The sequence below is a fragment of the Suricata suricatta genome, chromosome 7 (genome assembly GCF_006229205.1).
Source record: "Suricata suricatta isolate VVHF042 chromosome 7, meerkat_22Aug2017_6uvM2_HiC, whole genome shotgun sequence".
Lineage (NCBI taxonomy): Eukaryota > Metazoa > Chordata > Mammalia > Carnivora > Herpestidae > Suricata > Suricata suricatta.
This window is the reverse complement of record NC_043706.1, coordinates 38,203,375-38,272,253: the sequence shown is the minus strand read 5'-3', so window position 1 is coordinate 38,272,253 and position 68,879 is coordinate 38,203,375. Positions and strand designations below refer to the sequence as shown.

General features: G+C 48.4%; 5 protein-coding genes and 1 long non-coding RNA gene across 11 annotated transcripts in view; all 6 read left to right on the top strand.

The window, feature by feature from the left end:
- TREM1 (triggering receptor expressed on myeloid cells 1) overlaps window positions 1-6,766 on the top strand; it is a 9,589-nt gene extending 2,823 nt beyond the window's left edge. Inside the window, exons 2-4 of the mRNA XM_029945178.1 lie at window positions 580-927; window positions 2,260-2,470; window positions 6,373-6,766. Of these exons, the coding sequence (XP_029801038.1) occupies window positions 580-927; window positions 2,260-2,470; window positions 6,373-6,478 (665 nt within the window). The 3' untranslated portion in view covers window positions 6,479-6,766. The remainder of the gene's footprint in view (window positions 1-579; window positions 928-2,259; window positions 2,471-6,372) is intronic.
- A 17,278-nt stretch (window positions 6,767-24,044) lies between these two features.
- LOC115296611 lies at window positions 24,045-24,585 on the top strand. The gene is made up of 2 exons (XR_003910948.1): window positions 24,045-24,187; window positions 24,364-24,585. It is a non-coding gene; the product is annotated as an uncharacterized LOC115296611 (long non-coding RNA).
- Window positions 24,586-26,212: 1,627 nt separating this feature from the next.
- LOC115295228 (trem-like transcript 4 protein) lies at window positions 26,213-30,270 on the top strand. Its single transcript, XM_029943169.1, has 5 exons — window positions 26,213-26,272; window positions 28,363-28,615; window positions 29,047-29,094; window positions 29,819-29,882; window positions 30,258-30,270. Exons 1-5 carry the CDS (start codon window positions 26,213-26,215, stop codon window positions 30,268-30,270), a joined length of 438 nt encoding a protein of 145 aa, XP_029799029.1.
- A 7,851-nt stretch (window positions 30,271-38,121) lies between these two features.
- Window positions 38,122-49,605, top strand: TREML2 (triggering receptor expressed on myeloid cells like 2). The gene is made up of 5 exons (XM_029944472.1): window positions 38,122-38,414; window positions 40,966-41,286; window positions 44,737-45,154; window positions 46,149-46,255; window positions 46,546-49,605. The coding sequence occupies exons 1-5, from the start codon at window positions 38,354-38,356 to the stop codon at window positions 46,638-46,640; spliced, it is 1,002 nt and encodes a 333-aa protein (XP_029800332.1). The 5' UTR covers window positions 38,122-38,353; the 3' UTR covers window positions 46,641-49,605.
- On the top strand, window positions 46,663-56,741 carry LOC115296055 (natural cytotoxicity triggering receptor 2-like). Of its 3 annotated transcripts, none has more exons than XM_029944474.1 (8): window positions 46,663-49,116; window positions 49,813-49,892; window positions 50,020-50,383; window positions 50,557-50,889; window positions 51,939-52,014; window positions 53,326-53,414; window positions 55,176-55,282; window positions 56,156-56,741. In XM_029944474.1, the coding sequence occupies exons 3-8, from the start codon at window positions 50,326-50,328 to the stop codon at window positions 56,402-56,404; spliced, it is 912 nt and encodes a 303-aa protein (XP_029800334.1). In that variant the 5' UTR covers window positions 46,663-49,116; window positions 49,813-49,892; window positions 50,020-50,325; the 3' UTR covers window positions 56,405-56,741. The 3 variants fall into 3 exon arrangements, with proteins under 3 accessions (XP_029800334.1, XP_029800333.1, XP_029800335.1); XM_029944473.1 differs by having other exon boundaries at window positions 46,665-49,116; window positions 53,293-53,414; XM_029944475.1 differs by lacking the exons at window positions 49,813-49,892; window positions 50,020-50,383 and having other exon boundaries at window positions 46,666-49,116; window positions 53,293-53,414.
- Window positions 56,742-67,416: 10,675 nt separating this feature from the next.
- TREM2 (triggering receptor expressed on myeloid cells 2) overlaps window positions 67,417-68,879 on the top strand; it is a 4,215-nt gene continuing 2,752 nt past the window's right edge. For 3 of the 4 annotated variants that reach the window (XM_029944372.1, XM_029944369.1, XM_029944371.1), the window contains exon 1: window positions 67,479-67,602. In XM_029944372.1, coding sequence (XP_029800232.1) covers window positions 67,563-67,602 — 40 coding nt within the window. In that variant the 5' untranslated portion in view covers window positions 67,479-67,562. Of the gene's footprint in view, window positions 67,603-68,879 lie in introns of all 4 variants that reach the window. The other variant, XM_029944370.1, reaches the window with a different exon arrangement.

Genomic DNA, 68,879 nt, shown 5'->3' with positions numbered 1-68,879 from the left:
GGCTTGAGTGTACAAACTATAGGCCCTCAGTAAAGTTACAGAGCCTTGTTGTGTCCAGCTGAAAACATAGATCTGGATCTTCTTACTTCCATTCAACTTGGCCTTCCCATTGGCAAGGCTTCCTTCGACCAGACCAGAATGATCTCTTTCCCCTACTTAGACGCAGTCCCCCTAGCTGTGTAAAAGGAATCACTCTCTGCTAGGATCATGCCTTCACACCCATTCATCAACCTGTATGTCCTTCTCTATAGTCTTCCCTTCTGTCATACCCCTGTCATGCATGGTCTCGGCACATGTCCCATATTTGGTCTTCAATCAGGCAACTTTTTCCTCCCGAAAACAATCATTTATGATTGTTTGCAATCTGTTTGCATCTGCAAGTTTGCAAAATGCAGATGAGGTCTAGCTCTTGGAGTAAAAGAAAAAGTACTCATAGTAAGAAGATCTGGAGTCTAGTGCTGGCTTACAGGGAAGGTTGCATGTTCTCTGTAGGCCTTGAGGATTTCATCTGAAAAATGAGCAGCCGAACAAGAAAAAGAGGATTCCTCATAGAGTCTAACTCTGATTCCCTGCTTATAGAACTCCAAGCTGCAAATGAAGTAACATTTCGAAAAAGAGAAGGGGAGACCCTGAATGTAAATTGTCCCGTCGCCATCGAGAAGTATGCCTTCACCCAGAAAGCTTGGCAGAGACTGGTGGATGGAAGGGAGCCCCAGACGCTGGTTGTGACACAGAGTACTTCAGGGGATCCTAGCCAAGTCAACGAGGGCAGGTACTCCCTAGAAGACATCCCCTCCGAGGGCATACTGCATGTCCGAATGACCAATCTTCAAGTGAAGGATTCAGGAAGGTATCGGTGTGTGATCTACTACTCTTCCAAAGAGCCGGATGTCCTGTCCCCCCTTGTCCGGTTGGTGGTGACCAAAGGTGAGTGACCTGGGGTGGGGGTAAGAGGATGAGTGAAGCCAGGCCAAGCGGGGGTACGGGTGGTGGTGGTAGTGCCAACAGGGCTGTGGCTCAAGCAGCCCTGGCCTCTCCTGAAAGTTCATGGTCTCTACTCCAAGGTCTTTGAAAGGCATTTGGTCTAATAGTAAGAAGAGGCTTCAATGTATGAGATTCCTCTTGGAGTAGTGGAGCTTAATTTGGGGTGCCATTGTAGGAAGTGGGGTACAGTGAAAGATGAGTGGTAGACTTGGATAATTAAGTCTCATTCTTTAGGTCTCCATATGAAGATCATTTCTTTGGAAAGAAATGATCTATTTCCTTTCCAAGGGTATATTTGATGGCCTTCCTGTATGTTTCCAAAGCAGTGCTTCTCTGACTTTGCTGTGGGAAAAGCCACCTGGGGAATCTCATTTCAAAAGCAGTCTCTGACACAATAGGTCAAGGGTGGAACCTAGATTGAGCATTTCTGATCTGCTCACTGGTGATGCTGCTGCTAAGGCTGGTCCATGGCTCCCATTTTGGGTAGCAAAGCCCCAGAACTCACCTTAGGTCCCCCTCTCATAGATGATGCTGTCTCACTGGGTAGTAGGGCCAGTTTACCTAGCTGCCTCTCATGCTCATCTCTGAGCTCCTTGAGAAAAGGGCCTGTGCTTTTCTCAGCTCTGGATCCCTAGCAGCTGATACAGCACCTGACACATAGTAGAGCCTCAGCAGATGGTAACTGGAGAAATCAAGGAAGGAGAAGAGAGGGAGGAAGGTTCCAGTTCCTAGCACCTGGGGAATCCTAAGCCTAAAGAATGCAAAGTTCATATGCTATCTATTAATAAAAGATAATTTGAAAAGCAACATGCTACAGGTTCTGGTAATTACAAAGCAGAGTATGGTATAAGGTCGAGTAATCAGGAAATTATTCTTAAAGACGGTGGAAAGCTAATGGATTGGTGCAGAATGGCAGGCAGGTGCATTTCAAATGACAGGAGTAGCTTTACAATTCCCTTACTTCCCCCCCCTTCACACACTTCCCTCCCTCCTTTCCTCTCCTTCTTTCTTTTCTTCTCTGCCTTCCTTCCTTCTTTCCTTTTTCCTCTCTCTGACCCAGGCTGATCTCACACTAATTCTTTAATCTTAGCAAAAGAAAAGCTTGCTTCATGAACTGCTATGTTAATTTCCCTCTTCAGTTCCATTAATCCGGCCACCTATCCATCCTTCCATCCTTCCCTCTTTTCTTCCTTCCTTCCTTTCTTCCACCCACCCACTTCTCGACAATTCATTCATCAATTTACCCATCTGTTGATCCAATGTGCCCTCTTGCAGACCCTTCAAGCACCACTGCCTCGGGTGAGGATCATACCAGGAAACTGCAGATTCCCACCGTCCCTCCTACCACCACCAGGGCCCAGATCACGCTCATTACCAGACCCAGGACTGTGACCAAACTCCCACCTAAATCAACTGTGGACCTCTCCTCTCTTAGCTTTGGAGTCAACATCACAGATGTGACAGATGTCACCAGCTACGGTTTCAGGTCTCTGGGCCCCTGGTTTGATTCCGAGTCCGTATGCTTGAGAAGATGTGGAGAGTGATGGATAGATGAGAGCAGGTGCAGACTTGAGTCACCTAAGTCTGGTGAAACTTCCCTGGGAGGAAGCGGGCAGTGCTAGAGAGGGCTGGAGGCTCTTGGAGAGGCTGCCACTCTCCCCCATTCACCCTGTTCCCTTGCACACTAGAGGAGTAATGAGAGGGAAAGGATATCTTTGCTGAATTCCTGTGAGTCTCAGCCAGCTCCATGGGCCTAATGGTGTAGTGGAGTACACTCAGAGTGAGGGCCCCTGGATCCCAATGCCAGCCTGACTGAGTGGCCGTGGAACTTTGGGTGAGTCACAAATGCTCTCTGGCTTGTTTCCTTGTCTAGACAGAAGTAGGGAGGCTAGAGATTGTGGAGCCGGAAGCTATAATCTAGCCCAACTGTTCTCAGTGGCTGCTATGTGTTAGGATTATGTGGTGTGTTTACTTTTGCTTTGATTTGTGTTTAATACTGATACATGTGCCCTCCTGTAGGCCAATAGATCAGAATTTCTGGAGATGGGAATTTTCATGTGATCTTCAGGAGATTTCTCAATGTGCAGGCAAAGCTAAGAACCATTAGCTTTGAATGCATGCCCCTTTTTACAGTTTATTATTCAATGTCGCTTTATGTTTTTATCATTAAATATTGAATTAACAGAGAAATATTCCCACTAATCTAACTCGTCTGATCTCCACATTTTCTTTCTAGTCTCCATTTATGTTCATACATATTTAACATGGCAGTAATTCTAATTATTTTTCCATGGTAAACTTCTTTGACCTTGCTGCCTAGACTTTGTGAGTATCATCTCAACAAATGTATCCTTTTCTATCAATGGAAAAGCTGGAACTTATTTCTTCACTTGTCTATAGACACTGAGATTATTTTCATTTTTTAAGTATTGATTTATTTATTTATTTATTTTTAAAAGACAGAGAGAGACAAAGTGTGAGTAGGGGAGGGGCAGAAAGAAAGGGGGACATGGCATCCGAAAGCAGGCTCTAGGCTCTGAGCTGTCAGCACAGAGCGCAACGCAGTTCTTGAACTCACGAACCACGAGATCATGACCTGAGCCAAACTCGGACGCTCAACCGACTGAGCCACCCAGGTGCCCCATTGTTTTTGATAGTATCGGTAACTCTGAGACGAACATTTTTGCGGTGTCTTTTTTTTCTTTTAAATTGTTTATTCAAAAGAGTCTCCCTTCAGAGAATGTGAGTGTTTATATGGTCTTCCAAAGACTGGAAACAATTTGTGTTGTGACCCACACTGTAAAAGTGAGGCAGTTATCACTGTGGGGATCCTTTGCCTATAGAGATTTAGTATGTGGGAAATATTCCTGCTAATTGGACATGAACTGACACTGGCTTTCATCTCTCTCCTACCACGGATGAGGAGTTCCAGGAGGGGAGGGACACTGCCTTCCTCCCCACAGTCCTATTGGCTGTTCTGCTGGCACCAGCCTAAGTGCTTAGTGCATAGTAGGTGCTTATTAAGTTTTTTGGACTACATAAGTGACCTAGTGAGAATCAACATTTTTCTTTTATTTCATTTAAAAAATTTATTTATTTATTTATTTTTGAGAGGGAGAGACAGAGAAGGCACTAGCAGGGAAGTGGTAGAAATAGAGAGGGAGAGAGAGAATCCCGAGCAGGCTCTATGCTGTCAGCACAGAGGCCGATGAGGGGCTGGAACTCACAAACTTTGAGATCATGACCAGAGCCGAAATCAAGAGTTGGACGCCTAACTGATTGAGCCACCCAACAGTTTTCTTTTTAAGTTACTTTGATTTTCTAGTAGGTAAATTGAGAGTACATACTTTTTGTCCACTTTGTTACCAAAGTCTGCATCACTTCTATTAACTTTATCTGTTAACTAATATGAACTGTTCTATCAGTCAGAATCCAGCCAGGGAAGCAGGAGTCATTGAGTTGCTTGAAAAAAGAGATGATTTAGTACAAGGGGCTGTTTGCCCAGGTAATGGGAGAAGTGAGCTTCCAGTCTTGGGCTGGATGGGGGGACACACCAGAGGAGGCCGCTGTCACTCTGTCTTAGGGTGGGCTCACCAGAAGCAGGCAATGGGAAAATTTTTGTACAAATATTGTAGGAGGCAATGAAAGGGTAAAAAGAAGGAAGCCTAGCAAGGGTGGCATTACCAAGCCCCTGACTCACAGAAAGGAACTCTGGGGCTCGGTCCCAAGTCGTTTCTGCTGGAACCCATGGGCCTTGTGTATATCAGGGGCAGGGGGAGCTGAAGTATTTACACTCCTGGATTCCCAGTCTTCCCCCAGGGACGGCCCAGGGACGCATGAATCCCCAGGCACTGCGGTGGGGGCAGTGGTCTGGCAGCCTGTGTGCGGCCACAGAGGTTGGTGCGGGCGTGCTGGCCTGCAGGTGCATGCACACCGGGTGCCCCGTGCACGAATGCGTGATAGTACTGGGAGGGCAGCGGAGACTTGAAGGCCCAGTTAGCCCAGCCGAGCAGTGGGCTGCACCTGCTCCGTGGGGGGCACAGTTGCAACCGGGAACCACGAAGCCACAGAAGAGCCAGCAGGGCCTGGACCGACCAGCCGCTGGGACGTGTAGTTCCAGGTGATGGAGGAAGGCTCCCAGCCACAGGCCGCAGCGTGAAGGGGCCTCTGGCGCTTTCTACTGCCATTCTCTCGTTTCTCCCTTTGCCAGCGAGTTCGCACATTCGATTTTAAGTTTTGCATGGGCAGACGTGTTGATTTTTAAATGATTGCTTTGTTTCATTCCTTAACGTGCTCGATGCTACTTCCTGGTGACTTCTCTAGGTGTTTTTGTTTTTGTTTTTTCATTTTATTTGAATCGTTAGTCCCTCTTGCGGGGGGTGGGGGAGGGAGGTGTATTTTGCTATATGTTATAAATTGTACAAAAGATGACTTGTTCTTCATATTGCTATCCAAATGCCCTAAGATTTTTTACTAAATAATCCTTGTCTTCCTCCTGGGTACTGCTTTCCTTAGATGTTAAAGTTGTACAGCACATTAGGTCCACAGGGGGGCTTCTATTTGTTCCATTGCTGCCTATTTCTCTTTTGACCCCGTGTCTTATCACTTAGATGAGTTGTGCTGTAATCTGTTTCCATACTGCTGATAGGTCAAGTTTCCTCACTCATGGGCATCTCTTTCTTATGATATCCACTAATGCTTTCCCAGGACTTTTATTTATGTATTTATTTTAATATTTATTTTTATTTTGAGAGAGAGCGAGCGTGAGAGAGCACAAGTGAGGGGGGGGCAGAGAGTGGGGGAGACACAGAATCTGAAGCAGGCTCCAGGCTCTGAGCTGTCAGCACAGAGCCCGATGTGGGGCTCGAAACCAAGAACAGTGAGATGATGACCTGAGCCAAAGTCGGTTGCTTAATAGACTGGGCCACCCAGGGGCCCCTTGCAGGGCTCATTCTAAAATCTATAAAAACTCATAGTGGGTTTTTGGTGAGGACTGGCTTCTGTTTACAGATGGGGAAACTGAGGCCAAAGCAGTGAGGCCCTCCAAGGAAGTAGGCTCTGCTGCTGAGACAAGAAACCAGGCTTCCTTTCTAGAACTTGACCCTCTGCTGCATCCCAGTGAGGAAGAGGAGCCCGAGCCCACAGCCATGCACACATACCCCCACCCCTTCTGCACGTGGGCTCTATGCACTTGACTAAATATATTCTAGTCAGCAGTTTTAAGCAATGGGACACACTCAAAGCACAAGTCCGGTCAGTATGGGGACAGGTACTGGGAGGACCTAAGCAGCTAAGAGAAGGGGCATGAAGGACTTTTGTAAACACTCAAGTGTGAGGTGTGTCGATGCTAGCAGCCACATTTTATGTCTCGTCTCTTCTTTCCCCCAGGGTCTCTGTGATCAGCATCATCATTATAGTGCTGTGTGGACTCCTGAGCAAGAGCCTCGTCTTCACAGTCCTGATAGCTGTAACACAGAGGTCATTTGGATCCTAGGCTGGCGAACACAGGAGAGTGACCTCTGACTTCCACCCACGTCCAGCTGACAGTTGTTGGGAAGGAGGGATGTGAGGGGAAGGGAAGGAGGGGCAATGGCAGGAGTTGACTCTGTGACACGGGTTCTTTCTAAGGGTCAGGTCCCGCCTTCCCAGCCCTGTTAATTCACTAATAACCTTGGGGGTATGAATTCGCCCCCTCAGAAGAGAAGTTACCGCTGCAAATATTCCCATTCTACCAGTGGCTCCAGATTTGCCTTAAATAAAGACAGAGTCCAATTTGTTGCTGTCTCGTGGGCATTGTGCAGTGTATACAGAGGCCCTGCTGCTAATTCTGCCCTAGTTCTTGCCCTCTGCCCTTGTTCTTGCCCTGGGCCAAAGCATTTAGACTTGACCTGGATAGGGCTCCCACCACAGAAGCATCCTGTTCTCCATGCCCTTGGGCCTCCCTCTCCTCTAGAATCAGATGCTTGAGTTTCTCTTTTCATCTGTGGCCCTTTCCCATACTCCCAGAGAAGGGGGTTGAAAACCATGGAATGAGGAGAAGACACGACACATGGTACGAATTCCACATTTGGGATAGAGAACCCAAGTCAACCAGAGGGTTGTATCCTGGGAAAATACCAAATGAGATAGGCTCCAAAGCATAGGACTGATTGAGAGTCTCATTTGTCTATTGTGTGCATTACCAGGGGTACATTTTATCTCTGGATTCTTAGAACATTCCCGCGAAGGCCAAAATGTAGGTGAGTAGGAACATATCTTAACATGATAAGGTCTTATATAATAACCCCAGAGCCAACAATATACTCAATGGGGGAAAATTGAGAGATTTCCCCTAAGGTCAGGAACAAGAGAAGGATGTCCACTCTCACCGATTTTATTCAACACAGTACTGGAGGTCCTAGCTATAGCAATCAGATGACAAAAAGAAATAAAAGGCATCCAAGATAGTAAGAAAGAAGTAAATCTTTCATTATGTGTAGATAATATGATACTCTATATAAAAAGACTCTAAAGAGTCCAACAACAAAAAACTGTTAGAACTGATAAATGACTCTAGTAAGGTCTGAGGATAAAAAAACCAATGTACAGAAATCTGTTGCCTTCCTAGACACTATTAATGAAGCAGTAGAAAGAGAAGTTAATAAAAACAATCCCATTTACAGTTGCACCAAAAATAGCAATACCTAGGAATCAATTTAACCAGGGATGAAAAACCTATACTCTAAAACCTATAAAACATTGATGAAAGAAATTAAAGATGGCACAAAGAAATGGAAAGATATTCCATGCTTATGGATTGGGAGGACAAATATTGTTAGAGTGTCTATATTACTCAAAGCAAGCTACAGATTTAATGTAACCCCCATCAAAATACCAACAGCATTTTTCACAGAACTAGAACAAACAATCCTAAAATTTGTATGGAACCACAAAAGACTCTGAATAGCCAAGGCAATCTTGGAAAAATAACTGGACACATCATAATTTCTGACTTCTGTATAACAAAGTTGTAGTAATCAGAACAGTGTGGTACTAGGACAAAAATAGACACACAGGTCAATGAAATAAAATAGAGAGCCCATAAATAAGCCCACAATCATATGGTCAATTAATCTTTGATGAAAAAGGCAAGAATATGCAATGGGAAAAAGACAGTCTCTTCAACAAATGGTGTTGGGAAAACTGGACAGCTCCATACAAAAGAATGAAACTGGACCATTTTCTTATACTATATACAAAAAATTTTTTTAAAAAGACCTACATGGAGACTTGAAACCATAAAAATCCAAGAAGGAAACACAGGCAATAATTTCTCTGACATCAGCCAAACAACATCTTTCTAGATATATCGTCTAAGGCAGGAGAAATAAAAGCAAAAATAAACTATTGAGACCATATCAAAATAAAATACTTCTGCACAGCAAAGGAAACAACCAACAAAACTAAAAGGCCATCTACTAAATGCCATTATTTGCAAATGGGACATATCTGATAAAGGGTTAATATCCAAAATATATAAAGAACTTACATAACTCAATGCTAAAAAACCCATAAATAATCCAGTTAAAAAGGGCAGAAGATGTGAATAGTTATTTCTCCAAAGAAGACAGCTAGATGGCCAACAGACTTATGAAAAGATGCTCAACATCACTCACCATCAGGGAAATGCAAATCAAAACCAGAATGAGATATTACCTCCCACTTGTCAGAATGGCTAAAATCAATAACACAATCAACAACAGTGTTGGTGAGGATGCAGGAAAAGGGGAACGCTCTTGCACTGTTAGTGGGAATGCAAACTGGTGCAGCCACTGTGGAAAACAATATGGAGGTTCCTCAAAAAATTAAAAATAGAACTACCTTATGATCCAGGAATCACACTACTGGATATTTACCCAAAGAATACAAAAAAAAAAAATAATAATTTGAAGGGATACATACACCCCTAAATTTAATGCAGCATTTTTTACAATAGCCGATCTATGGAAGCAGCCCAAGTGCCCATCCATAGACGAATGGATAAAGATGTGGTATGAATACACAGCCCAAGTGCCCATCCATAGATGAATGGATAAAGATGTGGTATGAATATGGAATATTACTCAGCCATAAAAAAGAATGAAATCTTGCCATTTGCATCAACAAGGATGGAGCTAGAGTATAATGTTAAGTGAAATAAGCATTGTACATCTGGAACTAATATAACACTGTATGTTATCTACACTGGAATTAAAATAAAATAAGATAAAATAAAATAAAAATGTAATAAAATGTTAAGTGAAAACAATAGAAGTATGTGACTAGAATGAGACCATGTGAGTAGTACGGCACTACTTACTAGCAGGAACACAGGCTAGAGTTCTTTTGCTAAGACTAAGGGCCTCAAAATCATATAGAATGGACCATGGAGGAATTCTGCCTATGTCTAAATGCCTCTTGTCCTTGTGTCACATGAGGGGAAGGGATGGTGGCCCACAAATGGGGCTCCCCCTTTATAGCAGAAGAAGTAGAAAATCAGAAAATACTGATTTAAATCTGTTGGAGTTTGCAAGACCCAGATGAGCCTGAACACCTACTTCGTGGGTGAGGCTGGGAGCTACAGGGGAGTTATAGAGCAGACAGAGGAGGAAGGCGGAGTGTGAACAAGAGTGCACATAGAGACAGCCTGCAGAGATCTAACTGGCAAAACCAAGAGGCAACGGGCAGCCGAGGCCACAGCTGAGGTCATGGCATGAGACAAAGGGTCTGATCACTGATCAAAATTCTGCACCCAATTCCCATGTTTGTGTGTGAGTGTTTGGGTGGGGGGGGGGGTTCCCCGCATCAACAGGCAATTCTGGGACAATTCAACTCAGTTCTGATACCATCAACCCAGAGATAGCATCAGATTCCACAGATTGAGGAGGGCTCAGTCCCTCCCCATCTTTAGATGCCGTTGACAAGCACAGGCTATCACTTGTATTTCTGACCTACCTGCTATAGGGGGGTCCTGTGATCCCCTCCTTGGATTCCATCAATTTATTAGAGCAACTCACAGAACTCAGAAACATTGTACCTGCTAGATTACTGGTGTTTTATAAAAGACTATTAAAGAATATGAATCAACAGCTGGAGAAATAAATAAGGCGAGGTTCTGAACAAAGGGGTTTCTGTCCCCCATGGGATTTGGAGCCCAGCACAGTGGCGCATGGAAACATTCTGGCTTCCCAGGCTAGCAGCACTCTAAACAGCCTCCTTTAATGTTTCTTTTGGTTTTTTTGTGGAGGCTCCATTACCTAGGCATGATTGATGAACTCATTGGTCACTGGTGACTGATTCAACCTCCAACCCCTCTTCCTTCCCCAGAAATCAGGGGGTGGAACTTTCAGTTCCACCCCTTTTTTCAAGGTTGGTTCCCCAAGAAACATTCCCCACCCTTCTGGGATTTCCAAAAGTCACCGCATTGACATAAACTCAGAGGTAGTGGTAAAGGGCTTGTTACGAACAACAGGACATCCATGTCATCTTTATGGCTCTGAAGTGTTTTCAGGAACTGAAAACAAGAGACCAAATATAAGAAAAGATGTTCCCACTGCTCTTATGGCTCATGAAATCCCAAGGACTTTGGGAGCTATGATCCAGAAACTATGGATGAAGTCCAAATATATATGAGAAATGTATTTCAATTGTCTAAATGACCAAATAGGTATTTTTTTAATAAATCACCATATCACACAATCTAGTGATGTTGCCATTGGTTCCCCTGCCCTTGTACTCTTAAAGCCACCCCATCATTGGCGCGATGCTATTCCTGGATGCTCAGTGCTTAAGTGTCTTCTGTGTCAGTCATCTCCAACTGGCTCTGCATCTTGTGTCATACCTTTAAGATCCAGAATCCTGGGCAGAATCTTGCATTTGGCCAAACTTAGGTCAAGTCACATCATTGGGATATAGATGCCTGGGAAGAAGGCACAAGAGAAATATCTGCCTCCACACTCTGTAGTAGAGGAAGTAGAGCTCTGTGCCCTAGTGAGACTCACGCGCTGGAGCATGTCCCCCAGGTGGAGAAGGCATTGGGTTCTGGAGAACTAAAAGACAACAAATATCTGATCTGCTGTAGTTACTCCTAGTACTGTCATGTTCGTGGGCTTCATGCCTCTGCCTAGGCTGGGAGCTCAGGGATTCACACACCTTGCACACAGGACGGCTACCTGACAAATGCCTCAGGACCCATCTGACCTCAAACAGAGCTTGTACAGGCATTGTCTATTTGGACCACTTGCCTTAGAAACCCTTGGGCTGCTGGTTAAAATGCAGATTCCAGAGCTTTCCCAGACTGGCCAAATCAGAATCTCTGGGGGGTGGCGCTCAGGCATGTGTATGTTTGCCCGTTTCCCAAGCCCATACTTGAGGACCATTGTGTGGAGTAAGATTAGAGAAGGCAGGTCATCAGCAAGATTTGAGCTCCATCTTAGAGGACAAGCCAAATTCGGATGTATAGTGTCATTCCTGACAGGGGGAATGTCAGGGGTTTGAGGATGTGGTGGTCAGTGGCCACGGGTGGAATGTCCTGGTGACCTGAGGAAGTGAGTGGAGTGGCTGGGTGGGTCCAGACTTGCTACGGTGGAGAACAGGGAGCTATTGAGCGTTGACCAATGGGCAGTGATGTAATAGCAGCAGGAAGGAAGATGTCACAAGGGCAATGTTTACTCTTTTCTCTTCTGCATTTCCCTGAGCTGCTCCCTCTTCACACTTCCCTTCTCAACTGCAAAGTAATGGGCAAGCCTCTCAGGGAACATGGAAGGCACCCCTGTGGGGCAAAATCCTCTAGCAAAGGGGAGGGCCCCAGACAGCCAGCATCCAGTGGATCCTGGTCCTGGGACCAGGATAAGATGAAGGGGAGAGGACTCTGGGGTGGCCATGGCTGCTGCTGCTGCTGCTGCCGCTGCTGCTGCTGCTGCTGCCGCTGCTGCCCTGAGCCTCAGGTAAGGAGATGCAGGGGGAGGGATGGAGATGGCTGAAGGGCTACTGCTAAGAGGGGTTTCTCTCACTTCTTTAGGAGGGACTGAATGGGATCGGGGTGTGGGCTAGACACAGGAAAGAGAAGAGAAGGTAAAGGATAGGGGCACCTGGGTGGCTCAGTCGGTTAAGCGGCTGACTTTGGCTCAGGTCATGATCTCACAGTTCGTGGGTTCAAGCCTCGAGTCAGGCTCTGTGCTGACATCTCAGAGCCTGGAGCCTGCTTCTGATTCTGTGTCTCCCTCTCTCTCTCTGACTCTTCCCTGCTCATACTCTGTGTGTGTGTCTCTCTCAAAAATAAATAAAGCGTTTAAAATTTTAAAGAAAAAAGATAAAGGATATAGACTGTGCAAGTTAACCCTGTCCCAGCAGGAACTGGGTGATGAAACAGAATCTGGAGCCTCCTAAAGTGCACTGTGAAGTTAAGAAAATTATATGAAGTGAACTGAACAATTTCTTATCACTGGGCTGATTTCCTGGGAAGGAGGGAGTGTAAGATACAGTCTCTCCTTAAAGGAACCAGGCACTGAGGTAGAGGAGGCATTAGTAGAAGGGAAAGGGAAATAATAAATGGGCAAAGTCACAGCATGAAGACAAAAATACGGTGGAAGTCTCTCTAGCAGGGTACAGGAAGGCAGTGTGGAAAAGAGGGTTCTGGAATCAGACAGAGCTGCGTTCAAATCCTCTCTGCCACTTTCTACATTTGTGACCTCAGGAAGTCTTCCAACCTCTCTGAGCCTCAGGGTCCTCATTTGTAAGTGGTACCTACTCAATATTTATTTGTAAATGTCCTAAGGTGGTTGTCCTAAGAGTTAAACAGCAGACTGATGTAAAATTCTAATGCTCAGTATTTAGGGGACAGTCAGTGCTTAATAAAAGTTACGATGGATGATGATGGTGGTGGTAGCGGTGGAAACAGGTGCAGGGTGATCAAGGGTATTGAGGGTTGAAAGGGGAAAGAGATGAGTGCAGGTGGAACTGTTCAGGTAACTTCTCTCTGGGACTAGAGGGGGTGGATGTGGGTGGAGATGCATGGGGGAAAGCACTCAGCCTGGGGACGGCCGGGGCTAGGGTGAGGTGCTGGGTGCTGGAAAGCGAGGGTTGTGTCTGGGGAAGTGCAGGTAGAACAGAATATGGGTTGTAAAACTGGCCAAGTTCTCTTTCACTTTTTTATTATTAAAATTTTCCCATCTACAAAATATGGAAAGAATAGTCACCGTAAACTTATTATCTAGATCAAAACATCCAACCATAATTGATATTTTGCATTATTTGCTCCATATGTGTGTACATTGCTGAGATACATTTTTATAAATATATTAATTATATTTATTAATTGCAAATATAAAATTTTATTGACTTATTATTAAATGTTTATTAATTTATTACATATATTAGTACATATTACATGTATTTATAAATATATTGTATATGTTTATATTATGTCATGATATATAACTATATAATTATGTATCACATATATGTATATATAAAATTGCTGAACCATTTCAAAATAATTTACAGAAATCCTAAATTACTCATAAATGCTTGATGGAGCTACTAATGTTTTTGATGTGCAGCCTTATATCTTGGGTGGGGTCTGTGGGTGTAGGGATGGTGGAAGGAACATTTGCTCAGTGAAGGACTTTGACTTCTCATTCTAGGATTCCAAGCTGTAGGAAAAGAAGAGAAAAGAAAGTGACTGCTGGTGGGAAAGACCTTGACCTCATTCTACTCTTACAGTGGCATCTTCTACTCCTCCGGCCTGAAGGCCTGGCAGTGGGTGAGGAACCAGCGCCCTCCAGAGACAGTGGTGGACTCCAACACTTAGATACAAAGACCTAGGGGTGCCTAGGTGGCTCAGTCAGTTAAGGTTAAGTGTTGAACTCTGTTCGGATCATGATCTCGAAGTTCGTGAGTTCAAACCCAACATCGGGCTCTGTGCTGACAGCTCAGAGCATGGAGTCTACTTTGGATTCTGTGTCTCCCTCTCTCTCTGCCACTCCCTCATTTGTACGTTTTCTCTCTCTCTCTCTCTCTCAAAAAAAAAAAAATTTAACAGGGCGCTGGGTGGCTCAGTCGGTTAAGCTTCCAACTTTGGCTCAGGTCATGACCTCACAGTTTGTGGGTTTGAGCCCGCATCAGGCTCTGTGCTGACAGCTCAGAGCCTGGAGCATGCTTTGGATCCTGTGTCTCTCTCTCTCTCTGCCCATCCCCTACTCATGCTCTGTTTTTCTCTGTCTCCATAATAAACATTAATAAATTTTTTAAATAAAAAAAAAAGAAAGAAATGAAGAAACAAAGACCTAACTGGCCCAATCTAGGGATATGTGTTGAAGGTTGTCCCATGGAACCCATATTCAAGGTCACAATGACAGCTCTGGTGGCAGGACTTGCTTGATCTCAGAACCACAATGACAGCTCTGGTGGCAATGCATGATTGACCTCAGAACCCCCATGTCCTGTACAAATGGATTTAGCTGATACAGTACAAAGGTGAGAGACAGCAAGACCCTGGACAGGAAAGGAAGGATTTTTGGGGGACTGACCTCAGCCACAGGCTGGGAGAGCTGCTTTGGACAGAGTAACCAGGAAAGCTCCAGACCTGAAATCAGTGCACCTGGGTCTTCCATGCTCACTCTTTGCAAGTTTGCAAAAGTCCCACCAGCTCCTCTCTCAGCCTCAGCTTTCTCACCTGTTAAGACAAGAAAATTGGTCTAGGTGATCTCAAAAATTCTCTTACTCTACGTCAGAGAACCTGCTAGAGGAACCAGACACCCAAACATCAACTTTGTCCAAGCACTTGGTTCATTTATCTCCCTCCTGTGAACTAGGCCCTGCTATTCCCGTGGTACAAGGAAGGGAGGCTACAAGAAGTTAGGTGACTTACCGAATCTTTCAGCGAGTACTTGGTGCATCTTGGATTCTACAGAGATCTACCTTGATTGGGTGGTTCTTGGTGAATCCTCAAAATTGGCCCAATTTGGGGCACCTGGGTGGCTCAGTCGGTTGAGCAGCTGGCTTCGGCTCAGGTCACATCTCATGTTTGTGGGTTTGAGCCCCGAGTCAGGCTCTGTGCAGACAGCTAGCTCAGAGCCTGGAGCCTGCTTCAGATTCTGTGTCTCCCTCTCTCTCTGCCCCTCCCCCTCTCATGCTCTGTCTCTCTCTGTATCAAAAATAAATAAAACATTAAAAAAATGAAAAAAAGAAAAGAAAAGAAAAAATTAAAAAAAAAGAAAGAAAGAAAATTGGCCCAATTTGCCAGTTGAAAGCTGCCTCCTTTCTCAAGGGATTTAAAAAAGTAGTATATGAGGGATACATTCTAAAAAGCAAAATGAAGGGCCTTTCACCGACCTTGAGTTGCTTCTTGTTGGCGAGGGCACTACCAGTTTTTTGGAAAGCCTGTCTACCCATGTGGGGAGACAGAGCTGGAGAGGTGGAGTCAACACTTCTGCCTCAAGCTTCTTAAGAAACCTCCTCTGGAGACAGTGAGTTGGAGGGGCCTCCACCCCATAGGACACTGCTGGTCCACATCCTGCTCACCCCAATATGTGAGTATCAGGAGAGGGCTGGGCTTCAGCTGGACTTCGAAGTGTCTAGAAATAAAGAGCTGACTATGCAAACTGATGGGGCTGTAGTCAGGACGGAGGGAAGCTAGTGAGCCCATGAAATAGAATACAGTCATTCCCCAGTACTTTAAAAACACCCAGTGACACCCAGTAATTAACCGGCTGGTTACAAAGGTCAGTTAAGAGGTTCCATTGCCCTGTAGTCAGGGACATCTAATTTTTTTAATTATTTTTTTTAAGTTTATTTTTATTGTTTAGAGAGATAGAGAGCAAGGAGGGGAGGGGCGGAAAGAGAGGGAGACAGAATCCACGCAGGCTCTGCACTGTCAGCACAGAGCTTGACTCCGGGGTCGAACTCACAAACCATGAGATCATGACTTGAGCCAAAGTCAAAAGTCAGACACTTAACCAACTGAGACACTCAGGTGCCCCAGGGACATTTTATTAATTTGGTCTTAGTGTCTGAATTCTGTGGAAGTACTAACACCTTGCTCTTTACCCAGGGAGGTCGGGGCTGTCACAGGACAGGAGGAAGTATACAGGCCCAACTCCCATTCTCCCTGTGCCCTGAACATCCTCAGTGACCTTGAGCAATTCCTTCACCCCTTTCTGGCTTACCTCACTGTGACGTTCAATGGCTCCAATTCTCTGGATTCTTCTGTATTTATTGGGTTCAGAGGAACACAGGCCTTATGTTTTACACTTGTCAGAGTTTGCCCACCCCAGACACAAGCAGATGGTATGGGCCCACTGGGTCTGACTCCATCCTTCTGCCTGGTACCTTTACTCAAATCTTGATAAGGACAACAAAAAAATAATCAAGAATGACTGAGTCCAGATTCTTGTATGACAAGTGTATCAAGTTTAGTACAGGATAAATATAAACATAATTATTTTCATCACGCCACAAAAGATGCTGTGGTAGACTGATTGTAGCTTCATCCAGTAATTGGAGAGAACTTTAGGCTAATGTGGCTAAGGATAGTGAGTCTAGTACAGATTGCTCTTGCCTGAAGGAATTATTAGTTTCACAGGGGAAACAAAATATAGTCCTATGAAAAGGGCACCCGCGGTAATAATTGGCTTTGTATCCAGAGGTAGTAAGGGACTGATTTTTAGTTATACCAAATGGACAGAGAGAGTTTCTTTCTGGGGTGGGCTGGGCATACCCAGAGATAAACGAACTTTCCCTCAGTGGATTGTGGGGAGTCCTTCTTTATTCTTCTTGACTTTTTCTTCTTCAGTTTTCCAGGCTGGGGAGGGCATGGCAGTTGCCAACCATAGAAAGAAACTTAATATATTGGGGGTGGGGATTATTTGGAGGTGATAATGTTGTCCACCCAACCCCACTACAGGAAGGGAGGCCTAAAATGGGAATTTAAGAAAAGAGAAGGTGGGCTGTGAAGGGCAGGAAGGAGGTTGCCTGCCTCATGGGTGAGCTCCATGTTGGGTCAGAAGCAAAAGCAGGACTGTTGTGGCAGATGAGCAGGTCATGTGATGGTGATGGGCTGGGAGGGTGTGGGCGCTGAAAGCTGAAAGACCCTGAAGGCTGAGACCAGCTGGATGTCACAGGGATATATAGGAATGGAGTCAGGAAACATGGGTCCTAGTGCTGGTTCTGTCTGCTAAGAGACCTTGGGCTCTCCCGTCACCCTGTTCCTTGGAGGTTGGACTGGATGCAACTGAATGCATCTTTGTAGATGAACCTTTGACCTGCTCAGGACTTTATGAGTCTTTCCCTCCCAGTCTAGTCCCATGGCAGTGCACTTGGGAGAGGGCCGCTTGGCATGCAGAAGAAGGTTCCTCTCTGGCTCGGATTGAGTTGGCCGGGTTGTGCACATAGGCTGGTGAGCTCAGGGTATGTTGATCCATCCTCATCAAGCATTATCTGGGCACTTAGCAGGAACCCAGTGTCAGTCAAGGCTCAGAAGAGTTTTTAATCTCTTCTAGAAAATGACACTAGCCAAGAGAACCAACAAAGGCAATCTGGATCCAGAGTAAGCTGTCTGACTGAGGGTTGCTGCATGGAAACCAAAACAAAGCAGTGTAAGGGCTTAGCTGGGGCCCTCAGCTCAGGCCCCACATGTGGACTCCACAGAGCCAGGCAGGACCACATGGAGGACCTTCTCTTGCTCCAGGAGGGCTCAAGGAGTCTTGAACCCTAGCAGGCCGAATGACCTTTGCTTCTATTTCTATCCTGAAGCCCCAGTGCAAGCCTTGAATGCAATTACCTCAAGGCAGCAAAGTCCCATCCACCAGCCTTGGAGGAGAAGAGCCAGGGGTTGGGGAGCTAGGAACATACAGGTGTATTATACCCCTGCTTACAAGGCACCACCTGGAAAACCCCTGGAAAACGTGGCCCAGGTGCAATGAAGTCTGAGTAATCAAGAGCCTCTTCCTTGGAACCAAAGGAATGGGATCAACAGAAGTCCGTCCCTACACTGACTTGCTGGGGAGTGGGGGGTCAGAAGTGAGTGTCCGAGAACACTACCTGGAGGAGGAGAAACATCGAAGGCACAAAGGGGGTGGCGTTCCATGCCAGGGGCAAGTGGTAGGAATGCACGCTCAGAGTGTGTTGCCTACAGAGGTAGACAGTTGGGTTGAGTGGCGAGGAGAGGGCAAGGTTAACATAGGATCATAAATCCAAATGGCAGAGACCTTCGAAGGCCATGCAGTCATGTGCACTTTGTCCTATAAGCAATGGGGAGCACAAAGGGCTTTCCCTAGAACCCCTGAGGGGAGGAGTGAGGGTCTTGGTGCAGAGTGACCCAGCAGCTATGTGGGAGGTCTGGGGAAGGAAGGTGTTAGGGGCAGGAGACCAGATAGATTCCTTTGGGGTAAGAGCTAGGGTTAAGACCACGGGAAAAGTAAAGAGACCTTGTCTTCAAAGGGTGAAAACCCCTGTGTAGCTGCTTTCATGGCCAGGAGCAGACAGATCCCCATTATCGTGAGACACAATTGCATGTGTCAAAGAAATTGCAAGTGCAAGACAGGGCTACTCTGATGAGTCCAAGGGGTTCCCTAAGAGAGAAAGTCAGCTTTAAACCCATAGACCCTCATGGCAGTAGCGACAGGTAAGACCTTCCCTACTCTTTTCCTCTTCCTTCCCGCTGCTCCTGTCCTGGGAAAGGGGGTCGTCAGAAGCTGCCAGCGGGACATGAAGAAGATGGCAGAGGAAAGAAAGAAAAGCCAACTTGTACCCTTCTCTCCCTCTGATGGGGCGACAGAATCTAGATGATTTGAAGATGATTTCGTTTTACACACACACACACACACACACACACACACACACACCCCACACTGAAGTGAAGCTAGTTTGGAGAATAAACTTTATATTGCTTAGAAATGCCCAGAAGGGTGTCAATGAATAGGCAAAGCACAGAGGGGCTTTAAGGGAGTGAAACTACTCTGTATGATACTCCAGCTATGGGTACATGTCAGTGCACATTTGTCCAAACCCACAGCATGAACAATGCCATGCATTAGGCAGTGAGAGGAGCAGAATATGCCACCTGAAAATACATCTCTCTGGCATTAGGATTATTTTGAGAAAGAGCAGACAAAGAAGAGGCTCTGAAAGCAGAGTGGAAGTTAACCTTTTGTAAGAGAAGTTAATATTTATGAAGGAAATCCCCATTGGCAAAGTTGCCTCCCTTTCTGTACCAGGACAAGAAGGATGACTGTAAATCATAGGAGAATCTTATCAGTGGAGAAGGAACTGATTGAAATCTGTGTAACAAGTCTTAACTCTTGTTACTATGCTTTTCTTTGAATGACTATTCCCATAACCATTTCCCCACACCCATCTTTTTCCTTTGGCTATTGACAGAATTTAAGCTGGAGTTCTAAGTTACCTTAGGGAGTTACTCAGTTTTTCTCCTGGGTATCTCCCCTGTATACATGAGGTATACATGTGAATAAACTTCTGCTTATTTTCCTTTTGTTAATCTGTCCTTTATTACAGGGGTCTCAGCCAAGAACCCAGAAGGGTAGAGGGAAAATTATTTTCCTTGCCTACATCTGCCAACTTCTAGCTTTCTTCCATGGAGTCTGTCCACCTCCAGGCAGCCTTTTTTGGACAGGATCCAGGACAACCCACACTGGCGGTCTCACACATGTGCAACTCACATCTGGTCATGGAGCCCTGGTGGATTGCCATTGGGATGTCTAGCCACTGGCAGTCTCTGTCCATTACAGTTCTTAAACTGGAGTCAGACACCAGTCCATTGTGTCTCACAAAGCGCAGAAGACATTTAATTTCTCTAAGTTGTTACCGTGAGGTCCCTCTCCCTAGGCTTGAGGTAAGCAGCAGACATCACTCCCCTCTACCTCCAGGGACATAATACACATAAACTGTGTCTAAAATTCCTCTCCTAATCTTTATAATCCCCACCACACCCTTTGGTGTGGGTGAGATTTGGATACTGTTTTGCACGTGTTGCACACTGGTCTCCTGCCCCACTTCAGAATATGGCACCTATTTTCTTGGGACTTTTGTCAGTCAATGTTTAGTTGCAAACAGCTAAATCCAATCTGCCTATTTTATGCAGGTAGGGATTTTTAAAAACTAGATAGTAAACGATTTACCAAATCAGATTGTACGACGAGCCACTGGGAATGACCCTCAAAGCCACACTACAGTGGGGGCTGCTAAAAGGGCCACTGCTCCTGTCACAGTCAGGGCCCTGATGAATCAGAAAACTTTTCAAATCAGCCAGCTGCCGGCATAGCTTCTGGTTCCAGAATCTCCTGTCTCAACCACAATCCACATCAGTGAAATGGATACCTTTCTCCAACCTTAAGTCTCACGAAAATGCATTTGATTGAGGGGGGCCTCAATTATCTCTGGAACTCTAGATGCTGGAAAGTCTGAGGAAGGATGTGCAGACCTTTCACTATATGAGAAGGCCCGTGAGACGGAGGTAGGAATGGTCCACAGCATCTGCCCAGACAATCTCAGTCAAAACTAAGATGAAAATAGTGCAAGTTTGAAAGGTTTTTGTTTTGGTTTGGTTTTTATTGTCAATGAAAAACAAGTACAAATATACATTCTTTGCTAGTTACCGCAAAGATACCCTTTTGTCCATTATGAAGTTATGTTACAGTAACAAGTGACTATTTACCAAAAACAAAATATTAGACATTATAATGTGCTGTATATCATCCTGAAGACATAAAATGATACAAACACAGAGAATTCCTATTTTTTCATGTTTCAAAATCTAGGGTACTTTTCTCAAAAACCTCTGTATTTTAAAAAATGACTCCTATTTCCTTTCACTTTACTTCAATCCTGAGATACCAACATGATCATTCAGTGACATTTGGAAAATTCAGATTCCATGGCAGTCACGTAAGAGAAAATTGTTCCATTTTAGCATTCTGTAAACAAACTTTTCAAAATCTCACAAAATCAGAACTGATTACATTTGGAACCAATGGCAGACCTTTTTGGATAGGAGCTGATCTTCAAGGACCCGACTCTTTGGGGCTTGAAGGGAACCTTTGCCTAGTTGTGTAGAGAATGTCACCATCACAGGCCCGGGCCACTCGACTGAGTAAATCTGAGCCTAGGGTCCTTGCCCATCTCCCATGCCCGGGCTTCCTGGCCCACTCCTTCCTCCTACCTGAACATTCCCACTTCTACCAACTGTATGATTTGGGATAAACCTATTCTTGTCCCAGGTTGGACCTACATCCTCTCATTTACGTTAGGAAGTAACATCAACCTACATGATAGGAGAGAAGGCCAATGGAAAACAGAATGTGCAGACATATGGTATCTGTCCTTCTCCGCCTGACTTATTACACTTAGCATGACACCCTTGAGGTGCATCCACTTTGCAACAAATGGCCAGATTTCATTCTTTCTCATTGCCATGTAATACTCCATTGTGTATATATACCACATCTTCTTGATCCACTCATCAGGTGATGGACATTTAGGCTCAATTTGACAATAAACTATTAAAAATAAAATTAAATTAAATTTAAAAAAAAGAAAACAGAATGTGAACATGCTCTGTTTTCACCTTTTTTTGGTTTATTTATTTATTTTAGAGGGAAGAGAGAGAGGGAGCACATGTGCACGATTTGGGGAGGGACAGAGGGAGAGAAGAGAGAATCTCAAGCAGGCTCTGCACTGTTAGTGCTGAGTCCAACAGAGGGCTTGAACTCATGAACCAAGAGATCATGACCTGAACCAAAATCAAGAGTCAGACACTTAGCCAACTGAGCCACCCAGGTGCCCCCATATCTTGTGCACATTCATTCTATATTATAATAGAATATGATGTGCACTTTAGTGGAAAAATGCATTGTGTCTAGCACACTCTTCCTTGTGTTATCTGATTCTGATTCTGTGGAAACTATTTTATAGTTTTATAAGTTGTAGATAAGCGACAGACCTGCAGATTCTGTCCTTTCCTTCCTTCCCCTGCTGTGGGGGGAAAACAAACACCAAACTGCTTTGTTTCCCCATGCAATTCAACATCGCTTTCCTCCATATAAATGTACGCTTCTTGACTTCCTTTTCTAACTGGTTCTAACATCTGCCTGGTTCAGAACTCACTGAATATGAGTTTAAAAGAATCTTTTATGCATGTTTATTGTGACTTATATTTTTCATATTTATTTTATTTAGTTTTTTGAGAGAGAGAAAGCACGTGTGCATGTGTGGGTGAGTGGGGGAGGAGCAGAGAGAGATGGAGAGAGAGAATCCCAAGTATCCCCGGCGAGGTCAGTGCAGAGCCCCACGTGGGGCTGGATCTCACGAACTGTGAGATCATGACTGGAGCCAAAATCCAGAATCGGATGCTTAACCGCCTGAGTCACCCAGGTGCCTCAATGGGGGTTTATTTTTAACTGTATGAAAGTCACCATTTAACCTTTTTTTGAAAACTATAACTCCGTTTTTAAAGTTCACTCAATATTTTTCTTCTGACACTGTCCTTGTTACTCTATGTAAATCTATATCTTGGATTTTTTTTTTACTGCAGCATGTGATTCCTTGTAAATGTTGAATTTTACTTTTCCGAATTTTACTTCTGTTGTCTCTCATGATAGACACCTAAGTTGCTTCAGCAGATGACTATAAAAAATAAGCAAACAAGCAAAACTCCAGAAAAACGAAAAGCAATTTCAAATAAGCATCCCCATTATCTTCCTGGAGGATCCATATAAGACTCTTCTAGAACACATACCCAGGGGATATAAGCCAAACAGACCAAAGCTTCAGAAACACACCCATACAAGTCATGACCTGATTACCTCTGGGATTTGGTGGTAAAGGTTGGTCTTACCAACACAGGGTACTGGTCTATTGGACAGTCACCCGGGGGGAAAAGAGGCTTTTACCCTCTCTCACTCCACACATGAAGTTAACCAACATGGATCTTAGACCTAAATATGAAAAAAAGTATAAACAATAAAGCTTCTAGAAGAAACCAGAAAAATATGAACATGGAGTAGGCAAATATTTCCTAAACAGGACAAAAACCATAGTAACCACGATACAGTATGCGTTAGGAGTTGGACACTGAGTGTAGGACAGTCACACATTCATTCCATGTGGAAGCTCCAGAACTTTCCCACATTTTCACTAATACTGAATCTTATTCAACTTTCTAGTTCCTGCCAGTCTGCTGAGTACAAAGTGGCAGCTCAGTGTTTTCACATGAGTGTTTCTCTGATAACTAATGAGGTCAAACATCTATTCGTGGGCTTCTTAGGCATTTGGACTTTACTGTTACCGTTTTCTTCTGATCATCTTGCTCCTGAGCTTCCTTTCTTCTGCCTACTGATGCTTTAAAAATTTTTTTCATGTTTATTTATTTTTGAGACAGAGACAGAGCACGAGTATGGAAGGGGCAGAGAGAGAGACACAGAATCCAAAGCAAGGATCCAGGCTCTGAGCTGTCAGCGCAGAGCCCAGTGCAGGGCTTGAACTCACCAACTGTGAGCATCCTGAGCGGATTTGGATGCTTAACCAACTGGGCCACCCAGGTGCCCATCTTCTGCTTGCTGATTCTTAATAAACTCTTGGTTCATTTAGATATTCATTCACAGTCAGTTGTAGGCACTGCAAACAGCTTCCCCCAGGGTCTCATCTTTTGGTAACACACATCAGGCCAGGCCCAGACCCAGGCCTCAGTGATTTGGTGCAGAAGATACAATGAGCTGTTTTTAGACTTAGACAGTCTGTTACGTACACTGGTGGTAAAAAGAAGACCAGCCAAATGTTCCAGCTTCCTGGGGTCCTTGTCCCAAACACCAAAACAAAAGGAGTCAGTGAACTGCATCGAGCTGTGTGATACCCCACTGCTGATGAGCCCACTGACAACTGCCACTCAGGGGTCTTACGGTCCACAGCGCTGTTCTGAGGGCAGAACGCCTCTTCCCTTATCACAACACGGGAGGTGATGAGAAACTCTTCCAGACGATCAGGCAGTGAGTGGCCAGTGTTCACTGACATTCTCCCTCATTCCAGGAAGAGACAAGTGCTCCTGCCCCGACTCTGAGTAGCCATAGTTCAAACCTTTACCTGCACAGATCCTGTGGCTGCAGGCAGGAGGCCAGCATCCACAGAGGGCTGCTCGCGGACGTCACTTTGGTCCACAATAGCCTTCGCGTGACAAGTAAATGTTTATGCTGTGTGCTCAAACTATTTATAACTACATGCCGCCTTTGCCACCCTCGCCACATCTTACTGTTTATATTCACGTGCCTTTGCTGTTCCACCATTGTCGTTAGTATTCCCTTACTTTTCCAGGCATTTTCTTGCCCAGGTAAATGGTTTCATTGTTCACTGTAGAAACTTCCTGGAAGATCCAGTGACTCTTCAACGGCAAGCATCAAGAGGTCGTTTGCACCCTGAGAGTCTTTGAATCCCTGCCTCAACCTTCTCCCCTTGCTGGTCCTAACTAATCCTGGACAGTGGTGCTCCCGTCGGTCTGCGGTCCTGGCGCAGCCCCTACTATGCAAAGCCTGCCTTGAACCGAACATCTCAATAAATTCTGACCTTGCCTTCCTCTGAGATGCTACCCACAGCTCTGCCGAGGTGGTGCTCTCCCCGACCGCCACCAGCAATAAACTCCGCTTTCTCTCCTCTGTAGGTCATGCTGCTGATATTTGGGAAGCCAGTAGGCAATGATGTAGTTAAATCCACTCCTTTTCCCTTTAGGAGTTGGGTTTGATGATCTTATTTGCGATGTACTTCCCCAATCAATAGCACGATAATGTTTTGAATACTGTCTCTTAGAAAATGTGCAAAGAGGGGCACCTGGGTGGCTCAGTCAGTTGAGCGTCTGACTTTGGCTCAGGTCATGATCTCATGGTTCGTGAGTTCGAGCCCCACATTGGAGCCTGGAGCCTTATTCGGATTCTGTATCTCCCTCTTTCTGCCTCTCCCCTCCTCACACTCTGTCTCTCTCTCTCTCTCCCTCAAAATAAATAAACATTAAAAATTAAAAAAAAAGAAAATGTGCAAAGATATTCTCATACATGATCTTCTATTAGCTTTATAGTTATGACTTTCACAAACACCACACAACAAAGCAATCTGTTCCTTAGTAGGGGTGCAGGGTGTTGTTAAAATTGACCTCAGTCATTAAAAGCTGTGTTAGAACTCTAGTCACTAACCATACGTGGCTGTTTATGTTTAAGTTAATTGAATTAAATAAAAAATAAAAATTCAGTTCTTCAGTGGCATCTGCCACTTGTCAGATGCTCAACCACCACACGTGGCTATTGGCTACGGGCCTGTGCCGGAAGATTCAGGACATTTGCTCTGCAGCAAGAAATTCTGTCAGAAAACCCTGCTTTCAAGCTTTGTCTTTCAGCAGGACCAGTGGGTCAACCAAGCTTTCAGTTCCTTTTTATGAATTTAGCTTCTTATTAATACAGATTGAAACTTTTTATAGCACGTGATACTTTTACACCTGGGTAGTTTGATTTATAGTTTCCATTCAATTAAAGCAGTAAAAAGAGTCTCACACTTTTAATTTTTTATTCTCAAAGAAAAGGCTCATATTATCTTTGTGCCTCGATCTTTCCTTCTTTTAATCCATGAGTGTCCCCCAATGCTGCCTTGTCCTTGGGTCTGCAAGGCCAAGTATAGCCCATTTGGAGGAGGGTCGATGGGACACATTGCCAGAAGCTGGGGTGGATGAGGGCCGCTCAGCAGTGAGCAAAGTATGTGTTGGGTGCTAGGGTTCAAATGCACAGCTCAGCTGGGAAACCTCCGTGAGACCTTGGACAAGTCACTGGCCTGTTATGCAGCTCAGCCTCCACAACAAGGGGCTGGAGATGTGCTCCGTGGCTCCTTTCCCATCAGCTCAAGGCACATGGCTGGACAATGCCACAGGATTGAGCAAATCGGGGCTCATGCAGTAAATGAAAAAAGCTATCTGGCCTTCAGGGAACTCAGTTGTCTGGACATGAACGAAGAGTGTCCACAGTAGGGTAGTGACAGAACACAGCACAGGGTCAGGTACGAGATTGTGAGCAGCCGGATCCTGCATACAGGGAGCAGGGTGGTGGCTCCGGGCCAGAGTCCTCAGCACCAGCTTCTTGCAAGAGGACCCCCCTGTGGCCCGGTATCTGGGAAGCTAGCTGGGGAGCGGCCCTGGGAGGCATTCAGCATAGTTTGAGGCAGGACCATCATGGCGGTCAGGACTAGGGCTATGGCGGGGACCAGACACACTGGGGAGCCAGAGACGGAGGTGGGTGCACAGACTGTAGGGTCTTCATGCAAGCGGAGGCCTCTAACAGAACCTAGAAGTCTAATTAATACAGGGTAGCTGAGCACTCACGTTAGCTCTGTGGTGAGAACACGTGGTCACAGACAAGAAGTGGCTGTAGACATCTCCTCCATTTTCCCCTTCTGACCTGGGCAGCCTCCTGGTGGCCCAGTGACAGCTTGGGCTAGAGCCTTCTGCGCATTTTCTTCAGAGACTCCAACTTCCCACCTCCTCCCTTTGCTGTTACTCTTCTCCCAGGGGATCTCTAGGGCCAGTTCCACAACAGGATGAGGGCAGGGAGATCCAGCGACCCGTGTGCTCTTGAGCAGGCCAGGTATCCACTCGTTTTAGGGGAGTGAGACAATCTTGTTACCTGAATAGGACTCTCTGAAGACTGAGCATACCTAGGGAGAGCTAGTTTCTAACCAACTGGGAAAGCCAGCCATGTAAGTTCAGCACACATTGGCTACGTGCATGGTTGGTGTGCTGACCTTGGATAAACTTCTCCCTTAAATGGCTGTGTTTGCTGTTCTTTGTGCCTTAATCAAACCAAGTTTAAAAAAAAATACCCATCGTTCATTTGAGGATTGTTTGGTATTTTCTCTCATGAGGTTAGGAGTCTGGGGAGGAAGACCGTGGGAGGGAAAGTGCCATTCTTGTCAGATCATGGCGGTGGTACATAAGACCCACGTGATTATCATGGTTGGTCTTACTCTCGATCACAGGGCTGAGATGGTGCTTGCCAGTTTGGGCCACTGTGATGTCATTCTTTCTCTCTTTCCAAGCTGTTCTTTTTGGAAGGAAGATACCACAGACAGCCCACACTCAAGGTGGGGATTACAGCCGCCCCTCACCTTGAGGGCAGAGCATCTATATAAATTATTTGGAAGTCTTTAGAATTCACTTATCTGTAAATTTATTCAGTCATTCATTTATAGCAATATGGACTCACAGATAGTTATTTTACACTTTACCACTTTATTTTGTTGCTCAGTTTATTCCAATATTGGCTATCAGGGTTTTCTTTGCACGTTTTACACACCCATTGTTAAAATGAAAGACTTTTTCATCTTTCACCCATTCAAGTATTCTTCCAAACAATGTTGACGGAGAGCCTTTAGGGAAAGAGAGATGATGAGATGGAGCTGGTGCTGAGCTGCCCTCCTTGGACCCATCCCTCCAGCCTCCCTCTGATATGCCTGCTCAGTGCTTCTTCTCCGGCCCCAGGCCCTATTTTTCTCCAGGGACCATCGTAATGCCATAACCCCAGGATGAAAACACATCATTGACTCCATGCCTGGCTGTGGAGTCCCTGTCTGGCCTTGGGTACCATGGAGAAGCCATAGTCCCCTGACCACTCACAGGAGAGAAAGAATAAAGGAATGGCCCCTTATTTCACCATGGGTCTCCTCTTGGGCATTCTCAGAGCTTTCCACAGCAACAGTGGAGGAGTGTGATGGGGTGGAAGGTGTGGCATGACAGAGAGGAAGAGAAGCTGGGCAAAAGAGAGCCACTGAGGCAGGACTGAAGTCTCCAGACCCAAAGACCGACCCTGCAGGTGGTGGCCCCTTTCTCAGGCCTGGCTGCTTCTCTCTCCCCTCTGCCTGCAGAGCCCACTTCTCCAATTGAGGTATTGGCCTTTCTCGGTTCCTCCGGCTCAGAGATGCTGGGAAGCTGGGGCATAATCAGGCCTATGTTCTGTTTCCCTCTCCCCGGAGGCACCTCTTCTTCATTCACCTTCAGAAGCAGGCTGGGGGTGGCATGGCTTGGGGAGCCCTACGCCTGCTCCCACCCACCTGTCTTGCTGTGTTCCTGGCCTCAGGTGAGATGGTGGGGGTGAAGGTCAGGGATGGGGCTGGGAGCAGGGTGGCTCTGTGATCAGAGGGCTGGCTTTGGGGACCCTTCTGTGGGAGTGGGTTTCCTCTCCCCTTATCCCAGCTCTGGGAGAGGGAGAGCTGGGGCTAGTCAGAGCCCTGACTTGAGGGCCAGTTATCTAGGCTCCTGGGGAAATAGATTTGTACCTGAGGAGCTTCATGAGGTGACAGGACAGGCACTCTCCTGTGCATTGCCAGGACCTGCCTGCGGGACAGCCCTACAAGGAAAACCCGGTGTCAGCAGACATCTGCACACGAGTATGCCAGACTAGTCTCAGCTCCAGGCCCTGGCTGGCAGGTCGGGACTCTTCGCACACAGTCTGGGGTGGACTACATGCTGGCTTCTTCACCACCAGGATTCAGCTGAGGGAGGAGGACTCGGTGCCCCACTGGTATGGAAGCTACAACTCGGTCACTGTTCTCAGAATTATCAACCTGTTGGTATCTCCAGGTGAGCTTCCTTCTTGAGAAAATGCTCCCCTTCCTCCCAGGCCTGGGGGAAATGTCCCTCGTCCCTTCATGCACCTGCATCACCTCAGATCCTACCAGATCTTCTGCTCTGATCCAAGGAGAGTGAGGGGCCTGTCTTCCAGGAAAGGGCTCTTACTTCTACTCCATCCCAACTGTTGAAAGGACCTGCGCAGGGTTCACTAGACAGAAACCTGGAGTCTCTCTCTCTCTCTCTCTCTCTCTCTGATTCTGTTTCTCTTTTTCTTACACATATATACCAGCAGCAGTGGTGTGAAGACCTTAAGCACTGGCCTGGCCTCACTGACCCTGAGGGACTGTCTCGGGTCCCCTACCTCCTCTTACAGCTTTGGGGCCAGACTTCATTCTGTCTTCTGTGCCTCTAGACAGTTATTTCTTTTCTTTACTCTTTAGCCCCAACCACTGCTGTGTGGACACCCACCTGGCTCCTACCAAGTACAGGTACTAGGGTCTCCGTGTGGAGAGAGCGAGAAGTGGCCAGGCAGCTTGGGTAACCTCAGATTTGTGAAAGGAAGCATCAGGGAGGCCTTCTTCTGGGATTTTAGCTCCTGGGTTTTAGGCTGGTGGGAAGGTACCTTCAGGGCTTGCTGGGCTTCAAATCCAGGGAGATAAGCATTCATGACCTGAACATGAAGATAGCCATGGATGGGCTGGATGTCCTAGGAAGCAAATCTGTCCAGGAAAACCCTGCACCTGTGTTCCCCAGCCCTGCGCCCTTGCTTCCCACCAGCTTGGGGAGAAACTCCTCCCCTTTGGGCCCAGTGCCAGCCTGGACTTCAGCTGATTATAAATATCCCAGGTATCAGTTACTCCTGGCCTGAGGGACACTAAAGAGCTGGCTCTGGGATGCCTGGGTGGTTCAGTCGGTTAAGCGTCTGACTTTGGCTCAGATCATGATCTCACTGCTCATGAATTCCAGCCTTGCGTTGGGCTCTATGCTGACAGCTTAGAGCCTGGAGCATGCTTCAGATTCTTTGTCTCCTCTCCCTCTCTGCTCCTGCCCCACTCACACCCTATCTCTCTCTCAAAAATGAATAAATATTAAAAAAGAAATAAAAGAGCTGGTTCTATCTCCTTTCCACTTCCTCTCAAGGTTTTTGAAGGCTGATACTATTCTCTATTCTGGTTCCCTGAGCAGTCACTACCTTCCTTGTGACCTCCTTAGTTCTGATCACTTCTCCAGAGGGGACCTCCTACTCCCCCTCCTCTCTCAATGGCTCTGAGTTCAGGTAGGTCAGGGGTCTTGCCAGAAGTGAGGGTCCTGGAAAGGGAGGGCCATATAGCTCATGCTAAAGAACCCAAAGATTCTTTCCAAGGCGGTTGAAGCACAGGGTGCTACAGAGGAGTCCACAAGGCTCAGATTAAAAATTGGGGAAAGAGGAATAAGGAGGAGGATACAGGTCATTAACTCTGAAAGAACTGTAGAAAATTCAGTTAGACATGGGATTTTTGGCATGAGATCAAGTGGAACCAACATAATGTGGAAGCCAGAGGCTGTACTGGCATGCAAATGGTGGGTGAAGAAAGTGACCACAGATGGTAGCCAGAAACATAGCAAAAAAACGGGAGAGGAAATTTTTGATTTCTGCTCTTGACTCTTGCAGTCATGAGCTTTGAGACCATCAAAACCTCCCCTTCATCGCAGAAGTAGGCTGCAACAGCCTACGTCACAGGTGCTCTAGGGGACTGAGAGGCCAAGAAAAGCAGTGGAGTACTGATGAAGATAGAGGGTCAACTGCCTATGGGTATTTGATCCCTAACCCTTTCCTTCTCCAAACTCAGAGACAAGTGGGTTACAAACTAAAGAGTATCTCCCAGTGGTTAAAGGTGAAACACTGGTCAGAGGACGGGAATGGCAGCAATGTGGGTACACAAGGGGTTATCCTTGTGTTCTAGGGCTTACCTCTCCCACTCTTTTAAAGTGTTTATTTATTTTTGAGAGAGAAAGAGAGAGAGAGAGAGATTGAGCAGCAGAGGGGCAAAGAGAGAGAGGGACAGATGATCTGAAGCAGGTTCTGTGCTGAAAGTACAGAGCCTGGGGGCACCTGGGTGGCTCAGTCAGTTGAGTGGCCAACTTCAGCTCAGGTCATGATCTCACAGTTCGTGGGTTCCAGTCCTGCGTCGGGCTCTGTGCTGACAGCTCAGAGCCTGGAGTCTGCTTCTGATTCTGAGTCTCCCTCTCTCTCTGACCCTCCCCCGCTCACACTCTGTGTCTCTCTCTAAAAAAAAAAAAAGAAGAAGAAGAAGAAGAAGAAGAAGAAGAAGAAGAAGAAGAAGAAGGAGAAGAAGAAGAAAGGAAAAAAAAAAGAAGAAAGTATAGAGCCTGACTCAGGGCTCTGACTCACAAACCATGAGATCATGACTTGAGCTGAAGTTGGAGGCTTAACTGACTGAGCCACCCAGGCACCCCTCTCCCACTTTTAAAGTTAATTAGTTAGAAGGATCTAGCCTTCCATTCTTCCACTATCACTAGACTGGGTATATGATCACTCCAGGGGAATCTGAATTCGAAAGTCAAAACAACTTGGTGTCTTAGGAGAACTACTATCTTAAAAGAATGACAACATAGTAAACAAGAGACCATTTGAATCAGAACTATGGGAACTGACAGCACAGTAATTCTAGGTAAATATTAGCAGAATGGCTAAAGGGGGTAAGGGAAGACATAAATTACATGAATCAAGAGCAAAAACCATTCCAATTGCTAAATCAAAATAATAGCTGTGAAAAATATTATGGTTAAAATAAGGACCACAGTATATGTGATATATAAAGAACAGGGGCACCTGGGTGCATCAGTCAGTTGAGCATTTGACTCTTGATTTTGGCTCAGGTCATGATCCCAGGGTCAGGGATAAATCATTGTGTCAGGCTCTGTGCTGAACATGGAACCTGCTTGAGATTCTATCTTTCTCTCTCTTTGCCCCTCTCCCCTGCTTGTGCTTTCTCTCTCTCTCTCTCAAACAAAAAAATTTTTTTAAATAATTTTCAAAAGAATAGATGTGCCTGGAACATAAGCTGGATGAAAAGTTCAAGAATTCTCCCAGGAAGTTCCCGTAAAGCATTAAGAGATTAAAGAATCAAAGAGAAGTGAAGAGACATGGAAAAGTAGAAGTACCAACACATGGTTACTAATAATCCCTATGGGAAAAAAAGATGAAAAGGAAGAAATATTGGAATAAAAAGTCAATATAAATCTCTCAGAATTATATAAAAAGGAAAGATCTCAGATCAAAGAGACTCATATATTACCAAGAGGGGCAATAGGAAATACATGCGCGCATACACACACACACACACACACACACACACACACACACAGCCCTAAACCCATCATATGAAGTGTAAGAACATCAAAGACAAAGAATAAATTCTAAAGAATTTCAGATCACTGGCAGAAGAGTAAGATTTAGATCTATAGTAGATTTCTTAAGAGGAGCACTGGATGCCAGAAGACAATTGAGTAAAATTATTAAAGGACTGAAGAAAAGAAGTCTGTACCTAGAGTTTTATATCCAGCCAAATTGTCACTCAAATAAGTGATCATAATACTTTGGGACTGGGAAACACACTATCAGTTTAATATTTTATTTTTTATTTTTTCAAAGAAAGGCAGAGTGGCACATGCAGTGTCTCATTTGGATGTGTCTGGAGTCTTGGAAGCTTGACTACCCTCCAGTCTCCTTCAAACGGACCTTGGGAGTTTGTTTGGAGGCTCTAGCAGGGAAGGGCAGCTACTGCATGCCATCCTGCTCTTAGGGGGAAGGTCATCCTCTTTGACCAAGTGCCGGCTTCAGGAGGGACGCACCCGGAGCAGTCAGGGAGGAAGGGGACACCCACCTAGCCAGCCAGATCAACCGAATCAAACCTGGTGATCAGTGGGGTGACATAGCACAGCCAGATTGCTCCCCCCACAACCCCGCTTATTTTTTTTTAACGAACTTGATAAACTTACTATAAAATTATACGGAAAAATAAAGATGCACAAACAGCGATGTCCATCATGAAAAAAATAAAAAAAATAAGACTCATCCTACCAAATATTAAGATCTACTACTAAGTAATACAACTGACATTAGTGGTGCTGGAACAGCAATATGACAAATAGACAATGGCACGGGCTAGACTTCCAGACCATTCCATATATACACAGGAACATACTTTATAAGGAGGCACCATGAGGCAGTGGGGCTAAAGGTTCATTATTTGGTGGGCATCCTTGAGAAAACTGGCAGAGTACATTAAAAAATAAAACAGCCCAAAGTGCTGGACTCCTGCCTAACACTAAATAAAAAGATGGACTCCAGACAGATTTGACATCTATGTGAAAAATAAAATCAGTAAGTTAATAGAAAAAAAGAAGGCCCTGCAGATTAATATCTGTGCGGCCTAGGGATAAAGAAGGTTTTCTTTCTTTTTTTTAAAGATGTTTTTTTATTTTAAAAAATTAAAAAAAAAATTTTTTTAATTTATTTTTGAGAAACAGAGACAGCGTGAGGAGGGGAGGGTCAGAGAGAGAGGGAGACACAGAATCTGAAGCAGATCTCAGGCTCTGAGCTAACTGTAAACACAGAGCCTGCTGTAGGGTTCGAACTCACAAACTGCGAGATTATGACCCGAGCCGAAGCCAGCTGCTTAACTGACTGAGCCATCCAGGCGCCCCTTAAAAAGTTTTTTTAATGTCTTATTTTATTTTAGATAGAGGGAGAGACAGCGTGAGCAGGGGAAGGTCAGAGAGAGAGAGGGAGACACAGAATCCAGACGGGCTCCAGACCCTGAGCTAGCTGTCAGCATAGTGTCTGACGTGGCGCTCGGACCCATGAACTGTGAGATCATGACCTGAGCTGAAGTCTAATGTTTAACTGATTCAGCCACCCAAGATTTTTATCTATTTAAGTAATCTCTACACCCAATGTGGGGCCTGAACTCACAACCTCGAGATGAAGAGTCCCACACTCTACTGACTGAGCCAGCCAGGCACAAATCATAAGGCTAAAAAAAAAAAAATTTTTTTTTTGCTTGATTACATCAAGACTGAGAAATTCTGTTTAATGAATAACACTATAGGAAAACATATCAAGCAGATGACAGGCTGGAAAAGATGAACTGAAAATATCTAAAAGTAACACAACATAATCTGTAATATAAAAAAAGCCATGCCAATCAACAAGATGAAGATAGGAATCTGGGGGGAATGAGGAAAGCATGTGAAAGGCAGTTTACAGGAGAGGGAATCCAAAAGGCAGACTAATGATATTCATACTTGTTAGTAATCTAAGAAATGTCCATTAAAATAACTACGAAATGCCACTTTTCAACCAACAAATGGAGGACACAGTCAAGTACTTGGTGGCATTAAATGTGTTACATGAGAGCCCTAGGATAGAATAGACAGGCACGTTATTCCCCGCTCCCGATGGCTCCACGTGAGCAGGGACCTCCTAGAATTCAGAGCCTAAGGCATCTCAGGGACTATCCAAGACATCACAGCTGAGGAAATGAGGCCCCAAGACCCCATGGGGCTGTTGAAAACCTTCACCCATGCACTTAGGAGCACAGACAGGGCAAAGACCCAGATTCCTTACTAATGGCTCCTGAGAGCCCTCCCTGGGCCCCTCTGTGTGGCCCCCATACCTGATCTGCCTCGCTCTGATTCTGGGGCCTTCTCCCTACCACCTCCCTCACCTGCCACCATCCCAGCAAACATGCCTTTCTTGTCTGGCCTCAGTAGTCTCCTGCTGATGGTTCCACTTAGTGGGATTGTTCCTACTCCCTGGGCTTTATCCCTCCCACCTCACGAGCTCTGATCCCTATCTCTTTCTGGAGGCAGGCTTTAAGGGGAAGGGGAGGGGCAGCTGGAAGTAGGTGAAAGGAAAGGAGGGGGAGAGGAAGACCCTGCAACAGGGACAGGGTAAGAGGAAAGGGCAGAGAAAGAGGATGGGGAATGAATGCACTTCAACTTATGAATTTCTTCCTTATCCTCCCTCCTCAGGGTGATAAAGCACTGTGGGGACAGCAGTGAGGGAGGTTTCTGATTATGCCTGATGAGCCCTGGCTTCAGGACCCTTGGGTGCATTTAGCATCCTCCATGGATCCAGGATCAGTACCTATTCTCCTCCCTCTGCCCAGCGTCCCTCCTAACCACTTGGTACCACAACCCTGTGAAGAAAGCCTTCTTGAGACAATTTCCAGCCCCCATTCACCTATGGTGCCCCTTCATCCCAGTACTGAGCGTTGGGAGACCCACCTCTCCAGCCCCTAGTTACCCCAGGCCCACCCCTAAAAAGTTTCTCTGCATCTGGTCAATGCCTCCACTCCCTGGGCCAGTGCCCAGGTAGCACCTTCCCCCGCCTCAGCCCTGCTCCTTCTCTCCCCAGACTCCTGCCCTCTCTTACCACCCTCTCAACTGGGCACCTCACATCCTCACCTTTTCTCTGTTTCTTGCCTCTGCACTCCCTGAGAGTTCTATGTATTTTCCCTGGTGCTCAAATGCAAGCCCTTGAACTGAAATGCATAGGGAGAAACTGAGCAAGAAGGTACATGAAACTCACCAACCTTCTTCTCCTCCCACCTCCAAAATCTTAAAAAGTAAAAATAACTAAAAAATAAATGGTTACACTGAAAATACGAAAGGCTGTAAGTGGCAGACCAGAAACTGAGGGACTTCTAGAAGTTAAAAAAAATCAGATGCAATTAAAAATGTCAGAGCAGGTGCCTCACTGAGCAGCCCAAGATGTGAGCAGAAGACAATTAGTCCAAAATGCTTTGTCCACAAATAAGAGGTGACAACCAGGGTCCATTATGCTGTTTGGTTTATATGTGAGGAAATTCACGTGGAACAAACAGAATAATTGACCAAGAGTGAAAGATAAATGTTTCAGGGAACAGAAGATATCACATCCATAAAACAAGAAAAGGCAAGAGTCATATTCAGAACACTGAATATTCAGCAAGGCCAGAGCTTCAAGCCCTCACAAGCTACATCCACCATGAACAATCTTAAAGAATTACAGTCAACAGATACGCCATAAATATACGTTAGTGGTAGGTTTTTTGTAAATGTCCTTTATCAATGCCAGGACATTCTCTTTCATTGGTGCTTTGCTGAGTTTTTAATCATGAATTGGTGGTGGTCAGGGCAGTCATGCAAAGATAATCCCATAATTGTCTTTTATTCTGGTGATGTGGTGAATTAGGTTGAATGATTTTCAAATGTTCAACATAGGCTGCATTCCTGACATGAACCCCACTTGGTCATATTGTATTACATTGTTACAGACATTGATGGTTTTGACTCACTCATGGTTTGTTAGAGATGTTTCTGTCTATGCTCATAAGGCATGTACATCTGAGTTTTTCTTCTCCTGTAACATCCTTGTCAGGTTTTCGTATCAAAGATATTCTGACTTAACAAATCAAGCTGGAGTGTGTCTCCTCTATTTTCTTTTTCTTTTAAGTTTATTTATTTATTTTGAGAAAGAAAGAGAGTGTGACCAGATTAGGGGCAACAGAGAAAGAGGGAGAGAGAGAATCCCAAGCAGGCTCAGAGATCCACGCTGAGCCCAACCCGGGGCTCCATCTAACTACTGGGAGATCATGACCTGAGTCAAAATCAAGAGTGAGTTGGTTAGCTAACCAATGGAACCACCCAGTTGCCCCTGTCTCCTCTATTTTCTAAAGGGTTTCAGTAACATCCACGTTATCCCTGATGTTAAATCTTATTTGGTGCAACTCATCAATGATGTTGAAAACTGAGCCTGGAATTTTCTTTGTGAGAAGGGAAATTTTACTGCATGCAAATTAGACTTTAGTTTGTTAACGAGGAAAATAAATGTAAAGAAAAAGTAGAGTGCCCTGTTAAGCTGTTTTGTACATAAAACCCTAATGTATATACATTTTTAGAGATTTTGATAAATCCTTCCAAATTTTTTTCCAGACACTTTGAATCCAGTTTATACTTCCTCTCACAGTGGAATGAAAGTGTTGGGTTTTTATAGCCTTACCGTTACAGCTATCTCTGTGATTCCAGGCAATATGTCCCCACAAGAGATAAATGAGACGCCCCCTCCCCCCTCAACTCCTGAAGCCACTTTGGGCTGGCTTGGAGGAAAGGAAGGAAGGAAATCACCAAGCGCTGGGAGGGCAGATAGCCTTTGAACGCAGGGGTCTGAGACTGAGAAGACGTATTAAAAAAGATTATTAATAAGGCAAGTGTAAGATGTCATTTGCGAACTGAGAGGTCTGGAGTGACAATTGTAGCTCATTCCTATCCCCCAAATGCCCGGCCGCCTCGCGTGGTGCCTAAGACTGTAGAGGAACGAACGAATGAGTGAACGAAGAGTAAGTGAAGAGCCTTAAAGTTCGGAGTCAGCAAAAATCAAATGTCCTTGGCCTGGGATTTGGGAGTTCAAGTTCAGTTTAAGACTTGTTACTCTGAGTCCCGTCCAAGGAGAAGAAAGTCGGCATAAGTGAGTAGGGGGAGCAACCCAAAGCAGCGGTTGACACAGCTCCTGGATGTCAGAAGGCTGACCATCTGTTTCTTAGAGCTCGGGGCTGAGTGAAGGGTGGAGTCCTGGGCCAAATGCTGGGTCATTTTGGCTGCAGCCTGGCGGCTGTCTGCGCCAGATAGGGTTGAGCGAAAGGAAGTTGAATGGGCTTGCGCATGCCGGCGGGGGGCCGGGTCCGCGCCCAGGGGCTGGGGGCGTGGCTTCTCGAGTAGCGGGGGTAGGGGAGCCAGCGACAGGGAGGGGGCGTCGGGAGAGCTAGTGGGGGATTAGACGGGATGGTAGGAGAGCGGGAGAGAGGGATAAAGGTTAGGAGACAAGTGAGCAGTCCAAAGGAGACACAGCTTCTGTGTGTGTGTGTGCGCGCGCGCCCCCAAGTGTGATAGCACAGAAGCCTCTCCCTGAGCCCCAGCTGTACTGTACAGTTTGCATCTTTCCCCCCGTTACTCTAACCGTGACAGTAATAAGATAGCACGTGAGCACGCAAGGGGTTCTTTGCTAGTGTGATCGAGAAGCGCTGTTAGGACCAGCCAGGAACCTGGCAAGGGGGGGGGAGGGGCAGGGCACCAGAAGACACGATTTGCGATTTGCGAGAGGGCTTGCCTGAATGAATGTGAGTTTACTAACATTTCCTTGTGAATGCGTTTGGAGAAAACAATGTGTGTTTGTTTAGGATCCAAGACGCCCGGCCCCAGCCCTAAGCCCCAGCCCCTGCGTCTCTGAGCCCAGGGAATCCCAGGGAGTCTGTAGCTCAGGGTCCAGAAAACTCACCCCAGCCCCATTTACGGATCCCCTACTTCTGATTAGGGGGCACCCCCCTCAGTCAGTTTCCGGGAGGGGTTTGGAGAGGGTGTGGAGTCTTCCGACCCTGAGAGCCCTTCCTGGGCTGGGGTGGGGGTGGGGGGCCCCGACTGGGTGGAGCAGCCACACCTGCCCGAAGTTTAGGGGAAGAGGGCGTAAACAGCAGCCAGCGCCGCCCTCGCCCTCAGGAGACTCTGCGGGCCCCACGGTCTGCCGATCACAGTGGGTCCTACAACTTCCTCACTTCCCTAAATGGGCAGCTGCACTTTCAGAACCCCAGGTCCTTCCCTGGCAGACCTAAGTGGCCCGTCCCGCAGCGGCCTGGGACCCTAACCCGGGAGCGGGGGTGTCCTGGCCCCCTACTGGCCTGTGACTATCCCCAACTGGATGGAGCCATGGCTCCCACATTCCTGCTGCTGCTGCTGCTTCTACTGTGGCTCCAGGACCCTGTCCCAGGTGAGAGGATGAGAGGGCAGGAGAGGGCTTGGTGGGGGGAAGGGGGTGGGGGACAAGGAAATAGTCTTTTCCTAGACCCTCCCTGCTTTCATCTTTGGGGGGCTAGCAGAGGAGGCGGATGGGGCTGACCTAGTGGCTTCTAACCAGAGAACAGTAAGAAGATGGCCTCTCCATATCTGGTCCCAGGCAAAGCTACCAGAGGCCCCACAAACGAAGATAAAGCTCTGGACTCTCTCTGGTTGGGCCCCTTCATCTGCCAGGCTTGCTCCGGACCTCTGACGGTGGACACTCGTTTCCTCACACAGAAAGCCTCCTTCCCTTGTTGGGAAAGGGCTGTTAGGTTCTTACAAGAATCATTGTACCACGTGTGTGTGCTTTAAGTCCCTAAGTTGTTTGTGCCACCACCCTCGGTCCCCAGCCCCCTGCCCTGAGCGGAAGTGGTATCTGAAGGCCTCGCCCACCCCGCAGAATGCTCCTTGAGGGGGCCTGGCCAACTCCTGCCTCCCTTACTGCCATGGCAACGGAAAGACCTGTTCCTGTTCAGTTCTGGCAGCCACCTGTGAGAGGGGTGGAAGATGGACACAAATGAACGCAGCCCCCTGGAGACCCTTTCCAAGGGCACCCCACCCATGCACCTCCCCTAGTTAGGCTCCTCCTTCTGCTCCTTCTGTTTGGAACAATCCTGGCGTCCCCTAAACCTGCTGCTCACCAAATAATTTACTTTGATCCTTCCTTTTAGTTTGTGCAGGGCAAGGTGATGCTTAGAGAGGGTGTTCCCTTACCCCGAGCCTCAGCTATCCTGTAGCTGGGTTGGAAGCAGGCAGGAAACTCAGGTCCTGTGCGGGGTCGCTGGCTGTCACAGCTCTGGGCTCTACTGGAGAAGTCTGGAGGGGCCTGCATTGCAGATACGGAAACACGTGGCGCACCGGCTACGTTCCAGGCGCTGTCAATGGTAGAACCCGGGTTTTAACCCATATTTAAAAAATTTTTATATTTTATTATCATTACTATTTTTTATTTTAAGAGGGGGAGGAAGGGTAAGAGAGAGAGGGAGAGAGAGAGAATCCCAGGCTCTGCGCTGGCATATAGAGCCTGACATGGGGCTTGATCCCACGAACCGTGAGATCCTGACCTGAGCTGAAATCTTGAGTTGGACGCTTAACTTACTGCGCCATCCAAGCGCCCAGCCATGTATTTTTAGACTCTAATCTGTGCGCTCTTTGTCCTACTGGGGAGAAACGTGTGCGCGTGCGCAGAAGGCTCTGGGCGGAGGGGGGTGTGTGTGAGAGGAGTTAAGTACTGAGCTTACCGTGGGCAGAGTGGTGGAGGGAGCCCACCACAGCTTTCTCCCTGTCCCCTGATTGCCCACCCCCACTGCTAGTTCCACTCTCTTCCCGCCAGGCCGTGGATTGTGAAATGCACAGACCATATCTTATTTCTAGGCGAGACTGTAGCATGCTGTGGACTGGCAGTGAATTCTTTGGTTTGCATTCCATTGAGAATTTAAATGCAGATCTGGGCATTTGTTATCTATTGCTTTTATGCAACTAGAACGTTTTAAAATGAAATACCACCTAAAATGAACTAAGACACCTCGCTATTTAGAAGATAACTAAAACAAACGTCTTTGTGACTAATTTTTGCTCTGAAATTTTTTCTTTTTTTAAAGTCCTTTTTAATGTTTATTCATTTTTGCTAGAGAGAGACAGAGCATGAGTAGGGGAGGGGCAGAGAGAGAGGGAGACACAGAATCCAAAGCAGGCTCCAGGCTCTGAGCTGTCAGCACAGAGCCGGATGCAGGGCTCGAACTCACAGAACTGTGAGATCATGACCTGGACTGAAGTCAGATGCTTAACCAACTGAGCCACCCAGGTGCCCCTACTCTGAATTTTTTCAAATACTGGATGTTCTTATCTACCTGAGTCATTTGTGTTCTGGAATTTTGTAACTTAGTGACTGCTGTTGGTGTCTGTGTGTCTGTCTCACTGTGCCCCTGTCTTACTCAGTATCTCTGTCTCAAAGACCTGGGTCTTTCCCACAAGGCCTTGAAAATGGGGTTAGTACCTTCCCATTGGGCTAGAAAATACCATGAAGAAAGGTGCTGTGTCAGTTGGAGTGGAAGGGCTGAGTTTCCTCCATTAGTCTGGGGCTCCCTGAGGGCTATGCCTGTGTCTCTGCCATCAGACTGGGATTCCCTGAGCGCTAGTCCTCTATCTTTCTCTCCAATGGAGGACTCCCCAGGGGCCCAGGCCTATTGTCTTCCTCAGCAGTTTGGGAACTCCCAGAGGGCTGCACTGGTGTCTACTCCAGTTGACTGGAAGCTCCCTGAGGGAGTGGCTGGTGTCTCCCCCCTCAGACTGGGAGCTAGCTGTGAACAGTGCCTGTGCATCTCCCCTGTCTGACAGGGGGAGCTCTTTCAGAGTAGGACTGGGTCTTTCCATGAAATTGTGACTTCCAGGCAATATCCACCTCCTCTCCCTTCACCCTGACCTCCAAAAAGCCTCCCTTCCCGTCTCTGGCCAGACCTCGCTCACCAGCAGTGTCTCCCCAGGTGTCCCGGCTGAAAGCGTGTACACTAAAGTGCAGCACCTTGAAGGGGAGACTCTGTCTGTGCAGTGCTCCTACAAGAGCCGCAAAAACCACGTGGAGGGCAAGGTATGGTGCAAAATCAGGAGGAAGAAGTGCGAGCCTGGATTCACCCGGGTCGGGGCGCGGGGGCCGCGCTACCTGCTGCAGGATGACGCCAAGGCCAAGGTGGTCAGGATCACCATGGGGGCCCTCAGGCACCAGGACTCGGGCCGGTACTGGTGCATGCGCAACAGCTCGGGGACCTTGTACCCTCTGATGGGCTTCCTTCTGGAGGTGTCTCCAGGTGAGCAGGCCCGCCAGGGCACGGGAGGGTAGAGGGTGTCCTCCCTGCCCCGGACTCCGTTCGAATCAGATAGAGTAAGAAGAATAATCTATCCATGGGCATGGTGGGCAACAGGGTTGTCACAATTTTTACTGACACTTTTGTGGGCATTATTGTTCCCATCTTACCAGTGAAGAAAATGAGATCTAAAAAGCCCTCTGTGGGTCTCACTTTGTCCAGGGTCACAGAACTAACAAGTGGCAGAGACAGGATTCATACTTAGGGCCCTGTGTGCTTTATTTTTATTCCATCTTCTGTTCAGTATATGTTCACAGAGTCCCTACTGTGTGCCAGGGACTGGCTCTGAGGACAGAGTGGTGAGCAAAAACAGACACAGCCCTGCCCTAGGAGAAATGACAGGCAATCACACATCATCCACCAAATACCTGTAGAGAGCAATAAATGTTCTTAAGAAAATAAAGCAGTTCAATGTTTTGAATAAAACTGAATAAATAAAATTACTGAATAGTAATTCCGTGGTGGAGGGAGCCATTGAGGTACTGGAGACTAGAGAGGACCCTCCTCCTGAGCAGATGACTTCGAGCAGAGCCCAGCATGATGAGAGTTTTCTAGCCCTGTTGAAATCTGAGTGCTTCAAAGGTTTTCTAGGCCGGGAGTACTGCATATGCAAAGGCCCTGAGGTGAGAAGGAGCTGGCCTGTATAAGGCAGGCCTATGTGCCTTGTCCATTTTGAGTGTGGGGCAGAGTGGCAGGAGATGAGGTTGGAGAGTAAAACAGCAGTCCTAAAGTCTCTGATGTGAAGTTTGAGTTCTATTCTAAGTATAATAGGAAGCTACTGGAGAGTTTAGAGGGGTGTGTTGTGGCTTGTCTTTAAGAGTTTAATGGCTGCTTTGTGGAGGATGGACTGTGGAGGGGTAAGAGATGGGCACAGAGACCTCTGTGGGTGTTCTGGCTGAGAACAACAGTATCTTGGAGTAGGACATGGGCCCTGAAGGTGGGGAGAAGTGGAGGGGTGCTCAAATCTATGATTTTCAGACTTCCTACCACCCTATACACTTTGGAGGTAAGATGGGATTTGCTCATGTGGAAGATGAGCGAAAAAGATGAATCAAGAGCGACCCTAAGGCTTTCTACTCCATCAGCGAGGTCATGACGGTACCATTTACTGGGTAGGGTGAATCTGGAGAGGGGCTGGTTTGGAAGAGAAATACCAAGAGCTGTATTTTGTTGTGTTAAGTTTAAGATGCCTTCTAGAGTCTCACGTGGGCACATGGAGCAGGCAGCAGGTGCATCAGCCTGGAGCTCAGGTGGGAGGTCGGAGCTGGGCATATATTCGGAAGTATCTTGGTAAAGAGAGTTTAAGGTCTAAGGGGATTCGAGAAGTCTATACAGACAGAAAGCAGATTGGTGGTTGTTTAGGGCTGGGGGACAGGAGGGGGAGGTAAAGGAGTAATAGCTAAAGAGTGAGGAGATGATGCAAATATTCTAACATTGGCTGTGGTGGTGGTTGGAGGACTCTGTGAATATACTAAAAAGCATTGGATTTGGGGCTGTACATGGGTGTGGTATGTGGAATGTGAATAGTATTGCAATAAAGCTTTAAAAATATCAACAGAATGTTAAAGCTCTCCCTTGAGTGTGGAAAAAGAAAGTAGGGCCAAGCCCCGGGGTCCCCCCAAATTTATATGATAGGAAAGGGTGAGGAACCAGCAGGAAAACCTGAAAAAAAAAAGCAGCCAGTGATGATGAAATGCGTTATTGACCCTTCCCCGTTCCCCTGATCCCTCTTCTGTAGGACTGAGTCGGGGCAACTAAGGTGTCTAATGTGTGGAGAATACGCTCGCTCCCCTCTCCAGTTCTGCGTCAGACCCAGGGGTAGTTGTCACCAGTGTCCCGAAGTTTCCATTTGCAGGGATACAAACATGAGATGGTTTCGATTTTCTTTTTGCACACCCTTCCCCCACCATTGTCATGTCTCACGTTTCGCTTCTTGAAGAACATTTGGGGAGATTCCAACTTTGCAGACCTTTTCAATTACAAGGAAATTAAAAAAAATCCACAGCCTGTTTAAAAACTCTAATCTAGCAGTATATGCCCTTCTGCTGCTTCTTGAAGACCGAGCCACCTAGAGTGGGGAAGGGGGTGGCCTGCTGCCTAACTCTCTCTCCTTCGGTCTTGACAGGTGGGGAAGGTGGGGGCTCTCCCTGCTGTCCCCTGACAACTCCCCACCCCTGACCCCCGGTGCACTGAGGCAGGGACAGAGGCAGGAAGGTGGTTGTGTGTCTTCACTGCCCGCTGTAGGAGTTTCTCTCTGTCAGATGTCACTCTTTTCTACCCAGCCCTTTGGGATGCTCCGTGAGATGGGTGTCCAGATGCTGGCCCTCCCAAAGCACGTATGTGTGAGTTCTCTGGAGGGTCTTTGGAGGTGTCCCCACCGATGAGTAAGGTGATGTGGGAGATCTGGTTCCAGGTCAGCCTCTTCCCCTATCCCCACTCTCATCATTGCTGCGTGTTCTGGGCTCCCTCTCCCAGAAAGGTGGGCACCTTCCACGGTGGCCATGTGGCCTTTAGGAATGTGTCCATGCCATGTACAGTCATGTTATGTCATGTCATTGCCAGCCCATGTCAGCCCCCTCTCTCCCTCCACTATCTCTCTCCAATTCCCTTGTTGTCTGTGGGTATAGACTCCACACTGCCCCAGATGGGACCTGGAGCCTGCTACAGCCCCCTCCTCTTCCACCATCCAAATGCCAGCCTTCTAGAAAATGGGATGTAAAAGGCTGAGGTGATGGGTGTGGGTAGCAGGTGTCTCTCTGTAAGCCCCTGAGAAAGGCATCTGACCCTGCCGCTTGAGGCCTTCTGTGGAATTTGGGCCTTTGATGCTTCCCTGTGTTTTGTTTTTTAAAGTGTATTTGTTTATTTTGAGAGAGACAGAGATTGTGTGAGTGGGGGAGGGGCAGAAGAGAGAGGGAGAGAGAGATTCCCAAGCAGGCTCTGCTCTGCCAACACAGAGCCCGACACTGGGCTTGAACTCCTGAATATGTGAGACCATGACCTGAGCCAAAATCCAAGAGTCGGATGCTTAACTGACGGAGCCACCCAGGAGCCCTGATCCTTCCCTGTCTTCATCCCTGGCCCCTACTCACCAATTATGGAGCATCTGGAAAAGTCCCTGTTCAACGTCGTAGTGAACAAATCCCTTTGGCCCACAGGAACGAGGAGGGTCTGGAAGCGACTAGAGAGATGGGGACAGGGAGGAGAGTGTCCTCTGGGCCCAGGTGGTTTGACAGGGCAGGCTAAAGACACTGAAAGTCTCTTCCTTCTCCCTGGCCAACAGCTGGTCACTCAGAGCAGAGCCCTGGGTGCAAGACCAAGGAGGGGAGACCAGGATCTGCTCCCATCCGCGAGGCCCCCGCCTCATCTAACGTTGCTCCCTCTCTGGCCCCTTAGCCTCCACCACCAGGAGGAGCACTCCTCCCACACAGCTGGCCAGCATCCTCCAGGGCGGAATTGTCGTCACCACAGCCCCAGCCCCCACCTCGGGCCCCGATGCCCCTTTCACCACCAGTGTGACAGTGTTCACACCTGGGCTCTTCACCTTGACGAGACTCGTGCCCTCTGCTGCCTCGGGGTCCATCAGACTGACCTCCATGACAGGCTACAGCTTCACCAGCACTGGCCCCTCTACCACGGAGGCCGGGAGGACCGTGGGGCCCCACATGGTGACTGTGCCCCCCAGCGATACTGGAGCCTCCTCTGTCAGCCCAGAGTCCATCTCCACCAGTGCTGGGCACCCACGCACCCAATCACCCACCACGGGAATGTGCCATACCAGTGGGTCTCTCGTCGACACATTATCCCCTGCCAGGTACCCGTGGGTCCTGGGGTTGAATGCCATTTGACCTATGGTGACCATTCTTGTTGCCCGAACTTGGCACCTTCCCTTTCAGGAGGTCGGTCTGGGCTGCTGCTGAGTGGCGGGCAGGTGGGAGGCCAGAAGGTGGGAAGGAGCGATGCCCTAAGGCCGGGCAGTGGGAAGTGAAGGTATAAGAGTCTGTGGATGAAGAGGGGGAGGTAGGGGCAGGACAAGAATATGTCTCGGGGGTAGGAAGTGGGAAACGGGGGATGCTTTAAATTGGGTTCCCCGGGAAGCAATCTCTGGGACCAGGAATTCTGGAAAGAGTGCGGGGAAGTGAGACAAGGAAGCAGCTAGTAGAGACCATAATCCAGCCGCCACTACTGTGGGCAGCTGAGCTCAGCCTGGGAGGGGCTCTGGGCCCCAGCATCAGACGCCCACCTGAAGGGCAGGGGAGCTGGGGTATTAATACATCTGCTCCTAGTGGTCATCGGTAGAAGGCTGCCTGTCTTGGGTGGCAGAGAGGGCTCTAGTGACAAGAGAAAGTCTCTAGGCCAAAAAATATTTAAATAGAGGTGCTGGGTGCTGGTGCACAGGAAGTGCTATAGGCAGAGGGTTACAGGCTGTGCCCCTGCCGCATCAGCTACAGAGGACAGCGGAGGGAAGGGCCACCACGAGGGGCTTCCATTGTGAGGACAGCAAGACTCTCAATCTCCTCTGTCACAAATGGCGGTCCCTTACAGTCCTCGTCCTCAGTGATGAGCAGGTTGGGGCGAACAGTGGAGGAGAGATGCTCCCCTCCACCTGGGATTCTTCCCCAACCTCTGAGCTCCTCACTTCCCCCCTGCCACAACTGGGTTCCCAAGGAGGGGAGGCCATCACTCCAGCCAGGGCTGTCAGGATTTCCCCAGGTCGGGTTCCTCTCACGTGGCATGCAGGAAGACATGGGTCAGGGGGGAGAGAACCAGGTGCTCACCTCCTCCCGCTCTCCGTCCTGTCCCTTCAGGCACCAGGATTCATATCGCATTGTGTTGCTGGGGGTGCTGACCTTCCTCCTAGTGTCTGTGATGTTGATCATGGTCTATGGGTTCTGGAAGAAGAGACACATCGGAAGTGAGTACAGCCCACCCTCCCAGCCTCCTCAGGGCAGAGTTCTGGGGCAAAGCGCTCGCTGCACTGCATTCCCAGGTGGTGTGTCCTCACCTGTGTCAAGCCAGAAGGACTACTTAGCACCCAGGGAAGGGAGGAGGGTGGGTGGACTGGAAGGGCATGACAGGACCCTCTCGGAGCTGACCCAGCAGGAATTGGAGGGCAGAGCCAGAAGAGGGGATGGCCTGGCCCTGGAGCATGGTGGGAGGGGAGCACTGGAGCCCTGCCCTTCATCTCTGGTCTTGTCCTCACAGGCTACAGGGTGTGCAGCAATCCTCTGAGAGCCTGGAGCGACCCACTTCGAAGCCCGGAGTTCCCACAGAAGCCTGCTTGGTCTGAGGCCACTTAACTGTGGAGTAGGAAGCTGCTCCTGGAGGGGCCCTGGGAGGCCAGGGCAGGATGAAGATGGGGGCCTGTGTGAGCTGGAGCCAGGCCAATGCTGGACTCAGGCATCCCCAGAACCAGACACTGCTCTTGGGCTGCCCAGTCCCCTTGGGCTGCCAGGAACCTGGGAAAGCACTCACAACGGAGGGAACCAGGCAGCAAACCGCAGGGGAAGCCCCCGATGGGATTCTGGTCCAAGCCACAGAGTCACGGCCCCTGGCTGGGTGGCAGAGAAGCCCTGTACAGAGCTCAGTTCCCATGGGCCTTGGAACCCTTTGGATGGAGCAGAGGGGAGCTGGAGGGTGGGCCGCTGCCCTCTCCCCACCCTGACCCCTGTCTCCTCAGCCTCCTTCTGCTCCCCTCAAGCTTCCCCATCTTCCAGGGGATGAGAGAGTCCCAGAGGCAGCCAGTGTCTCAGGGGCCCTGCCCTGGAGGAGAACGAACAGTGACTAAGAGTTGGAGACCCACAGGGGTTTGGCTGCAGGGGACCCCAGAGCAGCCCAAGCCCCCATACCCCACTCCCACCTTCGGGGCCCTGCGCCCTCTGACAGGCCTCTGGATGTGCCCCACCTTGACCATAGCTGCCTGTCTGTCAAGTCCTGGGAGCCAGCAAAGTCCACCCACCCAGCCACTGCTGCCTGCCACCGTTGATCGGCCCTCTAGGGAGAGCTGTGACCAGGCTGCCCAGAGCCCCGTGGCTGCATTCAGGGGCTCTCTCCCTCAGTTCTCAGCTGCAGGCCTGAACTCTCACAGAGGCTGAGGGCCCTTCAGAGTCCATGGCAGGGGAGGCCACAGCTCAGAGAAGGGGTGGATCGCCCCCACCCACCCCCAGGACTCATTGTGCCCTGGGAGGAAGGGTGCCATGTGGGACACAGCAAGGACAGCTTGGAGCTGAGCACAGCCTGGAGGAATGCCTGGGGCTGGAGGAGAGGGGGACGAGGAAGATGGAGCCAAGGAGGCTCAACACGGGTCCAGTGGCCCTAGGAGTGTGGCCTCTGCTTCTCTGGCTCTCCTCTCACACTTGGTCCCATCTGCAGTGAAGGCTGAAGAGTAGGGGCTCTACCAGCTTGGAGCTACTGGAATAAGCACCTAGGGATCAATGCGGCATCTCCACTCCACTGCCCCTGCCCCCTGGAACAAATGTCACTGTTAGGAGGGCGACGCAGCTAGGGCCTTGATGGGTGGCTGGGGGGCCACTCTGGAATGGATGTGGGGAGAGAGGAAGGGACAGAAGGTAATCCTAGAGGACAGCAGGGAAGAGGCATCTCTTTCCTACATCCAGGAGGGGGCACTAGAAGAGGGACTCAGATTGAGGAACCCAGAAGCCTGGTGCCAGGACATACTCATGCACACACACACACACACACACACACACACACACACATATCCATCCTCCCTATCAGGAGGGTGTGGCCACGACCTTGGGGTGCAAGTAGGAGGGGGCTTAATTTCCTGGGGAAAACCGTGCCCCTAGACCCCCACTCCATTTGCGATCCCACGACGGCACACTGACAGCCCTGCCTCTCCTGAAAGCAGGATGTCCTGTGGGAGAGCGGCAGGGGGCTCAGGACTGGGACCCAGGGATGCCGCCTGTCACTGTGTGAGCCTATGCAAGTCACTAACCCTATGGGGCCCCACTGTCCTCTCTTGTGAAAGAGGGCACTAACTCTACCTCTCAAGACTGCTTTCGAGCATCAAGTGAAGTGGCAGGGACCTCCTGCCACCAACTAAATGCCTTGTGATTGCTGGTCCTCAAGCTCTTCTCCAGCTCTAGCATGTGCTTTGTCTACACTTTGCACCATAAATTGGAAGGGGCTGGGGAGGGTAGAAGGGCACAGAGGCAGGCCTCAGGTGGTGGGTGCTGGACCTAGACGGAGGCCTTTGGCTGTGCCCTGATGTCAGGGTAGCTGTTAGGGGACCACCCCCATCCCTGTTGACAGAGGATGAGAGGCTCCTGGAGTTGGGTGAGCTGCACCAGGTGCCCACCCTTGGAGGCTGCTCCCACATGAGCTCCCCAGGAAGGACACAGGGCCCTGGGAAAGGGGTACAGAGCCCTGCCCTGGGGGGCTCCAGCTCTGCTGGGCCTGGGTGGCCTCCTCAGAGCCCCAGCCTCTCACTTTCTCCCTGTTCTTACCCTTTCCCCTAGAGCTTCAGGAGGACCCAGATCCCCAGGGCAGGGAAGTGCTGGGCAGAGAGGGTTGCACACAGTCTGCTGCTGCTGTTAATGGTTAAGGCAACAAAACTTCCTGAGCATTCGGCTGTGACAGTGGGACACACCCATGAAGGGCTTCCTGTCATGACCAAGGGCCGGGACATGAAAAGAAAACCCAGCACGGAGGCATGTCTGCTGTGTGGAGCATAGCAGACACATCTGTCACCATGGGACACCTGCGCCGGCAAGCAAGCCTCAAGTTCACGGTTCTCCCAGATGGCTGCAAAAGGTTTCTCAGTCCATATCAGACTTGGGTCGGTTAGGTTCCTCCTTCAGGCTGATGGACTTCTTGCCCCAGGGCTGGGAGTGGTGAGAGCGGGAAGGCCTCCCGTACCGCCCCCCTCTGGGGGCTGCCTCAGCTAAAGAGAGAGAGGGCTTGCCAAGTTCAGTCCCCCTCCCAGAGCAGCGGGTCAACCCTGACTGGCTGCCGCAGGCTCCATAGCCCGGCATCCCCCTGCCACCTTGGAGAGCATCCTGTCTTCAGACCTCTCCACGTCCCGGCCTGAGCTTCCTGTTAGCCGGTCCTTTACCCAGCTTGGTCCGAGGGCACATTATGCCTCCTGTGCTAACCTCCACCTCAGAGTCTGAGCCCCACAAACCTGACCTGCCACAGTGCATGTTTACAAGGTTTCCTCCTTCCTTGGTTGTTTATTAACTCTACACAGCCTGTGGTGATTGTTTTTCCTGTAGCTCTAATGACAATTATTCTTAAAATGTGCTCGATTACTGTGGTCTTTGGACAACTGCCTGGGGAGACTGGGAGCTGGGGACAGGAGGTGACTGGGGCGGGGGAGTCCCCGCCTCCCCTCCTGCATCTCTTTCTGCCCCCAGCTTCGTTCTCTCCCACCCTTGCTAGAATATTCCCTGATTCCCTGTACCTCGGTTCCTGGAAATGACTCTCCCTCTCTCTTCTCTGCCCCTCCAGTCCCCACACAGCCCCCCAGCTCCCAGGCAGGCCTGGACCGCTGGGTACCTCCACAGGGTCTCCTAACTGTGTCAGCCTCTGTAAGTCAGGGCTTTCCCGGGTGGGGAGGAGGTAGCTGGGGCCGGGAGGAAGTGGTAGGCTTAGAGGGCAGAAAGGAAGGAGAAATCGGTTCTGATTTCACCAGAGTTTCTTCCTGGGCTTTCGCAGCTTTCTACATCCCAACCCCAGTGGCAATAAGGAAGAAGAGGCTGAGCACGAGGGAGCCAGCAGTAGCCACAGAGCCCCCCCAGAGCCTCAGTCCAGTCTAGAGATCGAGGCCTTTCCGGGCCCACATGTAGCGCCTGCAGCCGGAAGGTTCCCTCCTCCCAGGCCACCCACAGACCCTGTTGGAGCACTCTTCTTCTCCTCGGACCAGCTAGGGGTGCTGTGCTGAACCCCCTCCCCGAGCCGAAGGCTCCCAGTCTGCTGGGCTTCCCTCTTCCCTCCCGCCCCTCCCAGCTCAAGAAGAGGGCCATGGCCCAGGGGGCCAAGCACCTGTTGCCTTCTGTCCTGCTGATGGTCCTGGCCTCAGGTGATGAGGACAGAGGGAGGGCATGAGGAGGGAGAGGAGGCTTGGGGAGGTGGGTGAGAGGGGGACAGGGGCAGGGTGGGGCTGTGGCCAGAGGCTGGCCCTGGGGCCCTCTCTGAGGAGAGAGGCACCCCTCTGCAGATGAATTGCCCCCTGACCCGAGGGTTTCTTTTCAGGCTCCTGGGAACAGAGGTCACAAGTGCTGCATAAACTGGAAGGGGAGAGAGTCTCTGTGCAGTGCCCGTATCGGTCCTGGGCAGGTTCGAACGCGGCGAGAGCCTGGTGCAAGCGCTTTCCAGCAAGTGTTTGTGCCTTGTTAGCCACCCACCCCAGGCTCCGGGATGTGCCCCAGGAGCCTCGGACCTCCATTCGGGATGATTCCAAATCAGGCTACTTCACCGTGACCATGACTGGGCTCAGGGTGGAGGACTCCGGATATTATTCATGTGTATTCTACCAATCCTCCGAGATCTTCGTTCTCAGAAATTTCCGTCTGGTGGTATCTCGGGGTGAGTTCTTGCCCTTCTTCTCACGTCCTTGGCCTTCCTAAATCACAAGGTGTTAAAGCTGGAAAGGGCTAAAAGCATTTTCATCATGGTTCTCACAGCCCAACACTGGCACCTTTTGCCCAAGGCAGAACCAGTAGAACTCAGACCTGCTGGCTCAACTGGTTCTTTCTTCCCCATCTCACGCATCTCTGAACGTTTTTGCTGCTACTAACAAGACTCGTCCAGTGATTTGTAATGACTGAAAGGCTCCTTCGGGTTTGACAGGACTGGCTGGTGACTGGGCCATTTCTGGGCATCCTGACTCCAGACCCCAACCCCTGACCTTCTCTCAAAGCGTTCTGCTTGAGTCCCAGGAAGCCGGTTGGGTTAAGAAATGTGGACAGGCAGGAGGCAGTCAGGGAGGCAGACCTGGGGCTTCGAGGGTAAGACTGGCAGGTGCACCGGCTGAAGGCTCAGAGGACATGGGTCTTCATCTGGGACCTGCGCCTTATAGTCGAGAGACCATAAGCCTCAGAGGGGGAGATTGGCGGGGTTCCCCATCTGAACCCCCAGGTGTATTTCTCAAAAACCTCAGAGTTGCAAAGGGTTAGGATGGTGGGTGGTACATGGCATAATGGAAGCATGTTCGATTATGGCCCCATGAGGGGAGAGACGAGGTCGCTGGAGAAAGCAGTGGTATGGATTCTCCTGGAGGATTGCCCAGAGGAGGTAATACTGCCTGGGCCCTAATGAAGGAGCAGGACTTTTTCTGGAAGAGACAAAAGTGGGGCAGATAGGAGGGAAGCATTATGGGTTGAGAGTACATGACCCGTTAAAGGACACAGAAAAGACTGTGGAATATATCCAAGTGATAGTGTGATCCTAATCGAAAGCCACTTGCACGGTGGTCCTTCACTGCGAGGGAAATCCAGCACCACTCAGAGTAACACCCCGACTTGGCCCAGGGCCCTGTGTGGGCCCATCCTCCTCAGGACCACGGGCTAGAAGTGGGGAGCCTGTAGTGTGGGGCAAGCACATGGGAATGCTCCCCTCATTGTCGTCTCTTTCAGCTTCAACCGCGCTCACCACCAGGAGCACCAGTGGGACCACACCCTGGACCTCCGCCACCAGTCCTGTCATTGACAGGTACTGTCACCTGCCTCTGGGTCCTCTCTGCCCTCCACTTTTTCCCATCCATGGCCAAGTGTGCCAAAATGCCTCCAGCTACCTCATGCCCACAGACGCCTGGATCTCGGGGATGGGGAGTGGGGAATGGGAGTCAAACAATTCTCTTCAGGTCACTTTGCCTCTTTCAGCCTCAGTTTTGTCATCTGCAAAATGGGGCCAATGACATTCACACCTTACAGCAGGGTTGCTTACCTTGGGCATGTCTGCCATTTGTTGGGAGGAGTGTCCTGTTTGGCAGCATACTTGGCCTCTACCCATGGGACAGCAACAGCACAAACCTCCCTGACACCACCCGGTGGGGACAACCAAACCCAAATGTCTCCAGACACTGCCAAGTTTGCCTTGCAGCAGAACCACCATCTTACAGAGTTGCTGTGAGGATTAAGTGGGGTTGTGTCTGGCCCGGTGGCAGGCATGTGACCAGGGCTACTTCCTTAGCCTCGCCCCTCTTCCAGCCACGGGCTTTCCGGGCGCTCTCTGTTGCCATAACAACTATTGGCTTGATTTCTTCTCTACCCCTGCCTGATGGGTCCCAGGCCCCAGCCCCCGGGGACTGACCTGATAGCCGCTTTTCTTCCAGACTCCATCCTCCCCTGCTGTCTCTGCGCCCACCATCACTGCGATGGGAACCCCGGGCTCTGGCAAACCATGGTTCCGTGCTTCAAGGCAGTATGCCCAGAAACCAGGGGGAGCTGGCTGGGGAGCTGAGGGGTGTCCCTACAGCTGCTGCCTCCCGGGGGGGGGGGGGCCTACGGCTTTGACCCTTGATGCCCCCGGGCGCCTGCTGTGGTATAAGAAAGCCTACTTTTGTGTTCTGCCTGTGACTTAAGACAGGCCCTATTCACGTGGCAGAGCTGTGGGTCACAGGATGTCTATGGGCTGAGGTGAGGGAGCCGGGACCAAGAATAGTTTAGGGGAGCCTGTGGCAGGGGTGAGTGCAGACCCTGCAGCAGGGGCCCAGGGGCAACTTCCCGGACATCAGACAGAGAAGGGAAAAGGAGCAAAGACAGCAGACATCAGAAACATTCCCCTTTCACAGAAGGGGAAACAGCCCAGGTGTGGCTAGACATGCATGACTTACGGGACAGAGTCCTTGACCTTGGGGCTGCCTCCTGGCCAGCTCAGTGGGCGGGGCTGTCATGAGCACCACACACTTGGGAAGGGATGGCTTCCCCTTAGAAGGTTGGCTCCCACTTTCTACTTTCCTCACCCGGCTGGTTGTTCTTTCTTCCAAAGCCCCCAAGATAACTGGCGTCTCATCGTTCCCAGCTCAACGGTGGCCGTCGTGCTGCTGCTGCTGCTCACCGTCCTCCTGATCCTGTACTTGAGGAAAGCCCGAGGAAACGCCACCGGGAAAGGTAAACTGCAGCGCTGGCTCAGAGCAGACCACTGAGGGCGCGGCCATGAAGTCTTCCTGCCCTCGAGCCAAGAGGACAAGGCTTATTAAGCCCATTTGACCACCAAGGAAATTGAGACTGGCAAGACGAGGTGGCCAGGATCCCGTGGGTTCTCTTGCTTTGCCAGAGCAAAGGGCAGGATCATTCTCTTCAAAGGCTTAAGGTCAGCTCCCTCTAAGCCTAATTTGCCTAAAATTGGGCATTTTAGTATTGTTTTGGGATAGTATAATGTGCCTTCTTTTTATAGGTAAGGATTTTATTTTTTTATTAAAAAAAAGATCAATTTCTTTTGAGAGAGGGAAAGTGAAAGCAGGGGGAGGGGCAGAGAGAGAGAGGGAGAGAGAGAGAGAAAGAGAGAATCTGCACTGACATTGCAGAGCTTGACCAGGGGCTCCATCCCATAAACCGTGAGATCAAGACCTGAGCCAAAATCAAGAATCCAATGTTCAACTGACTGAGCCACCCAGCCACCCCTGTACTTAAAGATTTCTTTAACAAATTTATCTAAAAACCTTTCTGGTCAATAGTATTGGTTTTTAATTGTCACTATTTGTTTTAGTTTATATATTTTTTATGTTTATTTATTTTTGAAGATGAGAGAGAGTGTGAGCAGGATAGGAGCAAAGAGAGTGGTAGACACAGAATCTAAAGCCGGCTTCAGGCTCTGAGCTGTAGCACAGAACCCTATGCAGGGCTCGAACCCGGGAACTGTGAGATCATGATCTGAGCTGAAGCCCATGCTTAACCAACTGAGCCACCCAGGTGCTCCTGATTGCCACTATTGTTTTTAAATTCTGTCTTCTAAAAGCACAGGAAGGACTTTTTAGTCTTCTGAATTGTAAGTGTTTAGCATTAACCACCTGTCAGGCATCAGCATTTTGCACTAGGCTTATCAGATTAGTGCCTTTAGAGGATTCCTGCGTTGGTTTTGGTGTTTGGTTTGTTCAGCACATATGTGCTATGTATTTATTCACCATATAATCCAGTGCTGTGTCTGTTGACAAGATTGAAATGTGGAAGCAGGTCAGGGTTATGTTGGACCTCACTGATTTTAATTTTTAAGCTATAAAAATCCTAATGTAGTCATGGGTTGCAAAATTTTATATACGTATTTTTCAATCTGTGTAAAGTCAATTTAGTGTGTCACAATACTGTTTTCATAAAACAAAATAGAAAAGCAAAATGTCACAGTGGCTTGTACACTGGAACGACAAATATTTTTTCATTGGACTTTTAGGAAAGGTGTGTGTGTGTGTGTGTGTGTGTGTGTGTGTGTGTGTGTGTGAATGTGCATATGCGTATATGTGGCAATAAGATAAAATGTTTCTTACTGTGGCTCCTGGTCCAAAAATTTGAAAGACGTTATAGATAACTTCACCAGCAAATAGATTATATTTAAATTGATGTTTCAATTTGGAATGTTCAGTGACTGGAGTAGATTAAGCTTACTAGTTTTATGCAAATGAGCCCAGGCCCTTAGCTGGATTTGCTCCTTATCACTACCCTCCACTCCCTGGACGCTCCTCTGCACTGGCCGGGCCCAGAACCTCGCTGTGACCTCCCTGCAACCTTCTGGGCAGGGTGGGGTTTCCAGGCCGGGCCCTAGCCTCTCCCCTGCCGGGGTCCCCTCTGTCCAGAGGGGGCCTCCACCACCCCTGCCATCCCAGGAGACCGGAGCCTAGGGAGAGGTCCCTGCTCTGAACTGGACTCTCTTCTTCACAGGTGAGGACAAATCCCACATCTATGACAGCATTTCGGTCCAGAAGGAGCCGACCCCTGAGCATAAGAACGACTCCTCATCAAGGCAGAGGCGACCTCAGCTTTCCTGGGTACTCTTGTTGTCCGTGTTATCGTCTTTTTTAGCTTCCCAGCTGGTGTGTACTTGGAGTTTCTGTTCACTCTGGACTTGGAATCACTTGTGAGTCGTTATGTTGCCTCATCTGCATGTACCCATTGCCCCATATTTCCCAGTTCAAACTCCTTAAAGAGAGAGAATTTGGCTGCTTCAGCTTTTGGGCTTCACCCCACAGGAGATGGCTATTAATGGGGGTCCATCTCACGGGGCCAGAGCCAGCCTAAGATGGCTGCCATCAGTCCAGTCAGCAGGGGGCTGGGGGTCCCATGGTAAAAGCATGGCTCCCTTGGTGCGCTGTCATCAGGAGCTGAGGGCCGGCTGTGGCCCTTGGGTAGGTCTGTCCTGTCTAAAGATCTAAGACTCTTAGAATCACAGAATCACAGGATTGGGAAGATCTAAAACCATCTGATTCAACCCTCTGTAATGCTGGAATCAACTCTGCACATGGCATCCCTACCGAGGGCTCTTCTAGCTCAGTGCTACTCAAACTTGAGTGTGCATAAAAATCACCTGGAAAATGTGTTCAAACAGAATTTCTTGGGCCCCCAGAGACTGATTTAATAGATCTGAGATTTAAAATCTGAGATTTTAACAAGGTGCCAGCTGATGCCGGTGCTCTTGGTCCATGGATCATATCTAACGCAGCCTTCCTTAGTCTATTTTTCAACAGCTTCAGTGATGGAAACTGCTGGCTTCAGCTCTTCCCAGAGGCTCTGTAGGGTCCCTACCTACCCACACCTTGTCCCTGTCTCTGTTCTCCACCCAGCTCTGGGCAGCCTGGGGGCCACTGACCAACCATTCCCAGCTCTGATTTGTACAATGAACATCTTTCTTCTTTGATTCCCAGGGCTCCGATCAACAGATGGGCTCTGACGAGGATGCTGGGGCCATTTGCTATGCCTCACTTACCTACCTGAACCACTTTGGCCTTGAGGACTCCATCTATGTCAACACCCACCCCAACCCGAGGCCCACACCTGACCCCCTTCTGACTGTGGAATATGCCAGGATCACTGGAAACAGACCCCAACACTCCAAGTCGACTTCCCTGGAGGGGGAAACTCAGGAGCTGAAGGCAGACTTCACTGGACAGTGAGCACTTAGCCAGTACCTGTGAGGCATGGGGTTGCTCTACCAGTGACATGGGGACTTCAGTGGGACAAAGATGGTCCCAAACCAGCAAAAGGTCATCCCTTCCTACAAAGGAGGTGAGGAAGGGGGAGGAAAGGAAAGTCCTTATCACTCCAGAGGAGAGAAGCTTTGAGTCTAAAGGCTGTGATGGGCAGGCTGTGGTGCTGGGAGCCGCGTCTGCCTTGCTGGATGACGCAGTCACAGCAGGCAACTGGCAGATGTTGGCACAGCTCCTGCCATGAAGCAAAACTGGTATCTCCTTCTACTATTGGCTCATAAATGGAATGGGACTGCTGTTATTGATTAGGCCTCACTATGTTCCAAATCAGACTGATATTTCCCACACAGATACCTCATGGGAAGAAGCATGTTCCCACCTCTACAAAAAAGAATTTAGACAGAGCACTGCAGATGTTTGTTGAAAGGTTTTTCTAATGAGCCTCGCAAACCCAAGACATAGATAATAAAGGGGGCTAAAGAACACAAGAGTTACTATTAACTCTGGCCTGGAGAAAAAGAGCTTAACTTAGAGATAAGAAACAAACAAGAACCAGATATAAATTACTGCACATACCTTTGCTAATTGGTACCACAAATACCTTCCCTTACACTGATACCTGTTATGAGGATAGGTAAGAGGAGTTAAAACTTAAACTCATACACAAAGACCAGCACATCTAGGGCCGCTATGGTGCTTCCACCTTCAACATCAAATAACAAGGTTTACTTACTAACCAGGGCAAATAACTTCTTCCTTTTGTGAGCCAGACAGAATGACTCCTAGCCTAGTCTATGCCTGAATCTTAGCATTATTGACATAAACAAATGTGTTTGCTTTCTGCTTCTCTCTGAGAACATCCTGCTATCTTCTTAGTTGCAAGATTTACTACTGGTTTAAACCAATGTGTATGTTATCTGCTTTTAACTGAGACTATCCTGTTAATCCTGTTATTTGTAAAAATTAACTACCTCACTGAAATTAGAGTAGTTCTGCAAAAATGCCTCTGTAAAACCTGTTCCTGTACACTTTTTGAAGCATCTTATCACTGAGAATTATTTGTAGTAAAAATTCCACTTTTTGATGTCATGTTAACATGTGATCTATAAATAAAGACACAAAAACCGAAAGAGCAGAGATGCCTGCCTGGTGCTCAGATAGAAACTCGAGTCTCTCTCATCTCTCACTCCCTTTTGCCAACACCGTCCATCCTTTCAGGGACCCCTGGACCTGCTGGACATGGATTCTGGCACTCTGGGACCCATAGAAGGGGTTTCTAGAAACCTGCCTGCTCCCCTCCCCAGGGCCCAGAACGAAGGCTCTTAGAGCAGTTCAGTTACACAGGGTCTGGATACCAGTGCCTCTGAGTGACCCAATCTTTGCCCCCACTCTGTGATCCTCGCTTCCTTCCTGACCAGGGGCTGCGAAATCCTGACACACTGTGCAAGTTCCTCTTTGGCAACTCTCCTCATGACAGTCCCCCTCCACCTCCAACTACTTCTCAGGGCCGCTGAGTCAGGCTGGAAAGTTCTACCCCTCCACCTCAGGTCCTTCCTCCCCTCCTGACTTTGATTCTCACAAATGACCCTGCCAGGACATGGGCAGTGCCCACCACTCAAGAGTCTCTCCTAACCCTTGGCCTTGCTGGGTGGGGAAGGGGGGCATGGAGCTTCCTTCCCTATAGTGGCCTCCGTGGGTGGCTGACCTGGGCTCCCCCACCTTCCATGGAAACCATCATCTGTCCTGCCAGCTGCATCTCCAACAAAGCAGGCTGAGGGCCACCTCCTGCTTTGCCCAAGTACACTTCCACAGGGCCCTTTTTTTTATTCTGTGCCCTCAAGAAGAAACTCTGAATTGTGGGAATTCTAGGCCATAGGGGCAGAAGGTGCTGTCCTATAATACCATGGGAAAAATTACTTGAATTGTCAATGTGTCACTTCTCAAGAGTGACATTTAAAGATCATTGAATCCAACTGCCAATGGGAGGACCAGATCCCTTGGGCAAAACCCCATGAGTCAGGCAGTGTTTGTCCCAATCTCTTGGAAGGCAGGGGATTCACTGCCTATTGCTCAGGCAGCTCACATGTGGATGGTTTTGTCAGACAGGAACTTGCTTGCCTTCAGTCACAGTGAGACATAAGCTTTGCCCCCAGAGTGGGACCTGAGGGTGTGGCTCCTCAGGGCCAGGAAGGGAGAGGGGTTGGAGAGGAAAAGTGTGGGTGGTCTGAGGCCTGGCAGGCTGGGGTGCAATAAGGAAGTCTTCTTCAGGGGGAAGGCAAGGGAACTGCTTGTCACTTGTGACATCTAAGGTTCCCAGTGCTGAGGATGTGTCCCCAGTCTATGGCTGTTTGGGACACCCAGGAACAACTCCAAGTTGAAGGAGATGAGAACAGGATGCTCTGAGCATCACCTTGGCTCCTCAGGTCTCTTCCCCGTCCTTCTAGTGCCCCAGATTTGACTACTAGAGGCTGGGCGCCTGCCGTATCCTGACCTCCCATCCTTCCCGGCTTTGCTCTGAGAAAGCCATTGGCACTGACCTAAGGCCTCATTAGACCTCTGTTCTCCATTGTTCTAGGCTCCTGACAGTGCCTCTTTGTCTATATTTTAGTCTACATGCCCACCCGGAGAGCCCATCTTCACGATGGTTTTCTCAACTTGGGTTTCCTGGTTACAGCACCATGAGCCATCCTAGGGGTCAGGCTCCTCACGCACTGTCCAAACCCAAAGGATTTACTCAGACTAGAGACCCTGGAGATAGAGTCATTACACAGTATTCATAGGGGGCTTGCTGCCCACCAGCCACTGCTCAGGGGTGGGGATACAGTGATTAAGTCTAGTAAACCAACAATTATGGAGTGGTTCTTATGGCCACGTTCCTCTACATACATTAATGGCTTAAACCACCCCATAAGGTAAGTGCTTTCACTTCATTTTAAATATGGAGAAATTGAGAAACAGACAGGTTAAGTAATTTCCCAAAGTCTTATAGCTAATAAATGGTGGGTCCTAGACCTGAAATTTTAGCCACCAGGCTTTTCAGTCCCTGTTCCCAGTGCATGTATGCATGTGCACACATGCACAGAAGATATAGGACAAAATAGTAACACCAAGCAATCATAGCTAGAGCTACAGAATGCTAATGGTGCTCAGGAAAGGTGGGAAGCATGACTTTTTCTGATAGAACGCCAAAAGCCAAGAGAGGACGGTAGGGCTGTGGCTGATGTAGCTGGGGAATTTGAGGAGAGGGAGTCTTAATTAACCAATGTCCCCAGATAAAAGGCCCAGGTCTCTCCTGCCCACCCTGCCCCAGGAAGGGGACCGCCCCTTCTGCCACCACCAAAGGCTCCGAGGCAACTTTCAGAGCTGTGACATTGGGAAATATACACCTTTCCCTCTGTCTGTGGTGAGGTGGTCATGGTAGCTGAGGCACACAAGACTCAGGCACCACCGGAGGGTGCTGCTCTTGGACCTTTGGGAAACCAGCAGACTTCAGGCACCATCCTTCCCAGGGCCTGCCACTCAGTGCTGGTTGGGTCCTCCCTTAACCTCACCCCTTCCCCTGCCCACGCTCTTTATGCACATCACACAATATGTCAACATTTTGTTCATCGACTTGTCTGTTTTCCATTTTGGTCGGTGCTTCAGCCACTAAGGTTTGAGGTAGTTTGTTATGCAGCAATAAACAGTCAAAACGAATAGCTGAGACAAATTTGAAGAGCAAGTCCATGGGGAAAGGAGATGATCTTAACCTGACCAGAAACCAAGACTCAGTGTGAAGTTCTCAGGACCACAGTGTGATCCTGGAGTAGAAAATCAACCAGGGCAACAGAATTGGGGGGTGAGAAAACAGACCTGTGTACAGATGATTTCCAGAGCAGGCATATGAATCAGGGGCAGAGGAGAGGACTACGCCATGGTCTGGGTGCAACCATCGATACATACAGGGAAAGTAGAAAATTAGATTCCCACCGAAGATCTTACACAAGAACGAGTTCCTACTGGGTTACAAATCCCCATGTCAATAGCTGAACAATAAAATGTTTAGATAAAAATAAGAGTTTTTATGACTTCAGGATACAGGAATATTTTTTGAGCAAGACATCAAAAGCACAAACCTTAAAGGGGACATGTGGTGCTTGACTGTATTAAAATGGAAAACTTGAGTACAAAAAGAAGATACCAGAAATAAAGAGGAAGGAGGAGCTGCAGACAGGGAGATGGCATTTGCAATGCATGTAATTGATAAAGGCTTAGCAGCCAGAATCTGTAAATCAATAAAAGGACACAACATTTTGAATGGGAAAGTTGTAAGTGAGAAGAAAATCACACCCAAGAAAAATTAAAAAAAAATTTTTAATGTTTATTTATTTTTTGAGACAGAGAGAGACAAAGCAGGGAGGGCAGAGAGGGAGACACAGAATCGAAAGCAGGCTCCAGGCTTTGAGCTGTCAGCACAGAAACCGACATGGGGCTTGAACTCATGAACCATGAGATCATGACCTGAGCCGTAGTCAGATGCTTAACCAACTGAGCCACCTAGGCTCCCCCACACCTAAGAAAATAAAAAAAAAAAAAAAAGAAAGCAGATAAATAATGGTTAACTTCATTAGCAATCAAATAAATTCAAATCTCAACGGAAACATTTATACCCAGTATATCAGTAGGGGACTTCAAATATGTCTGTAATGCTTCATATGTAGATACAGATATTGATAGATAGATATAGACATAGATATAAATATATAGATACATACTTCATTTTTTTAATTCTGAGGGTTCATGATAATAATCACAGACAAAAACTTAGTTCTGTGAACGAATTTAGGCACCCCAAATGGCATTTTCTCTGTAACAATAAAACCACCAGGTATGTGCTGCTATCAGGTTCCTAGCACATCAGGGGTTGGTTATTCAACATAGAGAGAACAACAGGAAAAAACGTAAGCATGGCATGATGTGTAAATTTTGGTGTTAAGTAAGTCTACCATTAAGTTCTTTTTTTTTTTTTTTAATGTTTACTTATTTTTGAGAGACAGAGAGCAACAGAGAAGGAGCAGGGGCGGGGCAGAGAGAGCGGGAGGCACAGAATCCGAAGCAGGCTCCAGGCTCTAGGCTGTCAGCACAGAGCCCAACTCAGGGCTTGAACCCACGAACTGCAAGATCATGACCTGAGCCAGAATCAGACACTTAACAGGCCGAGCCACTCAGGTGCCCCAGTTTTGCAGCAACTAATTTATCTTTAGGACTGTTTTTGCTCTCTACTCTAATCCAGGCACAGATGATGACTCTGGAGTTCCTGTAGATTGCCTGAAAATGCACAGTACTTTTAAAAGGGTTTCATGGTCAGGTAATGTTAGAAAGAGTTAGGAAGAGCTGATCCAGAGGCACACTGGTCTCAGGATTTACTTCCTTGTTGCTCCCCGACTGCCCTGCGTGCTCTGGGAGTAGAGGGAAGGACTTGTAGGCTGGCTCCGGCCGGGGCATTACAAGGAAACAGCGCCACCACGTGGGGTCCATTCATTGCAGGAGGTGGGAATCAGCCGACTCAGGAGGAACTGTTTCCTTTCTTTTAAGAAAGGCTGCAATTCACAGAAACCATATGTTTGCATTCATAGGTCTAACAGGAAAACAGGAGAGACCTAATGGAGAACCAGGGGGACTGGAGGAGGGAGAGAGAGTTGGGGAGAGAGAGGGATGCAAAACTTGAGAGACTGTTGAATGCCGAAAATGAACTGAGAGTTGAAGGGGAAGGGGGAGGGGGGAAGAGAGGTGGTGGTGATGGTGGAGGGCACTTGTGGGGAAGAGCACTGGGTGTTGTATGGAAAACAATTTGACAATAAAATATTATGAAAAAAAAAGGAAGGCTGCAATTCTCTATTAATCCTCTTTTATTTTTAAGGCATTATATTTCTGGCCATGGCAAGACCCATCTTCAGTTGGCAGATCCCTGTGGTCCAAACCTGGGCTCCCAGGTCAGCCCTAACGCGCATTCTGACTTCTCAACTCACACTCAGAACAGAGGCCCAAATGTGCCTTTCTGGCTGAGATGACCAGAAATTTCCCCAAACTCTCCCTGATGACTCATCTGAGAGTCTCCCTTCACTCCCTGAACCCAGGGTATTGTCCTAAAATCCTGCCAGTGCAGATCTGCAATATCAACATCACTTCGGCATCTAGCAACAAAGGAGCAGGGACTCCTGTGCTCACCTGGCACGGAGCCTGGCACGTGGTAGGAGCTTGGAAAATAGGTGGAATAAATGAACGTGTCCCTGGGAAGAGGGCTCCAGGCTCCCTCCCTCCCTGGGTAAGAGGGAGAGGAATGCCCCGGAGAGGGTAGATGTAGACCAAGTTCCCTTCCAGGAGCAGGCTGCACGCACAAGGGGGCTCAGTTGCCGATCATTTTAACACAGTTCCTACAGAGGAGTGGACAAGGATGAGGGGATCACCAAGGGACAGCGATGCATCCAAAAGCAGGGAGTGTTAACGCCCCAACTTGAAAGAGCAAGGAGAGAGAATTGTGTTCCTAGAGCCACGTGAGAGTGGGAGCCATGGAGGAGGGACCACCAGTTGGAGCTGGGGCTACAGAGGAAGGCAGCCACTGTGTGAGCCATGGCAGACCTGGAGGGAGTAGGGGAAAGTAAGTACTTCAACTTATTTCTCCTCCTAACTGCCAACCCCCTGCCCAAAGCTCCCTTCTGCTAGACCGAGCAGGAGTAAGCCAGGGGCCAGGCGCCGGGGCAATGGAGTCCAGAGGGGCGGCTTCCCAGGGGTAGAGCAGGACTGAGCAGGAATAGCATGGGGCAGGGGTGGGGACAGGAGTAAATGGAGGTCCTGGGCAAGGGGTCAAAGGCAGCAGAAAAGTCAGACTAGGAGGGCTGGGAGGAGGCCATTCAGGTCTTCTGGTGATCAGACTCAAATGGGCAGTTGAAGAGTGTGAATAACAAATCAGTCCTTAAAATTAAAAAAGTATCTGCATAGTGAAGGAAACAACCAGCAAAACTAAAAGGCAACTGATGAAATGGGAGAAGATAATTGTAAATGACATATCAGATAAAGTGTTAGTATCCAAAATCTATAAACAACTTATCAAACTCAACATCCATAAAACAAATAATCTAGTGAAGAAACGGGTAAAAGACAGGAATAGACACTTTTCTGAGGAAGACATCCAGATGGCCAACTGACACATGAAAAAATGCTCAACATCACTCATCCTCAGGGAAATACAAATTAAAACCACAATGAGATACCACCTCACACCTGTCAGAATGGCTAACATTAACAACTCAGGCAACAACAGATGTTGGTGAGGATGCAGAGAAAGAGGATCTCTTTTGCACTGCCGGTGTATATATATATATATATATGATGGAGCATTACTCGGCAATCAAAAAGAATGAAATCTTGCCATATGCAACTATGTGGATGAAACTAGAGGGTATTATGCTAAGTGAAATTAGAGAAAAACTAATATTTTATGACTTCACGCATATGAGGAATTTTAGTACAAAAAAGATGAATATAAGGGAAGGGAAGCAAAAATAGTATAAAAACGGGGGTGGGGGGTGGGGACAAAACAGAAGAGACTCTTAAATATAGAGGACAAACAGAGGGTTGCTGGAGGGGCTGGGGGGGGATGGGCTAAATGGGGGAGGGGCATTAAGGAGTCTACTCCTGAAATCATTGTTGCACTATATGCTAACTAACTTGGATGTAAATTTTAAAAGGAACAAATTTAAAAGAAACTGAAAAAATAAATAAAAAATTAAAAAGTAAAAAAGAAAGCAAGTGTATGATAATGAATGGGCCGGGGAAGCAGAGGCAAGGGAGAAGCTTTCAGGACCGACGAGTCTGTGGCCAAGTAAGCACGGAGGGAAAGGTGTGGGGGGCAGGATCTGAAGACACAGGAGGAGAGGGGACAGGTTCGAAAGTAGCTCCTGGCGATCATCCAAACTCCTTTGACAGACAGACAGTCAGGCAGCTGGACAGGATACGGGGGAAGCCGCCATCTTGAAAATGGAAGATGAAATTCTGGGATGGAGATAGGCAAGAAGAAGGAAGATTTTAAAGAGAACTATATGGAAGAGGAAGGAAAATAATACTAGCCCTTTTTTGTTTGTTTTTTAGCACTTAACGTGCCTTAGCTTTACATACCCAGATAGTGAAGCCAGCCCAGAGTTAAGAACTTGCCCAAGGCCACACAGCTAGTAAATAACAGAGCTAGGATTAGCCTGGGTCTGTAAGAAGCCAAAACCTGTGTGCTCAATCCCCACTCTGGGGTTCCAGTTTCTGTCCCATCCAGCCTTCCAATCCCCACACTTTGCCTCCAAAGGCAGGCTAGGTAGCCTCCTGAATCCTGGTGGGAACTGGACCAGTCCTGATGTAGCCACATGGTAGGGGACGTTCCCTGCACTTCTCTCTCAGTCCTGTCATGCCCTTGGTGACCTGCAGCAGGTTCAGTGCCCGGGTCCCTGCCTCCCAGCGTCTGTGCTTTCATCCAGATCTTCCCTTTGTGCCTACCATCCTGTAGCCCACTGGCTGCTGCCTGCCCGGGACCTAAAACAATCCCAGCACCTGCACTGGAGCAAGCACACACACCCTCACTCCCTGGGAAGGGTCTTCCCTGAAGAGAGGAGGCACTTGCTCTGGACAGGGGCTGAGATCCCCATCTGAGAAAATATGAGATGTTAAGGATGGAAGAACTGCCTCAGCCAGAAGTGTCGGGGAGCGGTGGTCCAAATACAAAGGAAGAAAGGGAAAGAAGGTCAAGTCTGAGAAGAGTCAGAGGTGAGAGAGAGGTTGGGGCTTGAGAGCAAGCGTTTGAATCTCAGAAGCCTCAGTCTGTTGAGTGTCCAATTCCTGATTTCGGCTCAGATCGTGATCTCACGGTTGTGACACCGAGTCCCGCATTGGGCTCCGTGCTGAGCATAGAGCCTGCTTAAGATTCTCTCTCTCCTTTCCCCTCTACCCCTCTCCCCACATGTGAGCACTGCCTCTCTCTCTCTCTCTCTCTCTCTCTTTCTCTCAAACAAAATAATGTATACAGATGGCAAGCAAACAATGATAAGATGTTCAACATCATTAGTTATTATGAAAATAGAATTAAAACCATAATGAGATATCACCACAAAATTATTAGAATGGCTTTCCTAAACCCTGACATCAAGTCTTGAGAAGGATGCAAAAATAGTATAGCCATTTTGCAACACAGTGTGACAGAGTTTGTAAAGTTAGACACATGCTTCCCACATGACCTGGCTCTACCACTCCTAGGATTTTAGCCAAGGGAAATGACACATATGACCACACAAAATATAGGTACATGAATGTCTATGATGGCTTTTTTCATAATCGCGCCCAACTTGAAACCACTCAAATGTTCATCATCTGGTGAATGGATAAATGATGTGTGCATCAGCCATACAATGAACTACTGTTCAACAATAAAAAGTAAATGAATTACTGAGAAGCACAACTTCATGAGTGTTGAATACATTACCGTAAGTGAAAGAAGCCGAACTCAGAGCTAACCACCATATGATTCCAGGTATAGGACATTCTAGAAAGGGCAGGAAGCCGTAGGAACAGAAGTCAGATCAGTGGTTGTCACGGCCTGAGCTGGAGAGGAAGAGATTGGCTAGCGGGAGTGCGAGGGAGCTTTTGGGGGAGGCTGATAGAGGAGTTCTATATTTGATTGTGGCAGTTGTTACATAGATGTATGAATTTGTCAAAATTCATGGAAGTAGACACCTAATGGGATGAATTTTTGTGTATGTAAGCGATATGCCAATAATTCTGATTTTATAAAAAGACCATAGAAGGGTATCTATCCAGTGATTTTCAGGTGGCCTCAGACTCTTTATTCCTTAAGCCATTAGGTGAAGACTGGGTAGCTGGCTTTCCAAGTGAAGGACTAACTCATGTTCATCATTAACCCCCATCTCTAAGCACATTCCCTGTACATACCATAGATGCACAGTAAAGAAAGAAACAAAACCAAATCAGTGAGTGCTTGCAGGAAACCAGTGTGGACTCTGATGATCTGTGGGTGCCTGTGGGTCCTTCCGGCCCCTCCAGCTACTTCTCCCGGCATGACTCACCTTCCTGCCCCTGGGAATTACCGCACCTCCCCCACCCCATCCCTGGACTCACCACCGAGAGCCATTTCACACCTTGGTGCCTTTGTACATGCAAGTCCCTGTGCCTGGATCACCCTTCAAGGGCCCCGCACCTGCAGGGAAAGCATACCCCCAGCCCTGGAAACTCCAGCAGATGTCACATCCTAGGTGGTCCCATAGGTGCGTGTGTGCACAAAATAATGCCCTCGTGCACTGGTGCACACAGGAGGCACCCAATGGTATAAAGGAGGACACACTTTGCAGGAGACTGCAGGTGGAAGAGAAAATTCTCCCCCTTATGCAAAACCCATCCCCCTCCACTACCCCCTGCTAACTAGGATAATAGTACTAATTAGTATTTGTTGAGTGCTTATTGTGTGTCAAGCCCTATTCAAAGCACTTTGCCAGTAGAGATCCATGTTATCCTCCCAATAACCCTACACACTATTCTTATTCCCACTTTACAGATGTAAGGACTGTGACACAGAGAGGTTGTGGGGGCTGTGGTTGCACACACAGGCAGTGAGGAAGGAGGACTTGAAGTCTACTGCTGCCACACTACAGGGATGCTCGCCTGGAGGGAAGGACTAGGAGGCTCTGGATGAGGGTCCAGCTGGTCCCTGTCCCTTTCAAGGCTGCAACCAGAGTGTGGTAGGCGCTGCAACTGGAAGAGGGTCTGAACACAGCAGTGAGGATGGTGATTCCTGTGCTGGGCTCTGCAGCCTTGGACATTGTCCAGCCCTTGCCATGTGGGGTCCCCTTGGCTCGGACGGGCATTGGGCAGGCCAGCCTCTCAGAGGCTCTTCCTCTCCCTCCACCCTCCCACCCCACAACCCCTCCCTGAATCATAAAGCCAGACCCCAGTCCTGACTATTTCTCAATCCCTAAGAGCCCAGTTCCTGTGGGCTGCACTTGATGTGCCTGACCGTCTCCTTCCCACAATTCGAGGGAAAGACGAGATCTTGCACAAGATATCCTGTGTCTGCCTTCCGCAAGGGAAGCCTGACATGGAGCCTCTCTGGCTGCTTATCCTGCTGGCCGTCACAGGTAGGATCCCATCTTGCTGCTGCCCAGGCCTTCTCTCCTTCCTCTTCTTGAGTATATGGTGGGTGGGTGTGTGGGTGGGGAGCGGTGGGCCCAACTATAAAGGCGGTTGAAATCCTCAGCATGCATCTCCCTCCCTCCCCAGGAGGAGAACCCAGTCTGACTCTTCATGTACATGGAAGTATGAGGGGCTGGTGGACTCTGGCCATATGGAAAAGCAAGGAATTCTGATGGTGGCACCTCAGGCATTAGCTAGCAGTTGGGGAAAGTTTTGGGGGGCACCAGTAAGAGCCCCGAAAATGATGCACCGCTAGCTCTGGAGGAATGGCAGGGTGGGAGGGAGGAGAGAGAGCAGGAAACAACCCGCAGCTGAGGATGTACATCTTCTGCTGATGTGAAGGTCCTCTTGTCCTCAGCCCTGGAAGGGACCCAGGGGGACTGAAGATTCCTGTCACTGAGTTGGGGGATTGACACCCCAGATTCTTGCATACAACTACCTCTTTTCATTGGGGGAAGGTGCCTCTTGCTTCCCTAGGCCAATGGGTGAACGTGGTGAGAGGAGAGGCTCTCCCAGCAGAGCCCTGCCCCTGAGGCTTCTTAATGGGGGGTGGGGTAGGGGATGAGGGGGGCTGCCTGGAGGCAGAGGGATGGACAGGGTGACAAGTGAGGGGATCACTGTTCCCTCAGGTCTCTCTGCTTCAAAACGCAGGCCACTTGCCCCCTGATCTTGTCTTCCAAGGCTCTGTTGTTATATGGTTGAAGATGGGGTAAGGGAGGACCAAGAGAGGGGAAGTTGAGGCAGAGGGCTCCAGATGATTCCCCTGCAGCCCCCGCCTTGGCAATAGAACATGCTATAAGCCTATCTCCCCACCCCAGGAAGGTCCCCAAAATAGCAGCCTCACGTCTCCCTTCAAAATAGCTCTGAGATGAGTCTCTCCTGAAAGGGGAACAAAGCCACAGAAATAGGGAAGCTGGGACCTGAAGGTCAGAAGGAGATGCAGAGCCAGGGCCCGCGTGGGCCGCTGCAGAGTAAGCATGAATGGCCAGGGCAGGGAGGGGGGTATCCAGCCCAGACCCGAGGGGGCCACTGGCCCTACTCCCTTGAGATGGAGAGCCTGGAGAAGAGAACATGGTCCCATATGACAGGGATAAAATGGATGGAAGGGAACTGGAGGGAACTTCGAGACTAACGTCTCTGGGGCAGTCTGGGTGGCTCAGTTGGTTGGGTGTCTGACTTCAGCTCAGGTCATGATCTCGTGGTTTTTAAGTTCGAGCCCTGC

What these genes read in the sequence shown, in the direction of transcription:
- TREML2 (XM_029944472.1), top strand. Translation starts at nt 38,354, where the DNA reads ATGGCTCCCACATTCCTGCTGCTGCTGCTGCTTCTACTGTGGCTCCAG. An exon ending in GCTCCAGGACCCTGTCCCAG is followed by an intron (nt 38,415 to 40,965) that starts GTGAGAGGATGA and finishes GTGTCTCCCCAG; the next exon opens with GTGTCCCGGCTGAAAGCGTG. An exon ending in CCTTCTGGAGGTGTCTCCAG is followed by an intron (nt 41,287 to 44,736) that starts GTGAGCAGGCCC and finishes CTGGCCCCTTAG; the next exon opens with CCTCCACCACCAGGAGGAGC.
- LOC115295228 (XM_029943169.1), top strand. Translation starts at nt 26,213, where the DNA reads ATGGCGGTCAGGACTAGGGCTATGGCGGGGACCAGACACACTGGGGAG. An exon ending in CAACCTGTTGGTATCTCCAG is followed by an intron (nt 28,616 to 29,046) that starts GTGAGCTTCCTT and finishes TTTACTCTTTAG; the next exon opens with CCCCAACCACTGCTGTGTGG. An exon ending in CTGGCTCCTACCAAGTACAG is followed by an intron (nt 29,095 to 29,818) that starts GTACTAGGGTCT and finishes TGACCTCCTTAG; the next exon opens with TTCTGATCACTTCTCCAGAG.
- LOC115296055 (XM_029944473.1), top strand. Translation starts at nt 50,326, where the DNA reads ATGGCCCAGGGGGCCAAGCACCTGTTGCCTTCTGTCCTGCTGATGGTC. An exon ending in AGGAAACGCCACCGGGAAAG is followed by an intron (nt 53,415 to 55,175) that starts GTAAACTGCAGC and finishes TCTTCTTCACAG; the next exon opens with GTGAGGACAAATCCCACATC. An exon ending in GGCGACCTCAGCTTTCCTGG is followed by an intron (nt 55,283 to 56,155) that starts GTACTCTTGTTG and finishes TTTGATTCCCAG; the next exon opens with GGCTCCGATCAACAGATGGG.